Source organism: Dromiciops gliroides, chromosome 6 (genome assembly GCF_019393635.1).
Source record: "Dromiciops gliroides isolate mDroGli1 chromosome 6, mDroGli1.pri, whole genome shotgun sequence".
Taxonomy (NCBI): domain Eukaryota; kingdom Metazoa; phylum Chordata; class Mammalia; order Microbiotheria; family Microbiotheriidae; genus Dromiciops; species Dromiciops gliroides.
In genome coordinates this window covers 249,181,477-249,249,902 of record NC_057866.1, presented here as the reverse complement: position 1 = coordinate 249,249,902, position 68,426 = coordinate 249,181,477, and the positions used below count along the sequence as shown (strand labels likewise).

Below are 68,426 nucleotides of genomic sequence, written 5' to 3'. Positions count from 1 at the left end.
AATATGAGAGGCACCAACTAGTATACTTGTCTGGAACCAGAAAGCTGCATCAGAAAAGCTAGGGCAAATCAGGTTTCATGGGATAAGGAAGTCATGGGATAGGGAACTCAGGCATATTTATTTAGTCAAGAAAATGTTGGTCTCATTACAGGGAAACATGATCTGTTCTTGATAAAGCCATGTTGGCTCTTTTTAATCATCACTTTAATAAAAAGTTCTAGGGGGCAAGTAGGTGGCACAGTGGATAAAGCACTGGCCCTGGATTCAGGACGACCTGAATTCAAATCCAGCCTCAGACACTTGACACTAGCTATGTGATCCTGTGCAAGTCACTTAACCCTCATTGACCTGAAAAATAAACAAATAAGTAAATGAACAAATAAATAAGTGAATGAATGAATGAATAAATAAAATTGAGAAATATATTTTTTAAAAAGTTCTAAAATTTTGCCAGAAATTGACATCAAGCTCCCTGGCCTATAGTATGCAACCTTCATTCTCTTTACTTTTTTTGACAAAAGGAGTATTTGCCTTTCTCCAAACCTGTGGCACCATCCCTGTTCTCCATAAGTTTTGAGAGATGACCAACTGGCTCAGCAATTATTTACCAGTACTTTTGATACCAAAGAATATAGTTCATCTAAGCTTGGTGACTTGAACTAATAGATTTTAGGGTGGGAAGGGAGCTGAGCAAATATCTAGTCCAATTCCCTAATTGTATATTGGAGAAAATTGAGTCCCCTAAAAGGTTAAGTGATTTGCCTAAGGTCATTAAGGAAAGACAGGTAGGTGCTTTCTTAGTATCTACCTATTTATATTTGCTATCAACTGTCTCTGACAGAGTTGGCCTCAGATATAGGAAGATCCAGTTTCAAGTGTCACTTCTGACACAAACTGCTCCAGGTAAGTGGCTTAACCTATTAGTGTTCTAGGCAACTCACTAGGACCGTAAATTACAAAAAAAGTACAATTTAAGTAGAGCTTTCTCATTAGGGAATTCCCTATAGCAATAAGATACCTATCTCTCTTGTTCCTCTATTAGCTGTTGTTATTTCATCTCTTTCAGTTCAAAGATAATTATCTTTGAAAATACAGAAACAAAATAAGAGTTGAGCAGCTCTGTTTCTCTCTGTCATTAGTTATCATCATCCTATCACCCCAGAGAAAGTGGTTCTGTCTTTTCCACCAAATGGTTTTAAAAAAGCAAAAAAAAAAAAAAAAAAAAAGGAAAAAAAACCCCAAACCACCTTGGAAACAAACATGAACATGAACTTGGACAAAATTGTAAAAAATAGTGGAGGATAGAAAGGCCTGGCATACTATGGTCCACGGGGTCACAAAGAGTTGGACAGGACTGAATGACTGAATAACAACAATAGCCCCTTTGTCTTCCTGGATGGCTTCAGCTCATTCTGAGATTTACCATTCCTTACACTAGTCTTATAGGAACATATCACACATTTTTTTAAAAAGCTCAGATAAATTTTATTTCAATACAAATAAATGTTAAAAACTACCTAAACATACACTTTGATGATAGATTATATTATCATTATGACAAACCATGTGACCCCTTTATGGGGATTTAACAAGTCCCTTGGATGAATTAGAAAAAGAGTAGTGGGATTAGATGAGCCATACCACTCCTCCTCCCTGGGTGACTTTTTTTTTTTTTGCAGGGCAATGAGGGTTAAGTGACTTGCCCAGGGTCATACAGTTAGTAAGTGTCAAGTGTCTGAGGCCAGATTTGAGTTCAGGTCCTCCTGAATCCAGGGCCGGTGCTCTATCCACTGCGCCACCTAATTGCCCCCTGAACTGATTTTTAAAAAAGAGGCCAAGATGCCTAAGGGAGCCAGCATCTCTGCTCCACTCCACACAAGGTCCCAGCAAAAGAGTGACCCCCCCCACTTGCTCCTTCCTCCTCCCAGAAACCTCCTCTCCAACAGGAAACAGAGTCATCCATACACACACAGCTCCAAGCTAATTGGCTGGTAGTCCCACAGGTGGTTCTATAGATGTAACTTCTGGACACTATAGATGTAACTTCTGGACACTAAAGTCACATGGTCTCTAAATCACATGCTTTCTCCTCATGGCGGAGTTTCCCTACAGTATCTCTCCAGCAGGGGTGCCATTCCAATTCTCACAGCATATTGTTCTCTTGGTCATCATAGTCTACCTCACATCAGATCATATATGTTTTCCCAAGTTTTTCTGAATTCTTCATATTGTTAATGTCTTCCAACACAATAGTATTATATTACCTCTATAAACCACAATTTTTTCAGATATCACTCTATTAATGGAAACCCATTTTCCTTCCTTTGTTTGTTTTTTGCTACTATAAAAATAGGTGTTTCCTTTCTAGAATGTCCAGCTCCCATTTCTTCTAGAAAAAGCTTTTTTTTTTTTAGTTTTTCTTTCTTTCTTTCTTTTTTTTTTTAGTGAGGCAATTGGGGTTAAGTGACTTGCCCAGGTTCACACAGCTAGTAAGTGTTAAGTGTCTGAGGCCAGATTTGAACTCAAGTACTCCTGACTCCAGGGCCAGTGCTCTATCCACTGCACCATCTAGCTGCCCCTAGAAAAAGCTTTTTAATCTGTTTTTGAGCTCTAAGTGCTCAATGATCCTTCTCCTTCTCATGTGACAATTTTCCACTTCCCAATCTCCTAACACAGGTTAAGATCCCCCTGTGCCTCTTCAGATATTTTTCATCTTTATTTTCATAGTGAAATTCTTCTTCCATTTATTTAAGGAATACTTCATTTTCTCTGATAACCTGTAGGGTACCTATTTACATTATCTTCAAGGATCTCACCTAGAAGACCAACCTCTGCTTTGAACATAAGTAGTCATTTGGCAGTGGTAGAAATACAAACATTGGCAGAAATATAAGCATTGCTCAATTTTTCAGGTTAGTGCAAAATCCTTCTTGCTTTAAATAATTGCTAGAAGTGAGATCTTCCATATAATTTCTTTTTAGTAGTTGCCCTGGAAAAATGCAGTGGCAAATTACTACGGGCTCTGAGGACAGACATATTAAAGAACCAAGAGACTATTAAAGTTTAGATTGACTAACTAGATATCAGGACAGATATACCTAAGAAGTATGGGGAGATAAAATTCTATAGCAGTAAAGTCAATCAGGTCTGGCTACTATCTGACTGGAGCTAGGAGACAGAGATAACTCTAAAGGTCAGAACCATCATTTCAAAAAAAATCCCCCTCCACTTTCAAGAATATGACAAGCATCCAAGCTTTCCCTATCCCCCACCCCAAAAGGGAACTTCCCAGTTTTCAAGTGGACCCCCCATCTACCCTCTATAAAATCTTTTGCCTTTCTTCTGTTCTGGGAGGAGGATGTTTCTAATCTACTTTCTTCCTGGGGCAGGGGTAAAGTCTTTGACTTACCCCTCAGTCACTTTCTCTAGCACCAAATAAAAGACCACTTTAATTCTCTTTCTTTCTTCCTTCCTTCCTTCCTTCCTTCCTTCCTTCCTTCCTTCCTTCCTTCCTTCCTTCCTTCCTTCCTTCCTTCCTTCCTTCCTTCCTTCCTTCCTTCCTTCCTTCCTTCCTTCCTTCCTTTCTTTCTTGGCAATTGGGGTTAAGTGACCTGCCCAGGGTCACACAGCTAGTAAGTGTTAAGTGTCTGAGGAGAGATTTGAACTCAGGTCCTCCTGAATCCAGGGCCGGTGCTCTACTTTGCCACCCAGCTGCCCCCACTTTAATTCTAATTGGATTGTGTGTGAGAGTGTCATTCTTTATTGAGGAATACCTAAGGACCCCCACTTTTCCCCATGACAGGGGCCTTCAAATCTCCTCCGTTTTGACAGCTAAGCCCGGCTTCCTTTCCTTTTAAAATTTACTCTAATGCCAAGGTAGAAGAAAGTATAGTGGCTAGATTGTAGACTACAGATATTAGAAATATTAGAAAACTGTGATCTTTATCCAGTGATTGGTAAGAAATTTCTACCCACAGAAGAATGATCTAGATAAGTGCTCTAGTGAAAGCAAATCAGTAATTTGGTGATTTTAAGTAGGGACTACTAAGTAGTTAAGTTGGAGATGAGCTGATCTCCCTAGTTTGAGAAATCATTAATAACTAATATCTTGGGGATATTCAGAGCTTACCTCCTTCTTCTGAAGTCCTGACTTGATAATAAGATGGCATTAATTCTCTTCATCTTGGTCAGGCTCCACTCAATCACTCAAGAATTTAATCTAGGATGGAGAAGCTCATTGTGTTCTCAAGCTTGGGTGAAGGCAGATCCTTTTGTCCATATAGTTGAAGGCTTCTCCTTTGGCGGAGGGTAGGGGGAGGGCATTGAAGAGGGAATACATTGATAGTCCAAAGCTGAGGGTGATTTGAGTGGAGTAGTCAACTCTCTGGCCTCATTGACCACCTACTGTGGGCTGTGAGCCCTCCCTATGATAGTTTTTGGTGTGAGAGAGATATCCAAATGACCATCCTTTTATTAATAACCTTCAGGCCTTATTAATAAAATGATTAAATTAACCTGAAACCATGTCTCTCAACTTCTTAATCACCATACTAATACTAGGATATTATAATGTGGTGGGTAGAGTGTTGTACATAGAGTCGAGAAAATCTGTGTTCAAATAAATGTCTGATACCAACTGGATGTGTAATTGGATAAGTTCTATGATTTCTTATTGTCGTAAGTCACACAGTGCTTCTGAACTTCAATTTCTTCTATAAAATGTGGACAGTATCTTTAGAGCTAATGAAAAACTCAAGTGAAATAATGCATGGAGTGCATTGCAAACTTTAGAATGCCATATAAATGCTAATTATTAATAAACTTAGGTATCTAATTTAGTAATGTTGTAATCAACAACCTTTTCCCTACATAGAGTTACATAATTTAGATCTGATGTGGACTTTGAATATTCTAGACTAGAATTTCAGAGTGTTTGCACATCCTATTAATAGTGACTATTTCATCCAATTATATTATTTCTCCATCCCATGTTCCTCAGCAGACCTTTCCACCTGGGATTCTCACTCTCTGCCTTTAACTTTCTTTGTCTCCTTGTGTCACTCCTTGCTGCCTACAAACATGCCCAGGTGTTCCCCATCCTTACATAACTGGGGATTGACTAATGTGTATGCATAGAGTACTCAGCTGCTGTAATACCAGTGTGGACTTTGAAGCACGTGCAGATATTCTATAACTGGCTTTGTTCTGCTAACTAAATGGTGAAACAGATCTTCTTTGATTGACTATAGAATTGGAATTTTAGTACATTCGAAAGGCACTAGTCAACCTTGGCCTGGCCCTTTTAGTCTAACTCTTCACTGCCTTTCAGTACTATAATGCTTGGTGTCTTAGAGACTAACACAAATGCAGCCGAGCCAACTTGGGAGTATGGACAGCAGTGTGCTGCTTAATGTTTAACAACTAGCTTTCTGGGGGAAAGTGTACACGTGAAACACTATTTTTTTATTTTTTTTGGCCAGGCAATGAGGGTTAAGTGAATTGCCCAAGGTCACATAGCTAGTGTGTCAAGTGTCTGAGGGCGGATTTGAACTCAGGTCCTCCTTAATCCAGGGCTGGTGCTTTATTCACTGCACCACCTAGCTACCCCATATACTTCTGTTTTTTGCTGTGTCATTGAAGTGTGATAAAAGAATTTCAGGCTCATGCTTTTGGCCACAACTGTGCTAAGAAAAGCTCTACTCCAGACTCTATTTTGAGCTTCCTAACACTGCTTAAAGCAAACAGGTCATGTATACCACTGAAGCCTGCAAAAAAAAGTTTGGGACATAATCTTCAACCTTTGACAAACTAGTGGCCTGACCTTGATGATGAAGACATCTTTATCTTCCTTTTCCGTTGTTTGTTTTCTGATACATAAACCCTTACCTTCCTTTTCTGTTATATGTAAAATTCCATCATACTCATTCTGACAGGGCTTACTGACTTTGTCAGTGAAGCTTCTGCTCTGAGCATAATAAAACAACAGTAACCACATCTGTGTCATTGATTAGATGATTAATAGCAGTACCTAATCAACAGCATCCTGAATAATAAAAAAAAAACAATTGATGTTAATTGGTTAATGGAATTATAGTGTTACTCACTGGTAGCTAACATTGGGGGCCCTAGCCAATACATTAGAAAACAGACACTTAAACCCCTCATGGATACCCTTAGAACCATGGGGTTCTATAGCCAATCTCACTCTGTGAAAGTGAGGCCAAAGTATCTGAGACACTAAAAATGCTCCTTCAAGCCTTCAATTCCTACTAGCATTTCTTTAACTTTCTCTCCTTTGACTGTCTTTTAAACCCTCTGTAATGTGGCTTGCAATTCTATATTCAACTGAAAATCTTCTCTCCAAAGTTTCTAGTTACTTATTGGTTTTTTTTTTTTCAGAATTGTAATTATTTATTCAACAAGTAAGGCATTAGAAGGGGGTATACACTTTCTTTCTTTTTTTTTTTTTTTTACATATAAGGTATTTTATTTTTTCCGTTACATGTAAAGATAGTTCTCAACTTTTGTTTATACAAGCTTTACAATTTCAGATTTTTCTCCCTCCCTCCCCCCTCCCTCCCCCCCCTCCCCTAGACAGCAGGTAATCTGATATAGGTTATATCTATATATCTATATACATATACATATATATATATCTATATACACACATATATATCCATAATAACATTAATCCTATTTCTGCATTAATCCTGTTATAAGAGAAAAAATCAGGGCAGTAATGCAAAACCTCAAGATAGAAAAAAAAAAACAACAGCACCCAAAACAAAAGAAATAGTATGGTTCAATCAGCATCTATACTCCACAGTTCTTTTTTTTTTTTTCTTGGATTTGGAGATCCTCTTCCATCATGAGTTCCCTGGAAGTCTTCTGTACCACTGCATTGGTGAGAAGAATATAGTCCATCACAGTAGGTCAATACTCAATGTTGATGATACTGTGTACAATGTTCTTCTGGTTCTGCTCATCTCACTCATCATCAGCTCACGCAAGACCCTCCAGGTTTCTCTGAACTCCTCCTGCTCATCATTTCTTACAGCACAATAGTATTCCATTGTATTCATATACCACAACTTGTCCAGCCATTCCCCAATTGATGGGCATCCCCTCAACTTCCAATTCCTTGCTACCACATAAAGAGCAGCTATAAATATTTTTGTACATGTGGGTCCCTTTCCCCTCTCCATGATTTCTTTGGGAAAAAGACCTAAAAGTGGAATTGCTGGGTCAAAAGGTATGCACAGCTTTATCGCCCTTTGGGCATAATTCCAAATCGCTCTGCAGAATGGTTGGATCAGTTCACAGCTCCACCAACGATGAATTAGTGTTCCAATTTTCCCACAGCTTCTCCAACATTTATTATCTTCTTTTTTTGTCATTTTAGCCAATCTGATAGGTGTCAGGTGGTACCTCAGAGTTGTTTTAATTTGCATCTCTCTAATCATTAGAGATTTAGAGCATTTTTTCATATGGGAATAGATAGCTTTGGTTTCTTCATCAGAAAACTGCCTGTTCATATCCTTTGACCATTTCTCAATTGGGGAATGACTTGGATTCTTATAAATTTGATTTAGTTCCCTATATATTTTAGAGATGAGGCCTTTATCAGAAGTACTGGCCTCAAAAATTGTTTCCCAGCTTTCTGCCTCCCTTCTAATTTTGGATGCATTGTTTCTGTTTGTACAGAAATTTTTTAATTTAATATAATCAAAATCATCCATTTTGCATTTTATAATATACTCTATCTCTTGTTTGGTCATAAACTGTTTTCCTTTCCAAAGATCTGATAGGTAGACTATTCCTTTCTCTCCTAATTTACCTATGGTATCACCTCTTATGTCTAAATCATGTATCCATTTTGACCTTATTTTAGTATAAGGTGTAAGATGTTGGTCTATGCCTAATTTCTGCCATACTATCTTCCAGTTTTCCCAGCAGTTTTTGTCAAATACTGAGTTCCTATCCCAGAAGCTGGAGTCTTTGGGTTTATCAAACACTACATTACTAGTGTCATTTACTACTGCATTTCCTGAGCCTAGCCTATTCCATTGATCTACCACTCTATTTTTTAGCCAGTACCAGATAGTTTTGATGACTGCCGCTTTATAGTAAAGCTCCAGGTTTGGTACCGCTAACCCACCTTCCTGTGAATTTTTTTTTTCATTATTTCCCTGGATATTCTTGATTTTTTGTTTCTCCAGATGAATTCTGTTGTTATTTTTTCTAGCTGTGTAAAATAATTTTTAGGTAGTCTGATTGGTATGGCACTGAATAAGTAAATTAATTTTGGCAGTATTGTCATTTTTACTATATTAGCTCTGCCTATCCATGAGCAATTGATATCTTTCCAATTTTTTAGATCTGATCTGATTTGTGTGAAGAGTGTTTGGTAGTTGTGTTCATAGAGTTCCTGGGTTTGTCTTGGCAAGTAGACTCCCAACTATTTTATATTATCTACCTTTACTTTAAATGGAATTTCTCTTTCTATCTCTTGCCTGCTGGACTTTGTTGGTCATGTATAGAAATGCTGATGATTTATGTGGATTTATTTTATATCCTGCTACTTTGCTAAAGTTGTTAATTGTTTCAAGTAATTTTTGAGTTGATTCTCTAGGATGCTTTAAGTATATCATCATATCATCTGCAAAGAGTGATAGTTTTGTTTCCTCCTTGCCTATTCTAATTCCTTTAATTCCTTTCTCTTCTCTGATTGCTAAAGCTAACATTTCTAGGACAATATTAAATAATAGGGGTGATAATGGACATCCCTGTTTCACCCCTGATCTTATTGGGAAGGTCTCTAATTTATCTCCATTGCATATAATACTTGCTGATGGCTTTAGGTAGATACTGTTTATTATTCTAAGGAAAGCTCCCCCTATTCCTAAACTCTCTAGTGTTTTTATTAGGAATGGGTGTTGTACTTTGTCAAAAGCTTTCTCTGCATTTATTGAGATAATCATATGATTTTGGTTGGTTTTCTTATTGACATGGTTGATTATGTTAATAGTTTTTCTAATGTTGAACCAGCCCTGCATTCCTGGTATAAATCCCACCTGGTCATAGTGTATTATCCTGGTGATCACTTGCTGTAATCTCCTTGCTAATATCTTATTTAAGATTTTAGCATCAATATTCATTAGGGAGATTGGTCTATAATTTTCTTTCTCTGTTTTTGCTCTGCCTGGTTTTGGTATCACCACCATATTTGTGTCATAAAACGAATTTGGTAGAACTCCTTCTTCACCTATTTTTCCAAATAATTTGTATAATATTGGAATTAATTGTTCTTTAAATGTTTGGTAAAATTCACCTGTACACCCATCTGGCCCTGGGGATTTTTTCTTAGGGAGTTCATTAATGGCTTGTTCAATTTCTTTTTCTAATATGGGTTTATTTAAGGATTTTATTTCTTCTTCAGTTAACCTGGGCAGTTTGTATTTTTGTAAATATTCATCCATTTCATTTAGATTGTCAAATTTATTGGCATACAGTTGGGCAAAATAATTCCTTATTATTGATTTAATTTCCACTTCATTGGTGGTAACATCACCCTTTTCATTTTTGATACTGGTAATTTGGTTTTCTTCTTTCTTTTTTTTTAATCAAATTAACCAATATTTTATCTATTTTATTGGTTTTTTCATAAATCCAGCTCTTAGTTTTATTGATTAATTCTATAGTTTTTTTGCTTTCAATCTTATTAATTTCTCCTTTAATTTTCAGGATCTCTAATTTAGTGTCTAATTGGGGATTTCTAATTTGTTCTTTTTCTAGCTTTTTAAGTTGTATGCCCAATTCATTAATCTCGTCTTTCTCTTTTTTATTCATGTAAGCATTTAGAGCTATAAATTTTCCCCTAAGAACTGCTTTGGCTGCATCCCATAGATTTTGGTATGTTGTCTCATTATTGTCATTCTCTTGGATAAAGTTATTGATTGTTTCTATGATTTCTTGTTTGGCCCATTCATTCTTTAGAATGAAATTATTTAGTTTCCAAATGGTTTTCATTCTACTTTTCTCTTGCTCTTTCTTATATGTAATTTTTATTGCATCATGATCTGAGAAGGATGCATTTACTATTTCTGCCTTTCTACATTTGACTAGGATGTTTTTGTGCCCTAATACATGGTCAATTTTTGAAAATGTGCCATGTACTGCTGAGAAAAAGGTATATTCCTTTCTATCCCCATTCAATTTTCTCCAGACATCTATCATGTCTAACTTTTCTAGTAATCTAGTCACCTCTTTCACTTCTTTCTTATTTATTTTTTGGCTAGATTTATCTAATTCTGAGAGGGGGAGATTCAGATCCCCCACTAGTATAGTATTACTGTCTAATTCCTCTTGTAACTCATTTAACTTCTCCTCTAAGAACTTGGATGCTATACCACTTGGTGCATACATATTTAAGATTGATATTACTTCATTATCTATAGTACCTTTAAGTAAGATGTAATTTCCTTCCTTATCTCTTTTAATGAGATCTATTTTTGCCTGCACTTTGTCTGAGATAAGGATTGCTACCCCTGCCTTTTTTACTTTAGCTGAGGCATAATATATTCTGCTCCAGCCTTTTACCTTTACTCTGTGTGTATCTCTCTGCTTCAAATGTGTTTCTTGTAAACAGCATATTGTAGGGTTCTGGTTTTTAATCCACTCTGCAATTCGCTTCCATTTTATAGCAGAGTTCATACCATTCACATTCACAGTTATTATTATTGACTGTCTATTCCCCTCCATTCTATTTACCCCCTTTGTACTTTTCCCCCCTTCTTTCACCCTATTCCTCCTCACAGACGTTTTACTTCTTACCCCTGCCTCCCCCGATCTGCCCTCCCTTTTTATCATCCCCCTCTCTTTTCTTTACCCTTTTCTCCCTTACTTTTGTCCTCCCTTCTATCAGTCCCCCCCCCTTTCCCTTCCCCTTTTGTTTCCCTAAAGAATGAGTTAAGTTTCTTTATCCCAACGAACGGATATGTTATTCCCTCTTTGAGTCAAATCTAATGAGAATAGGGTTGAAACAATGTTCCCCCCTCCTTTCTTTCCCTCTATTGTAATAGGTTTTTTTTTCCACCTCTTCATATGATATAATTCATCCCATTCCACCTCCCCTTTCCTCTCCTCCCCATAGACTCCCTTTTTAACCCCTTAATTCTTTTGTATCATCACATCAAAGACAATTTATATTTATACCCTCTCTATAAAGTCCTTCTCTCTGCCCAAATACATTTACAGTTTTTAAGAGTTATGAGTATTATCTTCCTGTGTAGGGATATAAACAGTTTAACCTAATAGGGTAACAATTTTTTCCCCCTCTGTTTACCTTTTTAAACTTCTCTTGAGTCTTGTATGTTGAGATCAAATTTTCTATTCAGTTCTGGTCTTTTCACCAGGAAAGATTGAAAGTCCCCAATGTCATTAAATGTCTATCTTTTCCCCTGGAAGAAAATGCACATTTTTGCTGGGTAATAGATTCTTGGCTGCAATCCAAGCTCCTTTGCCTTCCGGAATATCATATTCCAAGCCTTTCAGTCCTTTAATGTTGAAGCTGCCAGGTCCTGAGCAATCCTGACTGTGGCTCCATGATATTTAAATTGCTTCTTTCTGGCTGCTTGGAGTATTTTCTCCTTCACCTGATAATTCTGGAATTTGGCTACAATATTCCTTGGAGTTTTCCTTTTGGGGTCTCTTTCAGGAGGTGATCGGTGGATTCTTTCAATGATGATTTTATCCTCTGATTCTATGATATTAGGGCAGTTTTCCTTAATAATTTCCTGGAATATGGTGTCTAGATTCTTTTTCTGGTCATGGCTTTCAGGCAGTCCAATGATTCTCAAATTGTCTCTCCTTGATCTGTTTTCCAGGTCAGTTGTCTTTCCAATGAGGTATTTCACATTTTCTTCTATTTTTTCATTTTTTAAATTCTGCTTGACTGATTCCTGGTGTCTCATGGATTCCTTATCTTCCAACTGTCCCAGGCATTGTTTTCTTCAGTGAGATTATGCACCTTTTTTTCCATTTGGCCAAGTGAATTTTTTAAGGTATTGTTTTCTTCAGTGAGATTATGCACCTTTTTTTTCCATTTGGCCAAATGAATTTTTTTGAGGCTTTGTTTTCTTCAGTGAAATTATGTGCTTCCTTTTCCAAGCTGCTGATTCTTTTTTTCATAGTTTTCTCGTTTTGCTTTCATTTCTCTCCCCATTTTTTCTTCTACTTCTTGCAATTGATTTTTAAAATCCTTTTTGAGCTCTTCCAGGAAGGCTTTTTGTTCTTGGGACCAATTCACCTTCCCTCGTGAGGCTTCACATGTAGGCAATTTGAGGCTATTGTCCTCATCTGAGTTTGTGTTGGCTTCTTCCCTATTGATACAGAAGCTCTCAATGGAGAGGGCTCCTTTTTGCTTCTTACTCATTATTGCAGCTTATTTATTTATTCTTTAAGTTGATTTCTGCTCTGGGGGCACCAGGGTCCCTGTTTTGGGCTTCTTGTGCAGGGCTATAGGTGCTGTGTGACCGGGTTTTTACTCTGAGGCCTTTATGGTGTGTGGAGATCCCCCGCCCTGCATTTCCTGTCTGTGCTCGGCCAGCCAGGCGCTGGACCCCGGCGTCTGATCCCGCCTGACCTGTTTGTGGCCCTCTCGGCCAGTGCAGGTAGGTTTTTCCACTGTCCTTCTTGGCCACCAGATTTTTGAACCAGGTTCCAGGGGCCTCACTTGTTCGGCTGTGGCCCGCAGCTCCTGCTGACTTACCCTGACCCCCTCAGCGCTGGGCTACTGCCCTGCGCTGGGCCTCCTTTTTGCCCAAGTCAGACAGACCTTTTCCTGAAGTCTTCTAAATTATCTCTGGTTGGAGGACTGTGTCTCTCTGTCTCTTTGCAGGTTCTGTAGTTTCAGAATCTGTCCAGAGGCTTGATTTAATGTTCGTTTTGAGTGAACAGAAGGAGAGCTCAGGCAGCTTGTTGCTTCCTCTCTGCCATCTTGGCTCCGCCTACTTATTGTTTTTTTTTGTTGTTCTTTTGTTTGTTCGTTTGTTTTTGCAGGGCAATGGGAGTTAAGTGACTTGCCCAGGGTCACACAGCTAGTAAGTGTCAAGTGTCTGAGGCTGGATTTGAACTCAGGTATTCCTGAATCCAGGGCCGGTGCCTTATCCACTGCACCACCTAGCTGCCCTCCCAGTTACTTCTTCTTTTTTTTTAAATGTGTGTGAGGCAATTGGGGTTAAGTGACTTGCCCAGGGTCACACAGCTAGTAAGTGTTAAGTGTCTGAGGCTGGATTTGAACTCAGGTACTCCTGACTCCAGGGCCGGTGCTCTATCCACTGTGCCACCTAGCTGCCCCCAGTTACTACTTAATAGCCGGAATAAATAGCCTTTTCTCAAACCTCATCTTTCCTCACCCCACTATAGTCTTTAATACTGTTTATCATCTCCATAGGCACAATGCTCTTTCCTGGTTTTTCATCTTAAACTGGATGTCTTGGGGTTCCAGTTTAGTTGGGTCTCTATTCTTCTTTATACTAAATCTTATCAATGTTTGCCTTCAGAAGTCTCTGTGGAGAGAAAAAATTATTCAGCATTCTTCAATATTGATACCTTTAAGTTGTTTTTATTTATGAAACAAATATTTAAATAAACAAAATGAAAAAATGACACTGTTTTATAGTCTTTTTTGCAACTGATGATTTTTTAGAGTGCTTTATTTCATTTTTAAGATTTTAATCAGTCAAAATCTCCCCCTCCCCATCCTCTTGAGAACACAAGAAAAACAAAACCTATTACAAATATATATTTATATGTGTGTATATATGTATATGTATATATGCATATATGTGTGTGTGTGTGTGTATGTATATATGGTTGATCAAAACAAATGTCCACACTGGCTATGTCCAAAAAGTACTTGTCTCATTTTACATTCTGAATCCTTTGCCTCTCTTTCATGAGATAGCATGTTTCATCATTAGCCCTCTGGAATCATGGTTGGTCATTATGCTGATAAGAGATAAGCATAATAGTATTACATCATCTTAATAAACTATATCTTGTTTGCCTTTTCTCATCCTTTATGGGTACCCCTTCAGATTCCCATTCTTTGCCACTTCAAAGAACTATTAAGCATCATTGTGCATCTTTAGATATTGTTTTGCTTAGGCCTTATCCTCTTTAGCTTCCTTTAAATTCCCACTGCCCCCTTCTTCCTTTTCCCTCCTATTTCACTGTTAGGTAAAAGGTATTTCTATATCCAACTCTATTTGTGTGTCTATGTGTGTATGTATTCTTCCTTCATTTGACTAGTTCAGTACTTTCTCCTTGTTTGAACAGATGTCTACTTGTGTGCCTTGATTATGTGGCATAATTTCCCCTGACTTTCCTCCCCCGACCCAGTTTATTCCTCTTCCTCTCATTCCATTCTTTCCTTAAGATCATCAAGCTATAACAGAAATGTTTCTGTCTTCTTCAACTGTACTCCTTCTATGACCTCTGATGATGATAGAGTTCCGTGGGGACATGTATATCATCTCCACGTATTTGAATTAAGTAGTTTATCCTTGTTTAATTTTTTATTATTCATTCATATTTACTTTATTATGTTTCTCTTCAATCCTGTGCTTGCACTTCAAAGTTTCTGCATTCCAAGTTCTCTGCTCCTTTATAGTAGTGGCTGCTAAATTGTGTATGATCCTGACTCTAGTTTTTAGTACCTGAATTCTTTCCTTCTGGCTGCCTGTAGAATTTTTTTTTAGAACTGGAAACTAGATTTTTGGCTGTTATGTTTCTAGGTGTTTTCATCTGGAGGTTTCTTTTTAACATTCTTTTGGGGGGGGGCAATGAGGGTTGTGACTTGCCCAGGGTCACACAGCACACAGCTAGCATCAAGTGTCTAAGGTCGAATTTGAACTCAGGTCCTCCTGAATCCAGAGCCAGTACTTTATCTACTGCGCCACCTAGCTGCCACTGGAGGTTTCTTTAAGGAGAGGATTGGTGAATTTTTTTTATTCTCACTTTGCCCTCTAGTACTTTGACCCACTCATTCTTTTTATTTTTCTTTTTTTGGCAGTACAATGAGGGTTAAATGACTTGCCCAGGGTCACATAGCTAGTGTCAAGTGTTTGAGGCCGGATCAGAACTCAGGTCCTCCTGAATCCAGGGCCGATGCTTTATCCACTGTGTCACCTAGCTGCCCCCTCCAATTAGTTTTTAATCTATCTTTCTGCAGGCTTTTATCACATGTAATTTTTATTGCATCATGATCTGAAAAGGATGCATTTAACATTTCTTCCTTTCTACATTTGATTGTGAATTTCTTACACACTAATACATCACTGGATTCTTTCAGTAACTATTATATCATATGGTTCTAGGATATCAGGGCAGTTTTCCTTGAAAATTTCTTGAAAGATAATGACCAGGGGGCAGCTAGGTTGCTTAGAGAGCTTGGGTTTATCATGTACTAGATTACTACATCCATTTACTATAGTGTAATTTGTAACCATTCTATTCCACTGATTCACCTCTCTATTTCTTAGCCAGTACTAAGTACTGTTGTTATGATAATTACCACTTTATTATACAGTTTGAGATCTGGTACTGCTAGACAACCTTCTTTCAGACTTTTTTTTCCCATTGATTCCCTTGATATCCTTGAGCTTTTGTTTTTCTACATGAATTTTATTATTTTTTCTGGATCTATAAAATATTTTTTTCATAGTTTGATTGGTATAGCACTAAGTAAATAAACTTAGGTAGGACTGTCATTTTTATTCTATTGGCTTGGCATATCCATGAGCAATTAATATTTTTCCAATTGTTTACATCAGACTTTCTTTCTTTCTTTCTTTCTTTCTTTCTTTCTTTCTTTCTTTCTTTCTTTCTTTCTTTCTTTCTTTCTTTCTTTCTTTTAGGCAATGGGGGTTAAGTGACTTGCCCAGGGTCACACAGCTAGTAAGTGTCAAGTGTCTGAGGCCGGATTTGAACTCAGGTCCTCCTGAATCCAGGGCCGGTGCTTTAACCACTACGCCATCTAGCTGCCCCCCCCCCCCAGACTTTATTTCTATGAACAGTGTTTTATAGTTCTGGCCATATAGTTCTTGGGTTTGTCTTGGCAGGTAAACTCCCAAATATTTTATATTGGTCACAGTTATTTTAAATGGAATTTCTCTTTCTAATCTGTTGTTGCTGGACTTTGTTGGTAACATATAGAAATGCTGATGATTTATGTGGGTTTATTTTGTATTCTGCAACTTTGCTAAAGTTGTTAATTTCAAGTAGTTTTTTAGTTGATTCTCTAGGATTTTCTAAGTATAACATCATATCATCTGCAAAGAGTGATAATTTTGTTTCCTCATTACCTATTCTAATTCCTTTAATTTCTTTTTCTTCTCTTATTGCTATAGGTAACATTTTTATTATAATATTAAATAATTAAGATGATAATGGGCACCCTTGCTTCACCCCTCATTGTACTGGGATGACTTTTAGCTTATCCCCATAACACATAATGCTCGCTGGTGGTTTTAGATAAATATTACTTATTATCTTAAGGTAAGTTCCATTTATTCCTATGCTCTCTAGTGTTTTTATTAGGAATGGGTGTTGCAATTTTAATTTTTTTTTAAAGAAGGTTTTAAAAAAATTTTTTTTTAGTAGGGCAATGAGGGTTAACTGACTTGCTTCACACAGCTAGGAAGTGTTAAGTGTCTGAGGGCGGATTTGAACTCAGATCCTCCTGAATCCAGGGCCGGTGCTTTATCCACTGGGCCACCTAGCTGCCCTGAAATTCTAATTTTAAGGATTTTATACTTCCTTTTCCATTTGGCCAAGTCTGCTTTTTAAGGAGTTGTTTTCTTCAGTGGACTTTTGTCTACTTCCCCCCCTTTTTTTGTGCTTCCTTTACTAAGCTGTTGTTTTTATGAATCTCTTGCATCATTTTTATTTCTTTTCCCAGTTTTTCTTCTACCCCTCTTATTTGATTTTTAAAATCCTGTTTGAGCTTTTCCAGTAGTTCTTTTTTGGGCCTGAGATTAATTCGAATTTCTCTTTGAGGCTTCACATTATAGGTGTTTTGACATTGACCTCTTCTGAGTTTGTATTTTGAGCTTAACTATCACTATAGTAGCTTTGTGTGTAAGTATGGCAATTTTCTTTTCTTTTAAACTTAAATCCAAAATTAAAAAAGAAAAAAAATGTTGCCATGTGCACAGCAAAACCTAGGAGAAGATTCAATATAAAACAATAAATTTCTATTTCAAGAAAACCTGTATAATACACACTATACATTGTTTTCAAATCTGCCTACCTTTTCTTTGCTTCCTTGTTGTTTTTTGCTGTGCACTTTAAAAAAATACTTATTTTTCTTATTTAGAATTTTATTTTCCAAAATACATGTAAAAATAAATTTTGACATCAATTTTTTAAAACTTTGTTTTCCAACTTCTCTTTCTCCCTCTCCCCCCACCCCAGAACTCAAGCAATTCAAAATAAGTTATACATGAGTAGTCATGCAAAACATCTCCAGATTAGCTAGGTTGTGAAATAAAACAGGCAAAAACAAAACTTCAGATTAAGGAACTATCAAAAAAAAAGTTCTGCTTCAGTCTGTTTTCAGATACCATCAGTTCTTTCTCTGTAGATGGACTGCAATTTTCATAGGTCTTTCAGAGTTATATTGAACCATTGCATTGCTGAAAATAACCAAGTCATTCACAGCAGGTCATCTTACACTATTGCTGTTATTTTGTATACAGTACATTTTACTCTGCATCAGTTCATGTAGGTCTTTCCAGGTTTTTCTGATAGCATCCTGCTCATCATTTTTGTTTGTTTGTTTGTTTTGTTTCTGATAAAGTAACTAACAAAAGAAATTATGTTTCAGTCGGTATTCAAATACCATCAGATCTCTCTCTGTAGATGGGTTGCATTTTTCATAAGACCTTCAGAGCTGTCTTGGATCATTGTATTGCTGAAAATAACCGAGTCATTCACAGCGGACCACTTCACAATATTACTGTTACTTTGTATACAGTAGATTTCACTTTGCATCAGCTCATGTAGGTCCCTCCAGGTCTTTCTGATAGTATCCTGCTCATCATTTTTTTTTAATAGTAAACTACATTTATGTAGTACTTTAAAGAGAGATTTCCTTACAATAAACCCATGAGGTTGATTATTGCAACAACAGTAATGGATAACTTTTATATAGTACCTTAAACTTGACAAAGAATTTTCTTCACAATAGCCGAGTAAAGTAAGTACCATACCTTTTACCAGCATCATCATCCATCAATCCTCCTCCTCATCAATCAGTCCTCATCATTTGTTGTATACTTTAACTTTATTATCCCCCCCCAGAAGGCTGCAATTAAGCATGTACATCTATCTATCTATCTATCTATCTATCTATCTATCTATCTATCTATCTATCTATCTATCTATCTATCTATCTATCTATCTATTTATCTATCTATCTATCTATCTTTCTGTCTCTATTTACATATAGGTATCTATACACATATACACTCATACACATATATTTAAGATTGTGCTATGCTTATTTCCACTCATCATGTTTCCCTGAAGGTAGATAGCATCTTCTTTCACAAGTGCAAGCCTTTCCAAGTTTTTCCAAGTCAACCAGCTCATTATCTCCTATACCACAGCAATATTCCAACTCAATCACACCATTCCGCCCCCCCTCCCAATTTTCTGCACTCCTCCTATTTTGGGGCATATAAGTTTTCTTTATACAAGAAAAATTGAATTTAAAATAATCAAAATTATCCATTTTATACTTCAATAATGCTCTCATCATATAATATAGCTTAAGATCTGATACTTCTGAAACTATTTCCTTTACATATTTTTTCCTGGTTTCTTTAGAGTTTCTGACCTTTTGTTCTTCCTAATGAGATTTGTTATTTTTTTTCTAACAAAGTAAAAAACATTTTTTATAATTTAATTGGGATGACCTTGAGTCCATAGATTAGTTGGTCAAAAATTGTCATTTAAAAAATTATATTGGCTTTACCTACCCTTTGAGTAATGTTTTCTGAAAGCAAAATACTGTTGAATTCATATTTTTATGTGGCCATCCATTTCTGTTTTATGGGTAAATTCATGCCATTCACATTCTTAGCTACAATTACTTATTGTCTATTTTCCTCCTTCCTTTTTTCCCCTCACTATCCTTCACACCCTATTTATTCTATCCCTCTTCACTCTTCTGCTTTACTTATACTCACTAACTTGCCCTCCTATTCCTTACTCTACCCACACCTCTATTTTCTCTCCCCCTCCCTTTCCTCTTTTTACCCATTCATGAGAGTAGTTCCATCGCTACCCACCCTCCCCCTACTAACTTTTGTATCAATTTTTCCTTACATGCCTCATTTTATGAGGTGATCACTCCTTTTCATTTTCCCCTAGAGTTTAATTTTTTTAGAATCACCCCATCATACTCAGTTCAGCCAAAGTGTTTCTATCAAACCACTCAAATAATAATGACAATCATAAAGGTACTACTTACATTTTCACATATAAGAAGTAAACACTTGGTCCTTATTGAGTTCCTTATAATTGGTTTTTAATGTTTACCTTATATTTCTCCTGGATGTTATATATTGAATTTCCCCTTAAGTCCTGGGTTTTTTGTTACAAAGCCTGAAAGTCAATTAATTGAATGTATACCTTTTGTTGTCGTCATTGTCATTTTTCAGGATTATACCTACCTTTGCTAGATAAGTTACCCTTGATTGTAACCCTATAGCTGTTTTGCTCTATGGAATGTAGTATCCCAAGACCTTTGGTCATTCAGCATAGTAACTGCTAGGTCTTGTGTAACCCTTATTGTAGCTCCATGATATTTAATTTTTTTTTCTTGTTGCTTCCAGTATTTGCTCCTTAATCTGGGAGCTTTGAAACTTGGCTATAATATTCATACAGGTTTTTCTCCTGGGATCTCGTTCTGGTGGTGATTGGTGTATTTTTTCTATTTCTGTTTTGTCTTCTTGTTCTAGAACTTCAGGGCAATTTTCCTCGATAATTTCTTGTAATATTGTATCAAGATTATTTTTTATTGTAATTTTCAGGTAGTCTGATTATTATTGTCTTTTCTCCTCAATGTGTTCTCCAGATCAGTTGTTTTTTTGATGAGAGGTTTTGTTTTCTCTTGTTTTCCTTTGTTTTGTTTTTGTTATATGATTTCTTGTTATCTAAGAACGTCATTATCTTCCCCTTGCCAAATTCTAGTTTTCTTTTCTTTTCTTTTTTTTTGTGTGAGGCAATTGGGGTTAAGTGACTTGCCCAGGGTCACACAAATAGTAAGTGTTAAGTGTCTGAGGTCAGATTTGAACTCAGGTCCTCCTGACTTCAGGGCTGGTGCTCTATCCACTGCGCCACCCAGCTGCCCCCAAATTCCAGTTTTCAAGGAATTATTTTCTTAAGTTTTTGGTTCTCTATTTCAAGTTGGATGGCTTTCTTTTCATAATTTTCTTGGAATGTTATTTTCCCCCAATTTTTCCTCAATCTCTCTTATTTGGTTTTCTAAGTCTTTTTTTGTGTGTGTGTGTGAGGCAATTGGGGTTAAGTGACTTGCCCAGGGTCACACAGCTAGTAAGTGTTAAGTGTCTGAGGCTGGATTTGAACTCAGGTCCTCCTGACTCCAGGGCCGGTGCTCTATCCACTGCACCACCTAGCTGCCCCTCTAAGTCTTTTTAACGTTCTTCTAAGAATGCTTTCTGTGCTTGGGACCACTCGACATTTCTTATTGAAAAAGGAATGACTTTTTTAGCTCCATTATTTTCCTCCGAATATGAACCCAGATCTTCTCTATCCTCATAGTAACTATCAATGGTTGGCTTCTTTCTTCTTTGTTTGCTCATATTTATTTATTTATTTAGCAGTTATTTTCTGAGGTCTGTCTCAGGGCCCAACCTAAAGCTCTCCTCTTCATTCCTAAACCATAGCTAGGCTCCTAGCCACACTGTTCCACAAATGATCTTGCTCCCTGTGGTCCCTCTGATGACTGCAAACTACATGTCCTCTCTGCCCTGGAACTGAAACCAGGGACTCTGCTCTCCTGCAGGTGTCCACAGCCCACAAGGTTCCCCCCCACCCCTCACTACTGTACTCGCCTTGTGTGCTTGTGTGTTTGCTCCTTCTCCCCAGTCATGGCCCAGGATGTGTCTGGCCAGCACAGCTATGCTTGTCATCCTTCAACAGTGGAAGGTCTTTCAATCTTCTCATACTCAACCATAAGGGCAGCTATGTGTGCAATGGACAGAGAAGTTGGGAGGATGTGAGTTCAAACCTCACCTTAGACACTTATTAGCTGTGTGGCCCCGGGCAAGTCACTTGACCCCAATTGCCTTAAACATCTGGGGCCATCATCTCCCGTCATTCTGATGTATATCTTGCCACTCGAACCAGATGGCTATGAAGGAGAGTGAGGTTGGTGACCTTGCACAGCCAGCCCTCCCTTACTTAAATCCAATTCAGTGCAAACCATGACATCACCCCAATCATCTTTCATGATGAAGGACAAACAACAACAACTCAACAGTCAGACCCTCCACACTGTGAAATGAAAGTTTCTAAGACTGTGGCTGTCTCTCAACCCCATTGCCTACAGAGCTTGTTGTTTGTTGGTTCTGCTGAGGCAGCCTGGAGGTGTTTGCACTTCACTCAGGCAGACACTAACCCCAAAGACCAGATCTTTCCTGGTGTCTTCTTTAATCGCCTTAGGAGGACATCTGCTTTACCTTGAGTTTATTTCTGCTACTTTGAGGCTTTAGTCTCTTTTTTTTTCATGGAGGAAATGTGGAGAGCCAAAAGTTTTTTGATTTACTCTGCCATCTTCCCAGAATCCCCTCTGAGAGTAGCTTTACTATGGTCAAGGCACTGTCCCAAGCTTTATGTGCCAGGGTCTCTGTACCTGGCACCTTGCTTCCTGCACTAGGGCCCTGGGACCTCCCACTGGTTTGCCTCAACACCACCTTAGCTGTGCTGTGCTCCCCTTTTCCCCAAGTGAGACAGACTTTTCCCATAGTCCTTCTGAGTAGTCTTCGGCTGTAAAATTGTTTCACCCCATCCTTTTGTGGATTCTGCCACTCTACAATTTGTTTTGAGGCATTCTTTAACATTGTTTGGAGGGGAATTTGGGAGAGGTCAGGCAAGTTCCTGCCTTTTCTCTGGCATTGTGGCTCCACCTAGTTTGCCCTCTAGTTTTAAGAGATCTGGGCATTTTTCTTAAAATATGTCTAGGTTTCCTTTCTTTCTTCCTTTCTTTTGTGAGATTTAAAATTGGATATAAGAGCATTAAACTCCCCTTTAACTTTTCCCTTATATATCTCCCAGACCAGTAAGTGAAAGAAGCCTCTGAGCTTTAGTTAGAGCTTTTATTGTTTGGGAATTACTTAGCCAACAAAACAAGGTGATGTTGATTAGAGAGATAGGAAAGTAGAAATACAAATAAATAGTCTTAGATCTAAGCTTAGTCTATATTCCGTATAGAACTCACCAAAAACCCAAGGCCACCTCTGAGGCTGAGAACCGCACATGCTGTTATGGAGGACCAGGCCGAGTTGAACCTGAGTGAGTGTCTGTGTGTGCAGAGCAAGCCAGCCGGCGAGGAGGGCGAAAAAGAGAGAGACCTCACTTCCGTTCTCTCCTTGCCTTTTAAGCTCGCACCCCAGAAGTGGAGTGCTTTGCAGATGCATGGGCAGTTCGTCATGGTGTCCTCCCGGAAAGGGTGGTCCTTCAAAAACTGGCGTCTTTCAGTTATCCTAACCAACTTGTTAAAAGCTTTCACTTTTTACCACTCGTTCTTTCTTTCTTTTCTTTCTTTTTCTTTCTCTCTCTCTCTCTCTCTCCCTTCCTTCCTTCCTTCTTTTTTGACACGTCAATCAGACAGTCCAATGATTCTTTTTTTTTTTCTTTGGGCCAGGCAATTGGGGTTAAGGGACTTGCCTGGGGTCACACAGCTAATAAGTGTTAAGTGTCTGAGGCCAGATTTGAACTCGGGTACTCCTGAATCCAGGGCTGATGCTTTATCCACTGTGCCACCTAGCTGCCCCTGTCCAATGATTCTTAAAGTTTTTGTTCAGTCTGCTCCTGGTCCAGCTCTGTCCCCTATGCTAAGGTGAGCTGGAGAAGTGACTCACTGTGACCTTTTCTGTATATCTCCACATGGATTTGCTTTGCAATCATTCTTTGGGGAAAATGGAACCCAGAAGAGTTGGGCAGCTTTGTTTCAGCTTCTGATTTCCAATGTTCCTTCTTTCTGTCACTTTTTATCTTTCTTTGGAACCTAATGATGACTACTAACCACTCCCAGCTGTTCCAGTGAATAGTGCCTTGATTTCTGCTTCCTAATCTCAAAGTTAAATGACTGAAATTAACTAAATATAAATTTTAAAAAGCAACCAAATTTCTAAAAAATTAAGTAAAAGTATAATTATATTGATAATCTATTTCTAAAAAAAAAAAAAGAAAAAAAAGAACACCATAGGAAAATGCCTGGAGCAGATAATCTATTTCTTTGGATTTTAAATTCTGAGCTATCTCTAGTAGTAGCTGATATTCTATAAACAAAGTTAATGAAAATATTTGATTTCTATAACAGTGTCAAATAACTGGCGAAAACCTGTTTGACTGGTATATAGCCTCAATCCCCCAGGATAGAAGTATGCCAAGGCTAATAAACTCAGAGACCAGAGCATTAATGCTCTTCAGCCATTCATAGAAATAGTACCTTTAGTGAAAAGTTCTCAACTTCTCCACCCCTCATTCTTTACCTCTCTTAGGCAATTAAAAAAATACTCTCACTTTACAGTTCCTATAGATAACAGGGAAGTCTCTTATTGGTATCATGTTGTCCCTTTGTTCAAAATTCTATAAAAGTTTTGGACTTGAGGGATTTGACTTCAACTGGAAAATGGATACTTCCTTGTCCACTGCCTTCCTCTGACTATGTGCTGCCCAGTATGAGCAGAAAGGCCACACAATGGTTTTGTGCTGGCAAATGTTTAGCAACTGGTTCTCTGAAAAAAAAAAAACACAAACAATAGGTAGGACACATTTTAAAATTTAATCTGATTTATTAACATTTTCTTTCTCAACATTAAGTCTAGACAATCAATAAAACAAATAAATGGATTTTGATTTGTAACATTTGTTCATTTCTGGGGTGGAAATGCCCACACTGAAATAATGGGCTCTTGTGAACAGTATGAACTGGCTCCAATGCACCCCTGGCATACATCAAGACTGTCCTTGCTAGTAGCTGTTTTCTTCCCATTGTGAGGAGTAATAAAGTTGGTTCAAGCTATCTGTTTGGGCTGCAACTTTCCATCTGTACTCCTCTGCATTACAACCTAGTGGTGGGGGAGATGAAGAGAATTTTGGTGACTGGATGGCTTTTTGGAGAAAGGAAGGAGGTTGGGGGAAGGGAAGTGCAAGGAGATGGGAATCTTCCCAGTGCAGAGTGGTAGCAGAGAACTTGTCCTTCAGACCTCCTGGGGTTTTGAGTGATGAGTTGCTTGGGAACAAGAAATTAATCCCAACGGTGCCAAAGCTATTCCTCAGTGATCAAAGCTCTCACTCAGGAGGAGGAGGGAGCAGCAGGGACAGATTCAGGAACAACACAAACAGCCAGAATCTGCTGGGTAACAAGTACTCCCCAGTTACAAAATGGCAGGCTACATACAGAGGTGTGGATGTACAGTGAAAAGGAGCTGGGCATTTAGTAGCTGGAGGACCACCCAGGAGACCTCCCTAACCTTCCTTTTACATCCAGGAACCATGGTCCAGCAGGGAATTCTGTCTAGTACGCTTTTTCCCCTAAATGGCTGGGAGATGGGAGAGAGGCAGCAGTGGCTTAATACATGATACTAGATAAGAGACTACTAGGATAAGAGGTAGGGTTCCTTTAAAAACTTAAGTGAAAATCTGTTTGACCCGTATGGCCTCAGTCCTCGGAGGATGAAATTATGCCAAGTCTAATAAACCCAGACAGTAGGTCATTGATATTTTTCACTTGTAAAACTTCCTGAATGTAAAAATAGCACAGGAAAGGTCACCTGGTTTGCCCTCTGCCTATTAATGCATCAGTGATGTGCTGAGTTATAATCACATCATCCGGGGAAGTGTATTCATTCAGGTTATCATAAAATACTAAAAGTTCTTTTAAGAGTAGTCTCTGAGAGTATGAAGTCAGGAAGCAGGGACAGGAGAGAGGGTCATCCCCCTTCCTCAAAGGTCACATCCTAGTGGCTGCTAGGTCAGATCAAACCTGCACCCTGACAAACTGCCTCAGTAGCACATTTTTGTAGGTCTTGCCTACTTATCCAACCATATGTCCGTGGGAAAGGAAGTGATTAGACGTGGACAGGAAGAAATGCACTTTTCCTTGTTTTATTTTCATAGGTAATACTGGATAGTGAGTAGCGATTGATTGAGACCCTCAGCTTCCATTCTCATTGTCCCTGTTGACCTGTTCGATTTTTCCAGATGATCTTCACCTATAGAATGGAGGTGCCAGACCCAGGTGGTACCATGAAGATGCTCCTGCTTTTTGAGGGGACTCTCTTCATTTTAGTGTTTTTTTCCCCTTGCAAGTTCTCCATTGTGAACCCACCAACACTCAGTTCCTTGATTGTGAAGCCAACAACACTGAACTCCTTTCTGCTCTTGACTCAAGCAATAGCAACTGCAGTTAACTTTGGCAACAGATAGCTCTGTCATGTGGCTCCAGGGTGGATCTGAAGTGCCTTCCAAGCTTGGGCCTTCTGCATGACACAACCCTGATAATAATTTAATGTGTGCTACAATGCATCAAGAGCTGGCTCATTAATTCCTTCACCATTCACCTTATACATGCCCCAGAAGGGACAACTTTTGATCTGATTTATGGGATGTAGGTAAGAGGGGAAGAAAGAGTGAAAACTGGTTTGAGTGGTATGGCCCCAGCACCCCAGAATGCAAGTATACTGAAGCTAAATTACCCTTTTCAGCATCCTGATGGAATGACACCATTAGGTTTAAATCCCTGACTTCTCTGCCTTATTAGGAAATACCCTTACTTTACTGGTCCTACAACAAACAGAGCAGAGTCCTATGGTATCATGCTGCCCCAGTGTCCAAAGCTGTTTAAGTTTGAGCAGTGAGAAGCTGTAGGCTTCGATAAGAACTCAGGTGCTCTCCTCTCACCTTCTCCAAATGGGTTTGGCCCTAGAGTGGCACATTAAGGTGTGGGTTGGCAGAGTTGCTCCACTGGAGTTGATGGAGGGTTGTGGATCATTAGGCAAGCCTGCAATTTGTGCTTTCTTCCATTCAATTTTCCAGGAACTTATTATTCAATTTGTGGTTAGTCTTTTCCAATATCTCAACTTCTTTCCTTGGAAGGAACATTTTTTTTGTGTGTGTGGTGAGGCAATTGGGGTTAAGTGACTTGCCCAGGGTCACACAGCTAGTAAGTGTCAAGTGTCTGAGGCCGGATTTGAACTCAGGTCCTCCTGACTCCAGGGGCCGTGCTCTAGCCACTGCACCACCTAGCTGCCCCAGGAAGGAACATCTTTAAACAGGCTTTGGGGAGGCAGCTAGGTGGCGCAGTGGCTAGAGCACCGGCCCTGGAGTCAGGAGGACCTGAGTTCAAATCCGGCCTCAGACACTTGACACTTACTAGCTGTGTGACCCCGGGCAAGTCACTTAACCCCAATTGCCTCACTAAAAAAAAAAAAATCAGGCTTTGGAGAGGAAGAGGTTGGAAACTAATCACAGACAGTAGATTCCAGCAGTTTTGCTTCTCCTTGCCCCACTTTCCCCCCATTTAGCTCCCGAATTCAGAAATGACATCACCCACTTTTACACTGCACCCCTCCCCCCACTTTTGTAAGTTCGAGTTTTGAAAGATATTTAGTTTTCCTATTTTTATATTACCTTCATTTCATAAAATACATCTCCTTTGTGACCCTTGTAACAAAATACAAAATGCGGGGGAAAGCAGTGTAGGAACATCAATCCAGTCTGACAGTATATGCTGTATTTCACACCCATAGGCCCCCACCTCCGCAAAGGGTCTCAAGTTGTACTTTCTCCATTTTTCTCATCATAATGCCACCTGCTACCACTTCTCCCACATTGAGAGACAGGACCAGGGCAGCTCAACCCATCTCTACGACGAGCTCTTGCGTGCACAGATTCCTCACCTCTGGATCGTACGACGAGCTTCCGGTGCTCTCCGTTCCCAGCCCCTCCCCAGCCCGCCCTAAACACGCCTGCGCAGTGACGACTCCGGCATGGAGGAGACGAAGATCCCGCGCATGCGTCGTGACGTCAGGACGCTCGACGGCCCGGGTCGGGGGTCGGGCCGTGAGGTCGCCACGAGGGCGGGGGTCGCGGGCGCTTCCCCGGCCGCGAGGCTGGGCTGCCCGAGGAGCCCCCGGAGCCGCCGGGGGGGGGGGGGTCTCCGCAGGCGCCACCGCCGCCGAGCGCGTGTGACGGAGATCGATGAGGAGCCCGCCCCCGCGCCCGGGCTGGAGAGCGGCCGGTCCTAGCGCCGCCCGCCGCCTCCCGTGGCAGGCCCGGCCGAGGCCGCAGCCCCCGCAGCCCGCCGCCCGCGCGGCCTAGCTCCCCGAAGCGCCTCGGGGAGGCCGATGGCAGCACGCGGCCTGGCCCAGGCCCTCGCTACTGTGTGTCTCAGCGCGAGCCTGTCCTGTGTGACCGGCAGGGCCCCCGGCGGCCGCGCCTGCGCGCCTCCGCAGCTCCCGGGGCGGGGGCCGCCGTACAGGTACTTCCCGAGGCCGGCCCCGACCCGCCGGGAATGCCCTGCCCTGCCCTGCCCTGCCCTGCCGCCGGCCTGCAGGCCGGGCCCCCGCAGCGCCCTAGTCGGGGGGAGGGGGTCGTCGCCGGGCCCCGTCCCAGTCGTGATCCGAGCGCCCCCGCGCCGGAGACTTCCCCTTCTGGCCGACAGAAGCCCCGGCTTATCTGGACACGGGGTGGGGGGTGCGGAGGGGCGCTCACATGCCAGCGAGGAAGCTTACTCCGGAGGGCTTCTCTTTGTAATTAGTTATTTAGTATTTCGTTCCCCGCAATTACACCTAAAGTCGCCTTTTTAACAGCCTTTAAAAAGTGTTTTCAGTTCAAAAGTCTCCCTCCCCACTCCCCTCATAAAGAAGGCAAGCAAAACATTTCCATCTTTTTCTTTGGTGAGGCATTTGGGGTTAAGTGACTTTCCCAGGGTCACACAGCTAGTAAGTGTCAAGTGTCTGAGGGTGGATTTGAACTCGGGTCCTCATGAATCCAAGGCCGGTGCTTTATCCATTGCGCCACCTAGCTGCCCCCCCCATCGTTTTTTTTTTTTTTTTTTTTTTTTTTTTTAGTGAGGCAATGGGGGTTAAGTGACTTGCCCAGGGTCACACAGCTAGTAAGTGTTAAGTGTCTGAGGCCGGATTTGAACTCAGGTACTCCTGACTCCAAGGCCAGTGCTCTATCCACTGCGCCATCTAGCTGCCCCTCTCCATCGGTTTTTAATTAGGCAAATCCAGAAACGATGGTTTTACCTTTGAATGCTCTGTTTAAAATGTAAGAAACAGATTTACTTAGTTGATTTCTATAGATACTATATTGTAACGTAGGGCTTTGTTTTATTATTTGCTGTCAGGTTTTACTACCAATAGCTAGGTATACTGTTACTTTTTGTGTTTGTATCAACATATATATGTATGGTATGTGTATATGTGTGTTATACACCTATATGTATATACACAGATAGGGATGGAAGTTGGAAGTCCTATGCCATTTCCTCTGCTCAAAACTCAAGAATGGAACAGACAGATCCGAAAGTATGCCCATCCCTCTGGTCAAAAAACCCCCCCAAACCTTAGGAAAGACCACACTTCATTATTTTAAGGCTTCCAGTTTCCACCCAAGGAACATTGTTCTCAGTGTCATAAACGCTTAAGGATGTAAAAGGAAACCTTGTCTTGATCCAAAAAGAAAGTTCTGCATTTGAAAATACTTTTATGAACCACAGCTCCCAAGGTTATATAGAGAAGCACACCCTTGAGCCTTGCGGGAGCAGAAGATAGAATGTGGTTCTTGGAGTTGATGTCCTGAGTTCAAATGTGGCCCCAGACACTTGCTGTCTGACCCTGGGGCAAGTCACTTAACCCTATTTGCGTCAGTTTCCTCATCTGTAAAATGAGCTGGAGAGGGAGATGGCAAATCACTCCAGTATCTTTGTCAAGAAAACCCCAGATGGTGTCATGAACTTTACTGAAAAACTGAACAACAAAATTGAGGAAGGTCTGGACTTTAATTCCACATCTGATACCTACAGGCTGTGTAAAATCAGCCACCTTCAGGAACCATTCACTTGTCTTCTCAGTCATTTAGTCTGCAAGTATTGATTAAGCATTGACTACGTACCAAGGATTGTGCTAAAAGCTAGGAATACAGAGACAAGAAACAGGGACAATTTGCATACTGTACATACTAGGTGTCTACAAGTGTAAATGAGAAATCTCAGAGGAAAAGCATTTGTAAGGGGAGGGGGAACAAAGAAGAGTTTCTTTAGTGGAGCAAGAAAGGCCTCTTGAAGGTGGGATCTGATCTGAGTCTTGAAACCAGGGAAACCAGGAGGCAGAAGTGAGAAGAGAGCCGTCCAGGCATGGGGAAAAGGTATGAAGTTGGGAGATGGAGTATCGCATGCAAGGACCAACAAGAAGACCAGTGTTGGGTCATAGTATAATAGAAGTAAGGAGACTGGAAAGATAGGAAAGTCAAACAGGACATTTCACAGAGGCCCTGTGAGGGCTGCTGTGGGAGAAGAGAAAAGGGGGCATATACCAGAGATAAGGATTGTCCACAGATATATGGTCTTTGTTCAGGTGAGGAGTTAGGGGTGATTCCAAGGTTGTGAGATTAGGAAGATTGTGGTGCTCTTGAGTCAGAAGAGAGAAGTGTTTTTGGGGAAAGGTAATAGGTTCTCTCGGACATGTTGAGTTTGTGGTGACCATAGGATCACAGGTGTCCTCTGTCTACAAAGCACCAACTCCCTTTTGATGCCACCAATCAGTCATTGGTGATTCTAAACTGGATGTCAGGAGAGAGAATGGGGCAGGAGATACATAAATCTGCGAGTCAGCTTCATAGATAAGAGAACTGTACCTGTTGCCTGAATTTAGACATCAGTTTGACTAGAAAATGCCAATAAGCCAGCATTGATCAGAGTACAGATTTTATTACACTCAGTGTGTGTGATCTATCTCACCAGCAGGTGATGGGAAGATATACCATTCAGCATTAAGCTAGTAATAACTGTATATTGGGGGGCAGCTAGATGACTCAGTTGCTAGTGCTGGTCAGGAAGACCTGAGTTCAAATCCAGCCTCAAACATGTACTAGCTGTGTTATTCTGGGCAAGTCACTTAACCTTCATTTGCCTCAATTCACAGGAGGAAATGGCAAACCACACCAGTCTCTTTATCAGGAAAACCTTATAGACAGTATGGTCTGTGGAGTCATGAAGAGTTGGACATGACTGAACAACAATTTATATGTTACATGAAACAGAAAAAAAAGATGGCTAATAATAATACAAAAATAAATTATATTTGTCAAGGAAAATGCATATTGGTGACAGGAGATGAATAAGAGATAAGTCCTTGTTATAAGCTTGGTTTCACTAAATCAGAGAGAACTACCTGATAGGCTAGTCAATGAAGGGAACATGAAATTTTCCTTTTTTTTTTTTAAATAGCAATTAAGTCTTTTCTACCAATTATGGGGATCAAAAACCCCCCAGCAACCCTTAGAAAGATATTTAAGAGAACCACCTGTTGCTCCTGGTCCTAGAGTTTGTGCAGGGGTCATACACTGTAAAATCGCAAATATAGAGTAGAATAGAGACAATTATGTTCTAAAAATTAACTTTCAAAACCAGGTAAACCAGAAATTCTGTCACATTACCCCCTTTGATCATATATCACATAATACACGCATCTGTATTACGTTCCTGTACATCCTATCGATCTCTTCCCTGGATACCTTAATATAAAGTTTCTGGCAGGTGTTTCCCCAGGCACGTACAAGAATTGTGAAGCATTGGACACAACATTAAAGTAAATTAATATTATAGCAATTATATGTATTATTAAACACAAAACTTCCTTGAGCCTGGTTCCTGGCAACCAGTCCCAAATGTCCAAGTCTGTCCCCTTGTGTTAAATCTCCAGACTCTTCTCTAACTCCCCAGTGAAATTTCAGTGCAGGATAATGGTAAGGTTTTGGTCAAACACATATGCGTAACGTTCAATTAATATCTCTTTTTACAGATGAGGAAACAGTCAAATAGAAGTTAAATGATTTGCCAAGGGTCACACAGCTAGTAAGACTCTGAGGTAGAATTTGAACTCAGGTCTTCCTGACTCCAGGTCCAATGCTTTCACCACTGTGCCACCTAGCTGCCCTATTTTCCTTGGAAATTCTTTATCTAAGCGGGGGTTGGTCCTTTATCACTGTTCACAAATTGTTCAGTTTGTTTCACTCAAACTCAGACATGTATCCCTGAGTCCACATCTTGGTCTTTTTAAAGTGGGATGTCAGTTAACAATACCTGGAATGCATCTTGTTTCTAGGGCAGATTTGCAGAGGGGTTTCTTCTAATAGATTGGCTTTCCAGGTTCCAAGCCACTTCTGGAGGTTTCCTAGGTAATACTACTTAAACTTGCAAACAACAAGACTTAGTACAATTTAGTAAGGCCTGACAAAGCCCGAGTACGTTGTTATCCTTTCAGTAATTAGTTCATGTAGTGAAAGCCAGCGCAAGTCTTAGGGAGTTTACTTTATGAACAATATGACTTTAAAAAGAACATCAAATTAAGCTACCTGTAACTCACTGGAAAGTTTGAAGAGTTTCCATCTTCATATGTGACTTGTTCTTTCTGTTTTTACCTGAGCTCTGCATATTATATGGATATAGTTATCAATAAGCTAGAGGAAGAATCTTTAAAAATTCCTTCAGAACATGACTATAAAATAAGTCCTTTTGTCTCTTGGCATTATCAAAGAGACCTTTAACAGGAATTTTTAAAAAACTCAGTTTCTTCTATGAGGTCCCAAAATAAGATAGAAATGTGTTTTTTTTTTCTTTTTTAAACATCCATTTAACCATCTTGCACAATCTTTACCTAAAGCTAAGCCCTTTAGGATTATGTGACTATAAAAACTCAATATGTTTAATGAATTTATATCCAAATATTTTGTATGAAGCATAGCCAACTTTTACTAAGGGAAGGAGGAGAAGTGATCTTTATTATTTGCTTAGGGCAAGCAGCAACTTCAACAGAGTTAAGTAACAGAGAATTTTGGAGTCTGTATTTATTGTCTCCTTGGAAAGGCAAGCTACTAAAAATATATTGATCTTAGAGAATGACAGTATCTTTCTGAGTCATCCTTTGTTTCTTCAAAGTGTCAAGTGAATGCTTTAAAAATCTTATTGAACCTTTCCAGACTTATTAAGTGGTTTGACAATGGCTCTTGTACATATCATGTACATACATTTAGGCACAGTAGTTTAAGTTGTTTTGTGAAGCATTTATTTCTTTACTCATTACAAAAATATTTAAAAGTTTCTTGACACCTAATTAAGACAATTTTATATGTGAAAGCCTCAATCTAACTTGATACTTTAAAACAATTTTTAAAACATATCCAAAGACAGTTACTAAAACATTTATTTAGGCATTTGTGTGGATAGGTATCTGAATATTCAGTTGGACCTGAAAGAAGGTCAGTAATTCTTTATTATATTATATTCAGAATAAAATTTAAAATATGTCATTTAGGACCATCATCTTTACCTTTTCCATTGTTTTTCACTGACACAACAGTTGAAGTTCTAAGGCTACTAATACAATCACAGTTATCCTAGAGCCTTTAAGTATGTGCTTTTACCTAGTGGAAAACTTTTGAAAGCCAGTCACCCATATCCTAGCTCTCAAGTGGAAACTATCTAGTTGCTTTCCCCAAAGTGAAGCTTACTAATTTGTTAAAAATTAAAACTTGTACGTATTTTATGACATCACAACTTTATCCTGTGTCCCCTTTGAAGATACATGTTGTCCTCATATCATTCAGAAAATATGTGATACTGTAGAGAACTAAACTTATACATGAATATATAACTATTAAACCAGTGAGAAAGAGATGGCAAGTTTAAGGAACCTGATTTTTCTCAGGTTTCGTAGAGTAGGAAGTTGAGACAAGTAATAGCTACAAAGTCACAACAGTGAAATCAAATCAGTAGAGTTCTTTTCCTTATATCCTGTCATAGCAGTTCAAAGATGCTGCGTAATTGTAACCAAAAAACCCATGGTCAGAGAAATTTACTATGAAAGGAGATAATAGGTTTGTAAGAAAATCAGGACTGTTCCCTCAGGCCTAAGCCCAAAGTCACAGACTGACCTATTTTAGGTATACCACAGGAAAACTCCCTTAGTTCTGTTTGATTTCAGATGTCTGGATCCCCATGCCAAGACTACTCTCTTTTTACTATTAGGAAACACTGTTTTCCAGAGCCAAGACCTAGCAAGCAAGCTGTGCCCTGAGCTTGGCATAACAGCAATCCTTTGTACTCACCCTCTGGATGAACTCAGCCACAGCAAAATTGTTTCATACCAGCACCAGTTATTACCATTTGAAACAGCTATTCATGAAACAGAGGTTTACATTATAGGGTATCATACCCAGGTTCAGGTGGGAAATATTTCTGGGAAGAAAGGAAATAAAAGTGGAAAAAAATTCAATCAATAAGATCTTTTATGACTATCTTCTCAAACTTCCCAGTTATCTACAGACACCAGTAGTATATTCCAGAAGGCACCCTCTCTGAGCAGCTCATAGCATTTCCCTTGAATGATAGAGTACTGACTTAACCACAGTTATATCTGAATTCTATGGTCAGGTCAAATCAAATCACTGTTACACCTCACATAGCAACTTCTGCTTTGAGTTCAAAGCAGGATATATTTTTTCATATTACAATAATATTTAGTTAAAATAATAAAACATTTTTTATCAGATCAACAGTATTTATCATACAGTAGTTTCCCAAAATCACAGTATGAGAAATTAGGCATAATTCTTTTTTTTTTTTTTTTTTTGGGGCAGTGGGGTGTTAAGTGACTTGCCCAGGGTCACACAGCTAGTAAGTGTCAAGTGTCTGAGGCTGGATTTGAATTCAGGTACTCCTGAATCCAGGGCAGGTGCTTTATCCACTGCGCCACCTAGCTGCTCCAGGCATAATTCTAATATAAAACTTTTAAAAACAGACTCAAAACGTCACTTTTCACCAGGTGAATGACATTAATCCAGTTGAATCCATTTCTATATAATCTTATAGAAAACATAATTTTGTGAATCTATGCATTTTATACTAATTATGTTGAGACCAATATAGAATAATTAAAATCCAATTGTACTTATAGTTACAAAAGTTGCTCTTAATTTTGCAGTCAATAAACATTTTACTTTAGTGCCAAGTTTTAAATGTATTTTCTATCAAAATAGGTTTTTCTTATAAAGGGTCAAATAAGACAGTTGTCTTAATAGGGAAAAACACATCCTATTTTATATGAGACTGCATTACAAAATTTGGGGGGGGGCGGGGCAATGAGGGTTAAGTGACTTGCCCAGGGTCACACAGCTAGTAAGTGTCAAGTATTTGAGGCTGGATTTGAACTCAGGTACTCCTGAATCCAGGGCTGGGCATTACAATTTTTTAAGGGCAAATTCAATAAAATCTAATCTGGATTTATATGGTACTTTGCAGAATCTCAACTTCATTGTTAGCACTAAAAGTTATTTACCCTACCACCTTCAGTAAGTCTGTTTCCAAAGACCATTGTATTTACAGTCTTGCATTTTCAACTCCTCTTTTGGGGTTCATGAGTGTCTTCTAAAGCATGGAAATTGCAAGCACAACTCCAGTTATATTGTAATGAAATTATAAATATATATATATTCCCCTCATAATGACTATACACTTCTATTGAGAAAACTGAGGCAAACAGGGTTAAGTGACTTGCTCAGGATAACACAGCTAATAAGTGTCTGAGGCCATATTTGAACTCAGGACCACTATGCTACCAGCTGCCCACATCTACAAAAACTAGTTTTCTTTATAACACTGAAACCTCTTCAAAATTAGCACAACTTTTATTATGCAACAAGATTAATTGCAAAACCACATTTTTCCTGATGAAAATGGAAATTTCTCTAAATTTGGAGAAAACATCTCTAGAAAAGTAACCTTAGAGATCAGAGAAGCAGTTACAAGACTGAAGAAATAGACTGTCCTCAGTCTGCATTTTATTCAACAATAGCACAAGACCGCCTCTTGAAAGAGTCCACCACTATATTAAGAACCCTCCATTAAACGATTTCAGTTCCTTGTCGGTGACTTGGGTTCTAATTCAGTAGGCAAATGAGTTAGAGGCAGCTACAAGTTGGAAGTGGATAGACAGATTTAGAGTCAGCAAGACCTGCGTTCTAAACTCACCCCAGATACCAGCTGAATGACCCCGGGCCTGTCACTTAGCTGCTGAAAGCTTCAGTTTCCTTATCTGTAAAAGGATGATGATAATAGCGCCTACCCTCTTCTTTCTTCATCCTGAGGGCTCCTATACAACAATTTGAGAATTATATATACTGTATAAATATTAAACTAGGATATGTCAGAATATAATCACTATGAGATGGGTTCTGAGGATGAAATAAAATCATAACTGTAAAGTTCCTGGCATAAAGTAAGCATTGTATAAATGTTAGCTATTATTAGTCGGTTAAATCATTCACAGAAGAACACAGGGGTGACGTAAAACCTACTTGGAAAATTAATTTAACCTATTTCACATAATTTGCTAGGATTTAAACAAAATCCTTTCTTTCCAAGGTGGAGAGGAGAGTTAATTGTATTAGGTGGTTCCTAAACACCACATAAACATTCCTTAAGAGCTTATTCAGAAAGCGGTCAGTGAAGTGGGGCTGAAGCTCAGGAGAGAAACTAACACTGAATGTGTAGTTCTGGGAATTATCTGCATAGAGGGGGAAAGCGCCCAGAAGAGAACCGTGGGGAACACCTAAGGGTAGTGCGTGTGACCTGGGTGAAGATTCAGCAGGGGAGGCTGAGGAAGGGTGGTCAGACAGGTGGGAGGAGAACCAGAGGGGAGAGACTGGAGGGGAGCACTGTGCTTAGTACGTGTCTGCTGAATGCATGGGAAATAGGGGACAGTGTTGTTTAAAGTGTTGGAAAAAATGTTTTCATTGGCACTTCTATGTAACAACTTTATGTTTTTTCTTTTAGTAGTTCCTTTTCATCACATTTGCTCCAACCAAGCCCAGTCATTATGTCAGGTTCAAATGGTGCTGATGAAAATTCCCACAACAAGGCTCGGACATCACCTTATCCAGGTTCAAAAGTGGAACGTAGTCAGGTACCCAATGAGAAAGTGGGCTGGCTTGTTGAGTGGCAAGAGTATAATCCTGTGGAATACACTGCAGTCTCTGTCTTGGCGGGACCCATGTGGGCAGATCCACAGATCAGGTAAGTAATTTAGGTATAAATGAACCCTGATTAAGGAGTAATAAAATTATCAGTAAATTGAGAGTTTAAAAACTGAACATTGCAGTTGTTAATTTTTTGTTTTCATTATTTTTGTCAATTGTTGTGATGATCCAAATATACAGGATTAGCTATGTAGCAGTTTATCAGTATTTATCAGATTTATTGGCCTGTTGTTCCTCTAACTAGGCACATCTCATAGTGATTATTTTCTAACATATTCTAGTTTAATATTTATGCAGTATATATAATTCTCAAATTGTTGTGTAGGAGCCCTCAGGATGAAAAAAGAAGGAATTATAAAAGGAATTCAGGAGAAAAACTTCAAGAGAAGAGACAATTTCATCTAAATTTGTAGCAGTGCAGAATTTATTTATGTTTACCTTTTATAAACAGCTTTGCAGATTTATATATTTGGGGTTAATGCAAATATATTCTCAAGTCAGCACTCCATCTAGCTCTTCTATGATTGAATAAGTGATAAAATTAGTCAGACTCAATCTTAGAGTAGTTGAGATCAGCAAACAGCACTATGGGTTTTATCATTAGTAAGCCATACTCATTTCTGTGGCTTGATTTGAATTTCTTGTATTTCTCTCCTACCCATTATGAATACTTTTTGGTGCCTCAGTCAGTGATTCCAAGATATCAACCCTGCCAACTCTAGCAATACTGATCTACAGTTGCTTAATTTTTCTAACTCTTGGTCTTGTTATGATTTTAGCTTGTACACTATTCATGTGTTATTGTTTGCTTTTGTGGTTTTTAAAAAAATTCATTAATGAATCATTGAACATTTATTTATTAAGCACCTGCTGTGTGTCAGGCATTGGGAATACAAATATGAAGAATGAAATCATCCCAGATCTTTTAAGGAGCTGTTGCTTTTGCTATGAGACCAACCCACCTATTTTACATCTGCGGCAAACTGTCCTAGATGTATGTGACGATTGACCAGCTTGAACTTATATAGTCGAAATCGTTGGTCTTCCCTCCTGTGCTCACCCCTCAGCCCCCAGAACCCCCCCTCCCAAGTTCCTCTGTTTGTTGTTCGAGTCTTACCATTCTTACCCCTATAAGTTACAACTTGGCTCCCTCTGCTACTGTGTAAACTCCTTGAGAATAAGGACTATTTCACTTTTATTTTTGTTTTCTGTGTCTAGTGCAGTGCTTGACACATAGTAAGCTTCCTGACTGGCACATAAATGCTTCCTGATTGATTGATTGAAGTTTATGGGCTCCCTGTCCATCTGCCTGTCATACTTTGGACAATAGGTGTTCTTCATGAATTGAATTTTACTCTGGAGAGTTAGGATTGACTCTACCAAATCATTATGAGTCTAATGGAGCCTCTTGTAATGAGCAGAATGTCATTTGACACAGGAGCAACTAGAGGGCTTTTCCATCTGTAGGAAATTGTTCTTCTTTTTGCACACTGTAGTGGATGCCCTCCGTAACAGTGGCAGACACCTTTGGCAAGCAGATGTATCTCTCTTTTATTCTTTGATAGTTCATAATCAGAGCCAAATTATCTTCATTGTGTTCTCTCAAGGAATCTCATGATCTTAATATGGACATGAGGCACCTTTAAGGTGGTAATTTTACTTTGCAAAATATATTATGTTTTGATCAGACAATAAATGCGATGGGGTTTTAATTTTCTGTGCCTTTTACGTCATTTGTGTGTCTAGCCTATTAGGGATGTGCTTAAGTAGATTTAGTCTCTGAAAACATCTTTGGTCTGTTTCTGGGGCCATATATGTCTGTAAATAAATTGTAGAAATGACACTCACTTTGGAAATTAGCCTTTTATGTTTGTTAAGATTAGTCAGTTTCATTTTTTTGTGTTGTTACGAATTCTAATTCCTGTCTTGAAAGTATTCATGATAAAGCATTCATAAGGCTTTTGTATAGACTACAAGTCTTTGGATTCTTTTGTTTCCTGATTTTGAATCTCGTTTTCAATATATTTTCCTCTGTCCTCCTCTCCTATAGCATTGAAATGATCAAATAATAAAACATAGGTTAACAATTTGGAGGTTCTTAGCAGTTTCTTCATAGTATTTTTATCCCCCTTCGTCATTTACAATAGATAGCATGTAGATATTATCAGTTAGTAAAGTAGATAGAAAACTGGCTTCCTGGTCAGGATAACCTAGATTCAAGTCCTGTTTCTGATCTAGATTGGTTTCATGAACCTAGACAAGTCATTTAAATCTCTTAGTTACCCAGGTGACTCCCTTAAGATGTAGTTGCAGAATAGTTGCTGGTCTGCAGTAATAGATGGAACTTCTTCACCAGAGAACTCCCTAAACCTATGAAAACACATGCATAGATTGTGGTTAAAAAAAAGATTTTGGGACATAAATTTAAGACATAATCTAATGAAGATGTCTTTAAATTTATGAAAATGTGTGGACTCTAGTTATTAATAAGCTACACAAATGATCTGCGTAAAAATTAGGAGCATAAAATGAGTTTTATTTTTTGCTATTTAGAAATGAGATATAAATGTGAATATGGAAAGTGGATTTCAGCTTTTAAAAGCAGATAGAAATAAATCTATTTCAGCATTAACTATCTTTGAGGAATAAGATTGAGTTTTAAACACCTGGAAATATTAGATTATCATTACTTATTTGGAACTGGTTTTTATTTTCATTGTAGTGAAAGAAATTTTTCTCCAAAGTTTAATGAAAAGGATGGACACGTAGAACGGAAGAGCCAGAATGGCTTGTATGAGATTGAAAATGGACGACCTAGGTATGTATTGTGGCTGAACCATTAATTGTTTCTAGAGGCATAACTAATTTATTGAATAACTTTGCTGGCTATTGGTTTTGTTTTGTTTTGTTTTGTTTTGTTTTGTTTTGTTTTTTAAGGGCAATGAGGGTTAAGTGGCTTGCCTAGGGTCACACAGCTAATAAGGGTCAAGCGTCTGAGGCTGAATTTAAACTCAGGTCCTCCTGAATCCAGGGCTGGTGCTTTATCCACTGCGCCACCTAGCTGCCCCATGCGTATTGGTTTTAAAGTTGTAAATTGAGTGTAATTGCCTGATGGGAATAAATTTGAAGTTATACAATCAACTAAATATATAAGAATGAGAATAAAACTTTTTTTACTACTACTTTGTTTAGAAAAATCACATTTTAAAATAAATTTGAGAACAAGGTTATTTTACTTTAAAACAATTTTCTATTATAAACAAATAAATTTTCCTCAAAACAATACAATTAAATTTGTGGATTCACATCTCTGCTATGGAATGAATTCTGTGCGTCTAAAAAAAAAAAGGTGATTTAACTGCCACAGAAAAATAGGCATTTGAAAGAGACATAGCCAGACAATGAAATTCCATATTGGGGGGGGGGCAGAGAAGGATTGTGAGAGCTACTAGCAAATTGGAAAGATTGTTAATAAGGAAATTTTATCATTACACAATGGAAATTTGAGTTTTCAAAGAACATTTTACCTGGAAGAAATTTGCTGAGTTATTGAGTTACTACTATTTAATCTCAGTCAAATTTTAAAATTATATTTTGTTCCTTAAATTTTGCAAAATCAGCATTTCTGAGATTTTGCTTTAAAAAACTTTTTTTTGGGGGGCGGCAGGGCAATGAGGATTAAGCGACTTGCTCAGGGTCACATAGCTAGTAAGTGTCAGGCCGGATTTGAACTCAGGTCGTCCTGAATCCAGGGCCAGTGCTTTATCCACTGTACCACTTGGCTGCCCGTGCTGTAAAAAACTTTGTAGGCTCTCACCACTATTATTAAATATTACACTTTGTGCTGATTAGTATATATGACGAGTAACAAAGCACTTTGCAGCTAGGAAAAACCTGACATTTTAAAAAGTGAAAAAATTGTGCATACTTAATAAGCATTTTTATTTTTGGTTATAGATAAGAGTTTTTTTGAGGGGGGTGGAAGGAGAGTCAGCAAGAGAAGAGGGTAGTCAGGGTTATTCTAAATCATCTGGATCGACAAGTCACAGCATCAAACAGATGAATTCTTCTTACCTTCCCTCCTTACTCTCAGGAGTCCAGTTTTGGTTATAACCCAGCCTGAGAGGTGTGGGTTCGAGGTAGAATAATCACAGGATCTTCTGGGTTATGTAGCATCTTTAGTAGTGAAATATCTCTTTAGGGTTAAATCTAGGAGTTAAGACAGAATAGAGCAAGGTAGGATTTGAAACCAAATAGTAGTAGAGAATAATGAGATATAAAATTAGTGACATGATTTTCCTTGAGTTGTTATTCTTTGTTTTGGTTTATGCTGATTGGGCTCTATTAGGAAATAAAAAGAAGATGTAAAACTCAACTCTCTGTCTTGTTTTTCTCTTCTAGAAATCCGGCAGGTCGCACTGGACTGATTGGCCGGGGGCTTTTGGGACGTTGGGGCCCAAACCATGCTGCAGATCCCATCATTACTAGGTAAAAATTCAGAAACTTTAAAAGTAAAGATGAAAGGATGAGGATAAACACAGACCTCATCCTTAAACTCTTAGATACAATATTTTATATCCAGTGTCCTGTAAAGTATCTTCCATATTTGTTGTTGTTCAGTCATTTTGCAGTCGTGGTCCATCCAACTCTTTGTGACTGCGTTTGAGGGTTTTTGGGGCAGAGATTCTTGAGTGGTTTGCCATTTCCTTCTCCAGCTCCTTTTGCAGTCTTATACATTTACATTTATATTTAGTTGATGCTAAATAAACATTAGTTTGAATTGAAAATGCATTCTAAACATACTGTAGCTTTATATTACATAATTGTATTTGCCACATACCATTATGTATAGCACAGTGTAGTGCAGAGGTGTCAGACACATGGCCCAAGAGTGGCCAAAACCAGATTAAGATGTAATTAGGAGGTAGTTAACAAAATAAATAAAAATACCATAAAATTGATAAAATTGAATTTTAAAATTAAGTTAGTATGTGTCCCACAGGGATCCTTTTGTATGGATTAGTGGCCCCCAGTTCTGTTTGAGTTTGATAGTACTTGTCTAGCAGGTAAAGAGTTGACTTTGCAGTCAGGAAGACCTTAGATTAAAATCTCACCTTCTGACTGTGGCCCTGGTCAAGTCACTCAACTTCTTAGTGCTCCAGGAAATTATCTAAGACAAACTATAAGTTGTAGAGTATTTGCTGTAAAGAGGTTTTTCTCATCTGGAGTTTCCTACATTAATGAAATCACAGGTCCAGACCAAAAAGAGAAAAATTATATTTGCCATATAAGTATAATCTGTAATTCATTTATTCACTAGTGGTCTGTAGAGAACCTAGATGTGTGTGTGTGTGTGTGTGTGTGTGTGTGTGTGTGTGTGTGTGAGTGTGCACACGCACTCGAGTGCTCTATACTAGGTACTCTGGAGATACAGAGACTAAGAGAAGAATACCATTTGTCCACATCTAGAATTCCTAAAAGAGAAGTTACGTGATGAGAGAACTAGAAGAAAGTGTTGATAAATAAATGAGAAAGATGGGGAAAAGAATTAGAAAGGGAATTTACAGTTTGGCACAAGAATTACAAAACCTTACCCAAGTAGCAAACTCCCTGAATATTAGAGTAACCCAAATAGAAGCCAATTCTAGGAGACAATAAGAAATATTAAAACAAAGTGAAAAGACTCAGTAAGGAAGAAAATATAAGATATCTCATAACAAAAACAAATGACATGGGGGCAGCTAGGTGGCGCAGTGGATAAAGCACTGGCCTTGGATTCAGGAGGACCTGAGTTCAAATCTAGCCTCAGACACTTGACACTTAACTAGCTGTGTGACCCTGGGCAAGTCACTTAACCCTCATTGCCCTGCAAAAACAAAAAAACAAAACAAATGACATGGAAAACAGATAAAGGAAAGATAATTTAAGAATCATTGGATCACCTGAGAGCTCTAACACCCTCCCAAAACCCTCCAAAATCAAGCCCTAGATACCTTATTTCAAGAAATCATAAAACTGTCCAGGTCTTTTAGAACTAGAGGGCAAAGTAGAAATAGAAAGCATCTATTCCTTATTTTGATCTTGATCCTTGCTTAATACACAGCCTAGGGATTCAAACTACCCCTGGCTGTAGATCCATTCCTCAGTCTGCCCTGCATCTGTGACATGGGACTGGAGAAGTGCATGACAGTGCTTCAAGAACTGTCTTGCATCCTGCCCAAGATCAGGCCTCTCTGTGGTCTGGAACTCTTCTTGCCCTGATACCCAGCCTTGGTCCTGGAATATTCCATGCAGCGGGTTTTAGTTGAAGAGGTCTGTACTTCTCTATCTGCCTCCTTATACCGACCCAGACTAGAAAAATGACTCACTGTGATTTTTTTTCTTGGACTTCCCAATCAGGACTTGGTTGGTGCAGTTTTTATATATTTGTGGGGGAGAGCTTGGTTGTACTTCTTTTTTTGCTACTCAACCATTTTGTTTCTACTCGTCTCCCTCATTTTTCACTTCTAGCTTCTCTGTATGTTTTTCATTCCTTTATTGGAATGTAAACTTCTTGAGGGAAGGGGCTGCCTCACTTACTTGTGCTTAGTTCCTGGCATATAATAAGCACTTAATAAAAGCCTTTTTCATTTATCTATTCATCTATATCCTTCACCCATTCACTCATGGTTGTGCCCTCAACAGTAAGAGGGAAATTCAGAATTGGGGACAGTTTAGCTGGAAAGACATTGATTTGTGTTTTGGACATACTAAGTTTGAATGTCCCCTGGCACATCCATTTTGAATTGTCCAGTGGGCATCTAGTTGGTGATTAGAGAGACTACAGTTGGATAAAGAGATCTGGGAATCATTTATATAGAGGTGGTTATTGAACTTGGTGCTGATGAACTCACCACTAAGTAAGATAATATAAAGAAGGCCCGAGGCAGTAAGTGCCTCTTTTTCTACCTCTGTTGGTCTCTATCATGCTTTCCTTCTCCTCCTATGAGTATATCTTCTTACCCTTGGACATCACCATCTTCCCTCTGTTGAGTTCCACGGGTCTCCACATACAGACCCACACTGTAAGTATGGATCTCAACCCCTCCAAGTCCTGGTGACCCCTTTGAGGTCAAATTTGCTTTCTTGTTCTGGGATTCTTACATTGATCATGCTTGGAGCTTGAGCTTTGTGTAGTTATATATAAACACTTGGAGCTGTGGCTTTTCTCTTGGCTCCTTTTCTGGATGTTGTTTCATCTTCTGCCTAATGAATGCTTGTTGATTGGTCATATAAAAAGTATTGCAATAATGCAGTTTTTAGTGTTTATGCATTGCCTGTACAGTGAAGGTAAAATTTGACATTCTTTTGGAATTTCAGTCAATAGGCCCCATTTCTCTGGGTTGAGAACCATCACAGACTGCTTCCAAGACGCCAGCTCTGTAGCTTCCTCAGTCTATTCATTCTCATGCCTTACTGTTCCATTCTGCCTCAGCTATCCAGCAGATGGGTCATAGCCTTGATCCTGCAATCACTCACAAATGTTCTTCTTATGTGTTTGTGAACTCTGAGATTTCTTTGATCATAATCTTTTATCATTCCATTTTCCCCTCTGCCTTAAGACCCTTAACCTTGTTAGATGGTCCAGTGGGTAGAGCATTGGACTTGGAATCAGGAGGACCCGAGCTTAGATCTGGCCTCGGACACTAGCTGTGTGACCTTGGGCAAGTCACTTAACCCTCATTGCCCCGCAAAATAAAACAAACAAAAAAAGGTACCTTTTACAAGAAGGTTTCCCTAACTGCTCTTTTTTTTGTTTTTGTTTTTTGTTTTTTAGTGAGGCAATTGGGGTTAAGTGACTTGCCTAGGCATGTAAGCCATACTTTATAAATGATTATTGATTGACTGACTGTGAGGAGGATGGTTTGGAGAGGGGAGAGTCTTGAGGCAAAAAAAACCAATTAGGAGACTATTGTCCAGGGGAAATGCCATAAAGGCTTAATTAAAAGTGGTGGCTCTATGAGTGAAAAGAAGGGAATAGATGCAAGATACATTCCGGAAGTAGAACTGACAAGACTTAGGATTGAGAGAGGGAAGAAAGGAGGATGACTCCAAGACTGTGAAACTGGAATAGTCAAGGCCTCAACAGAAGAGGGGATTGATTGGGTGAAGGTGAGCCTTGCTTTGGGGTAGGATATTGTATTTGAAATCTGGGATGTTTAGACTGAGAAAAACTGTTATCAATGTAGTTTTCAATCTAATAATATGAGGTGACTTCCTAAAACAAAACAAATGGAACTGGATTGTAATTTTCTCATTCCTAAAATTTCTGGTGATCTATTTTCACACAGTTGGGCTGTTTGAAAAAGATATAGTGAACTGTAAGCTCACTATGAGTTGCCAGTGTGACAAGGCAGTCAAAAATGCTACTGGAATCCTAGGCTACCTTAAGAGAGGTATAAAATATAGAATGAGAGCAATGATAGTCCTTGTCTTCTTCTCTGTCCTGGTCAGAGCATGCCTGAAGTATCGTGTCCTGGTCTGGCCCCACATTTGAGGAAGGATGTTGACCAGGAAAGTTATTTAGAAAATGTGGATCAAGACCTTGCCATTTCAGAATCAATTGAAGGAATAGGGGATATTTGCTTGGAGAAGAGACTTGGGGCAAAGACAGGGCGGGAAACATGATAACAGAACTACGAGCAGTGGTTACAAGTTGTAGCAAAGCACATCTTGTGTTGATGTATGGAAAATGCCCAAACAATTAGAACTGTCCCAAAGTGCACTGAACTGGCCTTAATGTGGGTAGTTCAGTCCCCCCACCCGCCTTGAAAGTTTTTAAGAGAAAGCTGGAAAACCATTAAATTGTTATGTTATAAAGAAAAAACAGATTGCTTTTACAGGTGCTGGTTGGACTAGATGGCTTCTGAGGCCCTGTAATTCTCTGAAAATGAAATTCTGGGACTCTTCCCATATCTAGGTTTATGCTATAAAGTAGGTTCCTTTTAGACATTCTTTACAGTGCTCTGGAATTTACAGGACTACATAAACTCTCAATAATAAGAGAATTAATGATCATTAAGTGTGATAGATTTTTTGGCCTAGCTTTGCACTGGTGTTAAATTGAAATTATTTTAATACAGGCAGTGAGCATTGCTTATAATTCTAATTTATAAATGGAAAATAGCCAGCTTAAATGAAATTGGATTCGTGTTTTGCTTATAATAATGTAGGTTGCTATGAAGTTTATGTAGATTCTGGTGTACTTTATTCTAAGTTAAAAGACTTTTCTTATTATTTTCAGGTGGAAAAGGGACAGCAGTGGAAATAAAGTCATTCACCCTCATTCTGGGAAAAATATCTTACAATTTGTAGCAATCAAAAGGAAAGACTGTGGAGAATGGGCGATCCCAGGGGTAAGAATTAAAAAGAAATAAAACTGGTATTTTTCAAGTTTATTAAAATTTTGTTACTGATAACCACCAATAAAGACAAATAAATACACTTAGTAATAACAAATGCAAGCTCAAAATGTGCAAAACAGAACTCATTATCTTTATCCCTAACCCTGTGCCTCTTTTAAACTTCCCTGTCATTATCTAGGATACCACCACCCTCTTCCTCATCCATGTTTGCAGTCTGGGTGTCATACTCAACTCCTCCCTCTCACTCATATATTCAATTAGTTGTGAAATCTTGTCATTGTTATTCTCTCAGCATCTGTCTACTTGTGAAGCCACTGCCCTAGTAAGCCTTTGATTCTTACCTGGACTATTTAGACAGCCTTCTAAGTGAGCCCTCCTCAGGTCTCCTGTAGTGCAGTCTATCTTCCATGTGGCTGCCAGTTATTTTTCTAAAGTGAGGTCCCACTTGACCATCCCCTGGCTTAGTGAGCCTACATAGCTTCCTATTAAATAACTATGATCAACCTGGCCCCTTCCTACCTTCCTGTATGTGACTCACCTCCACACACCTTCCTATCTGTCCTGACGGTGCTGTTTGCTATTCTTTGCCCAGGATGCTCCATCTCCAGCTCTGCAGGGGCTCTCTGCCCTGCCTGGAAAGCTCCCCTCCAGTTTCCTGTAAGACTCAGCTTAGAATGCCCCGATGCAGGAGCCCTTTCCTGTTCTCCCGTTTCTTCCCCTCTAAGATGTCCTTCTATCCGCTCTTTGTCTGTCTCATGAGCCTGTTTACAGACACGCTGTCTCCATAGTTAGAATGTCAGCTCTTTTAGGGTAGGGCCTATTTCCCTTGTGTCATTGTCTCCTGATGTTTGCTGTGAGTTGTTGGATGAATTTCGCTTTCCTGGGGTCATGAAACAGTGCCCTTAGGGCTGTAAGTGACCTCTGTGGTCCCCAGATCGGAGCATCTTACAGTTATAACGTTATAGAACAGTTCCCTGCTCCAGCTCATTTTTACAGTTGAGGAAGCTGGGGTAAACGGGGTGGAAATGACCTGCCCAGGGTCACACACTAATAAGTGTCTAAGGCTGGATTTGAATTCAGGAGGATGAATCTTCCTGACCACAGTCCTGGTGCTGTAGCCACTTTGCCACTCAGCTGCCCCAAATAACTACATATATAGGCTTTAAGGTTTATACTTGACAACCATTTTCTCATTCAGACCTGGGGGAGACCATAAGAGCTCTTCTATTCCAATCTTTTCTTTTCTTTTTCTTTTTTTTTGGTGGGGCAATGACGGTTAAGTGACTTGCCCAGGGTCACACAGCTAGCAAGTGTCACGTGTCTGAGGTCGGATTTGAACTCAGGTCCTCCTGAATCCAGGGCTGGTTCTTTATCCACTGCGCCACCTAGCTGCTCCTCCCCCGCCCCCCAATCCTTTCATTTTGTACATGAAAAACATCCAGGTCTTACCCAAGTTGCACAGAAATGGCAGAGGCAGGATTTGAACCCATGTGCTCTTTACATTTTTACATTTCACTATAGGAACTCCTTTAATGTGGGAACGCTTCGCATTGACCTCACTTATTTATTCATACATTTTGATTATTCCATGACTGTACTTTTGTTCATGTCATCACCCAACTTTCAGTACCCTTCATTTATCTAAGTTTGCTCCATTTCTTGTGGCCCATTTCAAGTTTTATGAAACCTGCCCTAATTACTCCAGCCTATTCTTATCTTTCCCTTCTCTTTGTGCATATAATTTATTATTAATTTGGGACTTAAGCTTAATCATATATTACCTGAGTTTTCAGATTATCAGGAGCTATCTTATTTGCTGTCCTTTTATTCTCTTTAGTGGTGAATCTTTATCTATTTGTATTTTCATGTATTATGTATTTTCTTTCTTTTAAAAAAATTTTTTTTTTTTAGTAAGGCAATTGGGGTTAAGTGACTTGCCCAGGGTCACACAGCTAGTAAGTGTTAAGTGTCTGAGGCTGGATTTGAACTCAGGTCCTCCTGACTCCAAGGCTCTATCCACTGCGCCACCTAGCTACTCTTGTATTATGTATTTTCTTTCTAATTAGCTCTCTGCCTTTAAAGATGTATTTCCTTCATAGCTCCCATAACACCTAATATAATGCTATGTATATACTATGTACTTAGTAAATGATTAAATAAATGAATCTTAAAGATTAAAAGATTCTGAGAACTGGATAGACCTGTTCAGTTTAAGGATTTAACATTTCCTTGCTATTAATTCTCTTTAATTCAAACAATTGTTTTGTGTCTCTTAATCAGATAAAAGAACACGTAGTAAAATAAAACTATACCAATAATCACAGCAAAAGTGTAGGAATAGTTCATTGGGCATAAGTCTACTTATGTAAGCAAGGTAATTTATCACTTCAAGTGACAGATTTCATCCATTTGGATTAAGATAAGAATGGTGTTAAAATCAAGAGAATAAAATGAATTTCCTGCATGTATGTTTTAACTTAACTTCCTTAGGATGGACATGGATTAAAATGATGTTATTTTCACTTCCTCTTCGTCAGTAAAATGAGAAAGTAATAATAATAGTCCTTCTACCTGGTGGAGTTGTTGTGGAGAAAGTGCTTGGAAAACTTTAAAACATGATAGAAATTAGGATTCAGCAAACATTAATTGCCTACCTACGTGTGAGGTACCAGACTTGCAGAGTCTCTGTGCTTGTTGATGCACACTGGCTCCTGCTCTGCCAGGAGTAGGAAAGGCCATGTTTCTTGGCCTCAGCCACGTGACTATTATGGTCTGAGGGAGGGTGTCAGAATGTAAGGAGATTAACAGTCATCTAGTCAGTGCTCTCATCTTGCAGAGGAACATCCTGAGGCCCAGAGAAATTGTCATTTGCCCATGGTCGTGTGACTAGTAAGTAGAGGATCAAGGACTTGAACTCAGAGTTTTTGACTACTAAGATAAGTAGGTATGTTTTTAATTTTAATTTAATTGAAATATTTACTGGTACATTTAGATTTGACTACCCCCAAAAAAGGTATCTCCACTCCTTGTCTCTGCTTCCTTATCTCAGTCTTCCTGCTAGCACTATTCAATTGAAATCCCCAGGATTACCAGTGATTCCTTAATTTTTTTTTGTTTGTTTGGGGTTTTTTTGTTTTTTTTTTGGGGGGGTTTTGTGAGGTAATTGGGGTTAAGTGACTTGGCTAGCATCACACAGCTAGTAATTGTTAAGTGTCTGAGTCCAGATTTGAACTCAGGTCCTCTTGACTCCAGGGCCAGTGCTCTATCCACTGTGCCACCTAGCTGCCCAGATTCCTTAATTGTTAAAGATAATGGTCTTTTTCTCTGGCTTAATCCTGCCTCATCTCTCTCCAGATTTTCATACTGTCTACCACTCCCTCCTTCTGGATAGTCTTTGCCTTCTTTGCTGCTTTGACATTGTTCTTAATTCTCCTCTCATTTGTCTAACCATTATTTTGCTGGGTCATCCTCTCTCTCTTACATAGTCCACATAGGCTTCTCCCAACATTCTTTTTTGGACTATTTTTTTCTTCTTTGTCTAGGTTCTCTTTTTTTTTTTTTTAAAGTGAGGCAATTGGGGTTAAGTGACTTGCCCAGGGTCACACAGCTAGTAAGTGTTATGTGTCTGAGGCCGGATTTGAACTCAGGTACTCCTGACTCCAGGGCCAGTGCTCTATCCACTGCGCCACCTAGCCGCCCCGTCTAGGTTCTCTTAGTGATTAGCTGCCATGGAGTCAGCTATCATTTCTTTAAAATCTGTATATCTTTTCAAATCTAGACATCTTTTCTGAACTTCAGTCTTGCACTACGTGTTACCTCTTCTTTCTGTATATGTCATTGGCATCTCAAACTTTGCAAATTGGCCATACAAACTTATTATTTCTAGTGATGGTGCCAGATGTTCTTCCAGTCACCTAGGTTCATAACCTTAAGTCCTCCCCTGAGTCATTCTTCTCCTGCACCCATCTTGGACAAGTCTTACCAATCCTTCCTCCCCCCCCCCCCCCCACCTTTCCCAAATCTCACATCTTTCCCTTTCCCTTACACAGTCACTACTCTGGTATATACTGTCATCTCTTCTTGCTGGCTAGCCGCCTCCTCGTTCTCTCCTGTCTCCCATTCCTAGTCACTTCTCTACCCACAACTGCCAAATTATATTCTTCATACACACATCTGTCCATGTAACTCCGCTACTCCGAAATCTTCAGCCAAAGTCTATGGACTGTGATGCTTCTTGGATATTTTGAGATGCCTAATATTTAATTGTTGTAGGTGATTCCTTTGTCTTTCCTTATCACAATAGCTTCATGTCTTTTGGACAAAAATACTCATTACCTGGTATCCACCCTGGCAGTCATGAACCTCTGTGAACTAAGCTGTTATTCAGATGATAGAGACAAAGTTCATTTCTGGGCCCATACTTAGAAAGTCTTTCCACTTAGTGGGGCCTCCAGAGGTTTTGAGATCACCTCTGAACCATAAGGGCACAAGGACTAGGAAACAATGCTGGGAAGGAGCTGCGATTTTTTTTAGTTCGGAAAACTGTATCTACTAAGGCATTTATGACTTAGTTTATATGTTCTAGAGACTTCCCCTACACCTTGCACAGGTGAAAAGCTTGTCTGGGGTTACACAGCCAATAAGTGTAAAGAGGCAGGATTTGAATTCAGGTCTTCCTGACTCCTCACTCCCAAACCCAAACCTGCTACTGGCTCTTTTGCTCTATGGGTTGCCTTCTGAGAAAGGAATAAGGATGGGATGGGGAAGGCTATTACAGAAATCCTCTCTTTTACAGCTCTGGCACAAAGAATTGGTTCTGAGCTACTGTGATCAATGCTTCCATTGAGATAGTCAGTGGCTATTCCACACACCCTCTTTAGGGACATGCAACGTCTCACACAAAAACTTACTACCTCATAAACTCTTCATGTTGATCAAGTAACCTCCCCCTGGTAAACTCATTAACTAGTTGGCAGGATTTTTATAGATGCTTATGTTAAAATCAACCAGCCATTCAGAATTTAATGTGCTAAGGATAGAAAAATAGTCTCTGCCCTCAAGGAATGTGATTGTATCCAGACCCGTAGATTTTGATATGTCTAAACATATATTTTAGATAGATGGGAAGATACTCAGCCATACTTTTTTATGTGTCTGTTAGGGGATGGTGGATCCAGGAGAGAAAATCAGTGCTACCTTAAAACGAGAGTTTGGTGAAGAAGCTATGAACTCCTTACAGAAATCCAGTGCCGAGAAGCAAGAGATGGAGGAACAGTTACACAAACTCTTCAGCCAAGAACATTTAGTGGTAAGAAATTGTTTCCCTCAGTTAGTAGGATAACAAACATTTAGTAAGATTCTACTATCTGCCAGGCAGTGTGCTAAAGAAAAATAAGGTTTCCTCTCTGGATTACCAAAAGCATCCTACAGACTTGTCAAGTTTCTAGAGTTTTGGAGGGCTCTGGAGTTCATCCCACCACTGATGAGTCTCTCCAAACTTAGCTGAAGTTTAAGTTGCTCTAGGTTACTAAAATTTAGGGTAATTACCATTCCCAAGGAAATTTTGCCTAAGTTCTTGAGGAAAATAAGGTTTTTAAACATGATCAGGCACAACCTCTGGTTCACGACACACCTGTTTTGAATCTAGGCAATGTCCTCTCCTAGCCCCAGCTCAAACTCAAAAGCCCCTATATCTCTTGAACTAGTTTTCTCTCTGGCATCTGGCTTAGTTCAATGCAGTGATACTTTCCCCTAGCTTTTACCCTATTTGCTGCTGCCTTCTTAGATCTGTTGCTTTTTCATTCTTTACTGTTTCTTGATGCCACTTCTGTAGTATTCTCCATGTGTCTAGGGCCACTGTTTTTCGTTTCTCATATTTTTTCCCAGTCAGAATGTTTAACCATTACAGTATGGTCTTTACATAGAAAGAGCAACCTTCCTCTGTTATGTGCATAGAATTCATGGGAGCTAAATGGTTCTGTGGATAGAGCACTGGCGCTAGAGTCAGGAAGACCCCAATTCAAATCCGATCTCAGACAATTGATACATACTAGTTTTGTTACCCTGGGCAAGTTACTTAACTCCAATTACCTCACACATCCAGGGCCATCTCCAGTTGTCCTGATGTATATATAGCCACTGGACCCAGATGGCTTCAGAGGAGGGTGAGGTTGGTGACCTTGCACAGCCCTGCCTCACTTAAATTCAATTCACTGTTAGTCATGACATCACCTTCTGACAAAACAACAGCATAGAATGCATATAACATGGGGAACTTTTAAATTATACAACCTCTATCTGAATTACAGCAGTTGCAAAAATTAGTAGAGGCTGAATTATGAAGGTTTTCCTTTCCTGTATTGTTAAATTCCTAAGAGTTACTGAGAGATAACTGTATGTGTGTGTGTGTGTGTGTATACATATATACACACACATATACATTAATCTTAAGCTACTGTGCTCAGAAGTTATTTTGGATTTAAGAAATATAAAACTTAAAAAATCTTAAATGACATTTCTTTTTCTTGAATTTGAACTGGCCTCATGTATCTTAATTTTTCTAGCCATGACTAATGTACTCTTTCAGTCTGTTTGGCAATTTATGTTACCTATCTCCTTTCTTACCAGGTTTATAAAGGATATGTGGATGATCCTCGAAACACTGATAATGCATGGATGGAGACAGAAGCTGTAAACTATCATGATGAAACAGGTGGAGAATCTTATAAGCATGTATCGAATGCCTTTCTTGTTATAAATATGCTATCTTTTGTATTACTCTAATTAGACAACAGAACTTAGGAGTTTTCTCAGTAGTAGTGAGGAATTTGTCTCACATATTTAAATGTTTCCTTAAGTGACCAAGATGTTTTGTTTGTTTGTTTGTTTGTTTTGGGGGTTTGTTGTTGTTTTAGTGAAATAGCTGTCTTTGATTAGGAGTTTACCTAGTGACCACGGAAAGAGCAAGGCCACATGGGGAACAGCCTGGACTTCATTAATACTTTAAATTTAGTTTGTGCCTTATTAGCTCAAATGGTTAAAATGGTATAGGGCAAATAAAACATACAATTCCTTCTGAAAGAATAAGCTTCAAGATGTTCCATAAATAAGGTATTGAATTTATTTATGCTATAGATGCCATAAGAAATTTAAAACTGAAATTTGGAGGTTAATAAATACTGACTTTTTGGTGGATCTATGATTAAATCTGTTAATGAAAATGGTGTGAGGGAAATTTCCAACCACTTGTAAATAACTTTAATGTCTACATTTAGTATTTTAATGATGAAATAGGGTAAAATTTATCTGGGTAAATTATTCTGGAAAGAATATAGGACTATGCATCAGATATTCTGGTTTCAAGTCCTAATTTTGATAGTTTATCATGACAGAAAAGGTAAATTAAAATGATACCGGTCCCATCCACTGGACTGTGAGCCGTGAGTTCACGTGAGTTCACGTGAGGTAATGCATAGGGAAGTGCTTTGAAAAGTGGTTTGCTATGTTCACATGTGAGCTGTGACTCTTATTGCTTTCATTTTCCTAGTGAATGACAAGCACTGTTGTCATTAAGCCACAGATATTATATATGCACCTTGTGGCAAGCGCTATGCTAAGCATTGAGATACAACAAGGAAAATGAAACAGTCCCATCTTTCCCTCAGGAAGCTTACCTTCTATCAAAATGACTTCTTACCAAATGTTGCTGGAGCTAATGTTTGACCCAGAATGACACAAGTAAATAGGCTGATTTTAAGAAATGGCGTGTTAAAGAAAGGAACAGATTCATTGTTCTCCTATGAGGATTTGTCATGTGAAAATTTTGTTTTGTTTCTAAAACTAACTTGATTTTTCAGACTCCCATCTTCGACATCTCTTTTTTATTCAGTTTTTATAACTTTAATTAGAAAATTAGAGGGGAGAAAGGAAGCCCTTTCATTCAACAAGCATTAGTAATGCCTTCTATGTGTCAGTATTGTTTCATGCCCTGAGAATATCAAGACTATAATCAGAAGCTTATGTTGTGTTGTGGGAAAGAGTACTTAGAAAGATAAGTAGGGGGCAGCTAGGTGGCACAGTGGATAAAACACCGGCCCTGGATTCAGGAGGACCTGAGTTCAAATCTGGCCACGCAAAAAAAAAAAGTAAAAGAAAAAGAAGGAAAGATAAGTAAAAACAAAATCAAACAAAACAAATGTGAAGTAATACTGGAAGGTGGATGGGATGTAAATGTTTATGGGATGTAAACATGTAAATGTTTATGGGGATATATATACACAAATAAATGAGATAGAAGTTAGAATGTGATAAGGGAAGAATTGAAGTAGATTTCTTTTAGAATAGGGGCTCTTTACCAAGGGGTTCATGCAGACATTTCAAGCAGTCTGTAAGCTCATTTTTGGAAAAAAAATACCTAACCTCTAACTGAAATTTAACATTTCCTTCAATTAATAATATAGGCAACAAATCACAGTGGTATTAAGCTTCACCAGACTCCCAAAAGAATGCACAGCACAAAAAAAGTTAAGATCTACTTCTCTAGAAACATTTAGGAGGGGAGAGATCCCATTAAAATGACATTTTTGAATTACTTGTATATTTCATTTTTCCTGATTCCTAAGGATAATTAATAACTGGAATATAAAGATAACCTAAATAGGAAAGTTTTTTTCTTGATGATACTTTTTTTTTTGGTGAGGCAATTGGGGTTAAGTGACTTGCCCAGGGTCACGCAGCGAGTAAGTGTCAAGGGTCTGAGGGTGGATTTGAACTCTGGTCCTCCTGACTCCAGGGCCGGTGCCTTATTCACTGCGGCACCTAGCTGCCCTTGATACTTTTTTAAACAGATATGTTTATCTTTATTTAGAGACTTAGTTGAAAATGACTTAGTTGAAAGTGATTGTAGGATCATAGATTTGTTTGTATTTATTCACTTTATGTTTATGGTGTTTATTATATCCTTGTCTCTCTCATTAGAGTATAACAGGATTAGGAAATTAAGGCCCAGCAAAATGAAATAACTTGCCCAAGATCCCACAGTGTTGGTGCTAAGATTTGAACTGAAGTCTTCTGACCCCAAATCTATCACCCTTTCCATTGTACTATGATGTCTTTTAGGCAGTTGGGAGCTAACTAATCTATACAAAGTTAGGTGTTGGTCACTCATTACCCTACAGTATTGAAATTCAGTTCTGAGAATAATCATTGATTATTTTAAAAAATATTTTTAAAAAGGAATACTTAGCCTTTTTAATGAATAAATGTTTTTGTTTCATAACCAGGTGAGACAATGGATAATCTGGCTCTGGAAGCAGGAGATGATGCTGGGAAAGTGAAGTGGGTGGACATCAGTGACAAGCTCAAGCTTTATGCCAGTCATGCCCAGTTCATCAAACTTGTGGCTGAGAAGCGAGGAGCTCACTGGAGTGAGGACTCAGACCCCGGCTGCCATGGATGATTGCTTAAGAACCCCCGTGTGTATTTCAGGTCTTCAAATGAACAGTGATGAAGGGCACAGAACACACATTAGCAAGGGCAGGTCACTTCTTTTGATGGTGGTTTTGTTCATTTCTGCAATTGTGTTTGAGTGTTTTTACCTTACGGGTATGATAAAAAATAGAGTGGAATGCTTAAAGAGAAGAAAAGCTCTCTAGCTTTGAGAAGAGGAATATAAAAAGTAGCCTTTTGTACATGTTATATTTAGGCTTGGCTCAAATCAAATTAAATTGCTGCTGCTTTTTGAGGAATTACAGACCTAAATAAAGAAATGACTGAATGAATGAATATATGCCTGATGACCGTCTTCTCCACTTTCTTCCCAGCTGGGTTGGTTGGTTCTCTCTTGCCATTCCTTCCCTCTTGCTGTTCTGCACTCGAAGCTTGGAGTGTTGCTGCTTCTTTTAGGACACTATGTGCTCCAGAAGGAGCGACACCATTGGAGAGTCTCCTCCTGTAAAGCCCAGTTCCTTTTGTATCACCTACTACTTCAGATTTAGCTTTGGTGGCCGTGTGGAAGCTGCGCTTAAGAACTGAACCTTTCTGGCCATTCTTGATTTTAAAAGGATCAATTGATGAACAAATTCTAGTTACTCTTTTCGTGAAAAGTGAGAAGCAGAGCTCACATTGTTTCCATTTTAGAAACTTCTTCTCAATAAAAACTTGTCTAGGAATTAAGTGATTTAGATTGATGTCACATTTATTTCACCGTACACAGTTTTGTATTTTGAATCAACCTTAAACTGACTAAAATGGTTTAGTGATTATAATAGTTTACATTTTTAGCATTTTGAAGTTAACAAAGTGCTTTTCATACACTATCTTATTTATTCCTTATGAGCCTCTGAGATAAATCATCATTGTTATTACCATTTTATAAATGAGTAAACTTGGACTCAGAGTAAAGAAGGGACTTGCCAGGGTCATGTAGAACTGTCTTTCTGATATGGATTTCAAACAGTGGCCTTTTTAACCCTCCAAGTCAAGGACTTTATCTACTACACCAGGTTGCCTCACTAGTAAGGAACTGAAATCACTTCAAGACTAAAGGCAGGTCTTAGAGATTTGTTTGTTCAGTTTTTGAGGGGAATTCAAAAGCTTAAGAGTGTTACTAATGTGAAATAAAAACTTGAGTGTTAGATGTATATCCTGAAATAACATGATCTCCGGAATCAGGACCAAGGTGGTAGTGAAAGAGTCCATGAGGGGAGTTACTTTTCAAGTAGAGATTTTAAATGCTAAAGGAAGACAAGCAGGTTATGCTGTTCATGAGGCAGCTCAGCTTATAAATGAGCTACTTGCCAAAAATAGAGTCGTAATTTGTTGTTTGGAATTCAGAACATGACTTCCTAGAAATACTGTTTTAGGTGGTTTTGTGCCAGCCCATAAAATATTGTTTAGCCCATCATCTAGCTGAATACCAATGAAATCACAAATCCAGTCCCTAGCCCTATAGCTGTATTATTAAAAACTATTGCTAACCACCTTTTGTTTGTTTGTTGTGCGGGGCAATGAGGGTTAAGTGACTTGCCCAGGGTCACACAACTAGTAAGTGTCAAGTGTCTGAAGCCAGATTTGAACTCAAGTCCTGAATTCAGGGCTGGTGCTTTATCCACTGCGCCCCCTAGCTGTCCCCCCACTGTACCACCTTTTAAAACATTGTTTGGGAATTGTAATCCTAGTTTGAAATTAGTATAGTAACACATCATTGTTTACCTCTATTCCATAGACAAACCTGCTCATCCTCTCTTGTACTAGTTCAGTTCACATGGAAAAATACTGGGGAAGAGGAGACCAGAATAGGATTTAGGACTTGGGTGAAAGAGAGTGATTTGGGGTATTTTTTTTGTTAAGGAGGAAGGAGAATCTGCTGTAGTGGGTTTAATTTGGTATGGACTCAGTGTATTGTGATTGGCACACAAAGGACCTAAAAATCCTGGAAGCAGCTGTTGATGGAGCCAGGAGACTGCCTGCAGTTGTTTGAGGAAAAGGCATTGTTTCTTCATAGTGCTGGATAGAGATCTTTAAAATAAAAATTTCTTAAAGTTACTCTTAAGAGTACTTTGGAATTACTTAGAGCCTATATTTACTTGTTTAGGTAAATCCTGACAAGCAAGGAAAATATTAATGAGTAATGTTGATCAAGAAATAGGCACTTGTTGCGGGATTTATATACCAATGTTTTCATAAGATTACAAAGGTTTTTTTTTGCAGGGGGGAAGAGAAGAAATTCTTTACACTTTGTAGGATGATAGAATTTTTACTTGAGCTCTTAAAGACTGCAGAGTGGTAGTTTTTTTTAAACGACATTTAGATTAAGAGTGTAAGTTTAAATTTCCAGACCCATTTGCAAAATAGGAGAATTGCATAAAAATATTTTAAGAAGAAACTACTATTAAAGCATCACTACCACTTTGATGCTTGTTGTTCTTAAAATCAGTTGTAATGAATAGCTTTTAGAATTTTCTGTGTTATCCCATTAGAATTTAATACTATGAATCTAAGGATTTCTGATAGGAAAGACAATACTTGAAAGATAATATACATTTGTTGCTAATGTGATATAAGTTAACCATAATGATGCAGTTAAAATAGTTTCTTTAAATGTAACTGCCCCATTTTCGCCAACAAGATTTTTAATAGATTGATTAATGCCGTAATAACTGAAGGGATATACTCAGAATGTTTGTCTTTCTGGTATTTTCAAACATTTATAAGTAATTCTTTTTTTTTCAAACAGATATAACTGCCTTAATAGCAAATGCTAGTTTGCTTAAGTTGTTATGATTAAATGCTAATCATTTTCAAGGATAAATGTTCCGTTATGCTAAGGGGCTCTTTTTCAGGACTTTCAGGACAAAATGTTGTATAAGTTTTTAATAAACCAAATTATTTTAAAACACTGTCTTTGCAAAAACATGTTTATGTAGTTATTAGAAACTCATTTATAAGCTATAGGCTCATTTTTATTCCTCCTTCAACAAGTATTTGTTGTCCAATTTTGACACAATCTGCTGCTATTACTTTAGAGCAAAGAACTAAGATAAAACTTTTTGTCATTTTTTCTGCAAAACTGCAAAAATGTAACCTTTTCTCATATAGAATGTAACATTTACTTAAACTGTGTAAAGAATACTTAGTGTATAGTTTATGTTTCATAAGCTCTGTGTTATTTCTGTCAAACGAAATAGACAATACAGGTTGGATTTATTGCAGTTCTTTATTTAATTGACTTAGATTTTTTGAACTTCCCCCTTCTCCCTAAAAATATTGTGCTGCTAACATGGGGAATTATGTGAGCAAATTGTTTCTGGCTGCTAACGTGTTCAGAGCAGCACTGCTGCTTATTATAACAAATGCATGATTTTTCTCCTGGAAGGTGTAATTCCTGATAGCTTGATAAGATCAGTTTGGGAAATATGAACAATGTGAACAATTTTTTGAGGTAAATGGTTTTCATTTTCTGATCTTTATTATTAAGTCTTTCTAAGAGGTCAAACTAGTGCAAATGAGAAAGAAAAAACTCCTTTTAAAAATTATGGCAGAAAAGGTATGGAGAAATACTTGACACATAACAAATGTATGAATTTGCATTTCTCAGTTGCACTTAGTTATCATAATGGTTTTCTTCCCCAAATGGTCATGGTCGGGGGAGGATGAAAATGGGGATCAAAAATAAGAAAGCCAAAAAGAGAGAGTGGGTTACTGAAACATTAAAAAAATGAACAGAAGAGAAGGAAGTTCAGAAAGAGGTGCAGAGAAGCAAGATAGCTAATGAACCTTATGTGTTGAATTTATTTATGCTTATTTTCTAAAACAAGCCATGCATAGTAGAAGGTAATGGAGTCATATGCAATCCTCTTTGTTATTAGTATATTTTTATATGTCCTTTGTTGCTTGTCAAGTTTAGAACAAAAAAATAAAATACTACTAAACTAAAAGAAAACATTATGAGATTAATTCATATAAATTGAATTTACCTAGGTCCTAAGAAAAATTTAACCAAAAAACTTGTGGATTTCATTCCTGGCTTCCTCCAGGCTTCTTATATAAAAAAGATAATGAGAGGAAATCTAGATGTCTGAGGCAAGGCAGGGCCTCTGCCCAAGCAGGATAGAAAGGTTATAGTCTATTTTTCTACTTAAACTTCCATTAAAAATGAATTTCCTTGATTTACCAGAAATCTTCACTAAGTTCTAAGTTTAGGACAAAAACACACAAATAGTTGATTGTGTATATTGAAAAGGCAGAACTTGCTTTTAATATCTGGTGCAAGGAGCCCAATTGGAATCATACACCTCGTGTACCTAAATCTTCTCTGAAGGTCATACCTGATAAATACAAGTTAACAAGTGTGCTCAGTATTTCTCACCCTTCCTGTCAGAATTTTGAAAAGGAAATGATTTATTTTCTTATTAGCACAAGAAAAACCTCATAGCAATTAGCGCCATCTAAAAGTAGCATAGCCTGCTTTGGGAAGTTCTCCTCAGAGGTCTTCAAGAAGACAGACTTGGGGATGCTGTAGAGGCCTCCAGGTTATTACCGGCCTAGATAAGTAGCTGCTACTGAGGCTCCTTTCATCTCTGAGATACCGTGGCTTTTATTCTCATCTGGACGCCAATTCACTTCTTGCAGGAGAGGTTTGCAGTTTTGACCAAGTTAATGTCAAGTGTGAATGTATTCTCAGGTGAGCACTGTCTACACAGGCAGATTCTCGGGAGCATTAGATATAAATGTCTTAGCTTTGTCTGTCTTTGTCTCACTTTGTGCTTCTAAAGCTTTCTCATTTCTGTTGGGAGGACAAGGAGGCTCCCAGAAGGGGACGCCACCTAGCTGCCCCTTTCATTTCATTTCATTTCATTTCATTTCATTTCATTTCATTTCATTTCATTTCATTTCATTTCATTTCATTTCATTTCATTTCATTTCATTTCATTTCATTTCATTTCATTTCATTTCATTTCATTTCATTTCATTTCATTTCATTTCATTTCATTTCATTTCATTTCATTTCTTTGTTTTTGTTTTTTTTTTTTGACAGGATTGTTAAAGAGAATGCTATGGATATATAATGCTTTGATTCTCAGATATATATATATATCTAGCCCATAACTCTCTTCTGTGCTATGTCCAATCTCACATCATCAGCTGTCTATTGAACATTTTGAACTGGATGTCCTACGGACCTCTAAACTTTCTAAAATAGAACTCCAAAAAATTCTCGACAGACTAGTGTTTTGGGTTGAACCCCTTGTGTCATTTCAGTCATGTCTGGCTCTTCTTGACCCCATCTGGGGTTTTCTTGGCAAAGATACTGGAGTGGTTTGCCATTTCCTTCTCAGGCTCATTTTTCAGATGAGCAAACTGAGGCAACTAGTTAAGTGACTTCCTCAAGGTCTCATAGCTAGTAAGTGTCTGAGACAGGATTTGAACACAGGTCTTCCTGATTCCAAGCTTGGGGCTCTGTCTACTGCACCACCTAGCTGCTGGGTGGAATCTAAGAAAATGAAATTCAATAGGGATAAAGGTAAATTATTTCACTTAGTTTCAAAAGACTCCACAAATTTAAGATGAGTGGAGGATATAAATGGACAGATACTGATTCTGAAAAAGATTTGGGGATTTAAGCTTAGAATGAGTCAGCAGTGTCATGGGGCAGTCAAAAATATCCAGTGTGATCTTAGGCTGCATTAAGAGATACAGGATTGAAGGGCAGCTAGGTGGTGCAGTGGATAGAGCACTGGCCCTGGAGTCAGGAGGACCTGAGTTCAAATCAGGCCTCAGACACTTAACACTTAACTAGCTGTGTGACCTTGGGCAAGTCACTTAACCCTCATTGCCCAAACAAAAAAACCCCAAAAGAGATGCAGGATCACTGAGATGATTGGCCCCACTTTATCCTCATGTGGAGTACTTGAGTTTGGGGCATTATGGTTTAAGGACAAGAGGAGAGCGTCTAGAGATGCGTAGCCAGCATGGGCAAGGCCCCAAGTTCCTAACACATGGGAACTGATTAAAGAAATTGGAATGTCCTAGAAGCCATCTTTTTGTCATGAATATCTTCCCTGTTGGTTTATCAATGTTTTAAACTGAGTCTTCTTTCAGTTGAAATGTGGGTACTTTCAGTTTCCTCTCTTATTTTCTTTTTTCTCATTTACTTTTCCCTCCCTGATGGCAAATCCTTTGAGAGCTGGACATTGAAGCTGTGTCAGCCTCCTATGCTGGGGAATTAACTTTTCACCTTCCTCACTCTTTGTCCCAAATGACTTCCTGAGAGACAGACATGGCCATAAGACATGGCCATAACTGCACGTCAGTCCCCTTTCTTTCATTTCTGATGGAACCCCACAACAAATGTATTGGCAGCCTGTTCTAGTTCCTGTCATTGCCACCTGAGGTACAGCCTGCCTTCACTTTTCTGTACCACCTATTGCTCCTCCCAATGTGTATGCATATGGAAGAGGTGGATCCTGTTTCTTGGAGCTTCAGTGTGGTACAGTGAGGGCATGGACAGGGAAAGGGGTTGTGCTGACAGGGACAGCAACAGCTGCAAGGGAGCTGCTGAGTGGATCTCAGAGCACAGCCTTGGGCTCAGGTGGTTCTGTCCTATCAGACTGGGGACTGCTGTTAGAGGAACTTTGTGAATGCTAGAGATTTAGGATAAGCCTTTTCTGCTGATATTAATTCTTCAAGTTGTTACCTCATCAAGGTTTGTGGTTCCATAGCCTATTGAGACACTTGTAGTTGCTTTACCTCCTGAACATAATTCTTTTGAAGGTCTTTGAAAGATGGTGAGGATCAAGAAAGTGGTTTTATAGATCATATGACCTAGAAGTGTCAGAAGCTATTGCAGTAGACTTTGTGGGTAGGAATTATAGCTTGTAGTAAAATAGTCATTAAAATTAGAAAGGAGGGAAGGATGAATAGAATATTACAGAGGAAGAATTGACAGGATTCGTCAACCGATTAGAATCTGAAAGATCAAGGAGAGAGAGGAAATGAAAATAGTGTAAAGGTTTTGAACACGGCAGAATAGGTAAATGGAGTCATTGATGGAAAGAAGGAAATTGGAATGAGGAATAGGTTTGGGGTGATAATAAGTTAGGTTTTGAGAAATAGGTGAAATGTTTATAAGGTTCTTTGCAAGCCTTATAAATACTAGTTATCATCATCATTGTTGTCATCTTAGTATTTTTTAAACAAATGGTTTTCTGGGATTTCTTTTTCAGTTTAAATTGCATAGTATGATGGGAAGAGCATTTGGCCAGGAATCAGGAGATTTGGGTTCTAGTCAATAATTCAATCAATGAGCATTGATTTAGAATCTTCTGAGTGCCAGGGATAAAGCTTTGCAACAATCTGGTTGTCTGACTTGGACGTGTCACTTTACCTTTAGGGCGAGATAATCTTTTCTGTCTCTAAAACTTGATGTGAGAACAGAGGAAAAATATAAAATATGAAAAAGCTCTTCTTTTTCTAAGTATTACAGTCTTTTATATTTAACATGGTCTTTAGGAGTTGTTAAATGATACAGCAACAAAAAGATGAAAGGTATAACAGTCTTTGCGTGTGACTGAGGTGGAGAGGAGGAGTAAGGTCATGGGAAATGACTAAGTTGAGGGTACCATGCTCCCATGAGGGAGAGAGAGAAGTTCCACAAGAGGAGATGGGGACCTTGCAATGGGCATAATCTGTAGGGATTTAGTGCATAGAGAGATTGCTCATTCATCTTGTCTCAGGAGGAGAATTAGAGTCCCTCAGACTGAGTGAAACCTAGGGGAGTCGGGGAATATAAACTGAGGGAGAAGATTGCATTCAGTAAAAAAAAAGATTGTTCTTCAAAGTTGTTGGACTAGTTCATAGCTCCTGCTGTTTCCATTTCATGGGTGAGTTCATCCCACCCACATTCCCAGTTATTCCCATTAATTAATTGTTTATTTCCCTCCATCCCCTTTTCATCTGATTATCCCTTCTCTCTCTCTCTCTTTTAACCCTGTACCCTCCTTAAAAGAGCATGGTACTGGGGTGGCTAGGTGCCGCAGTGGATAGAGCAGCGGCCCTGGATTCAGGAGCACCTGAGTTCAAATCTGGCCTCAGACACTTAACACTTATGTGGCTGTGTGACCCTGGGCAAGTCACTTAACCCCAATTGCCTCACTAAAAAAAAAAAAAAGAGCATGGTACCCCCTCACACCACTGAAACAAGAGCTTCCCTTTTGTTCCTTCTTGTTTCAGCCCTTTCCTTTGCCTCTTATAGTCTCTTGTCTATTCTCAGCAATACAATGATCCAAGACAATCCCAAAGGATTCATGATGAAACATAGTTTCTACTTCCAAAGAACTGCTATTGATTGAACACACACTGAAGCATTTTTATTTTTCATTTTTCTTGAATTATTCAAGTTTGCTTATACACAATGACTAATATGGTGATATTTTACATAATTGCACCTATATCTGATTGCTCACTACCTCAGGGAAAGGAGAGGGGAAGGAGGAATAAAATAGGGGATTCAAAACTTTAAATAAAAATGTTTATTGTTAAAAAAAAGAATAACTCAGGAGTTATTTCTCCTTCATTGTTAACTTGACATCAAATATTCTCTTTTCTCTCTCCTGTACCCTTTTCTTTTTCTTTTTCTTTTTTTTTTGGTGAGGCAATTGGAGTTAAGTGACTTGCCCAGAGTCACACAGCTAGTAAGTGTTAAGTGTCTGAGGCCGGATTTGAACTCAGGTCCTCCTGAATCCAGGGCTGGTGCTCTATCTACTGCACCACTTAACTGCCCCTCCTGTACCCTTTTATGTACCCTTCCATTCTGTTGCCTAGTTCCACAGAAATATTGATTCTCCTCTAAGTGCTATGTTGTAAGATTTAGTTCATGATATTTCAGGCGTGTTTCACCATCGTCACTTCTATTTTACTTCTGCTTTTACTCTTATCTCCTAGTATACTTTTAGAAAGAAATATTTTAATGATTCCTCTGTTATTTTGTTGTTGTTGGTTGCTGTGTTTGTTTATCTTTTTCTATTTCTGTTGTCTGGGGTCTTTGAAAAGCAAATAATTTGTTCAGATCTGGTTTTCTTTCTAGAAATGCTTTGCTCTTTTTAATTTAAAAAATTTATTGTTTTTTTTTAAAGCACAAAGACTTTTTAATTCTTGTCTTTTTCAGTTCCAAATTCCCTCTCCTTCTTCCCTTCACCAATAAGAAGGCAAGAAAAACAAAACCTATAATAAATATGTATAGTCATACGAAACACATTTCCACATTCAGCCATATTGAAAAAAAAAAAGAAAGAAAGAAAAAGTAAGTCTATAAATAAAGGTTTCCGATGTACAAAATATGATGATGGGGCAGCTAGGTGGCGCAGTGGATAAAGCACTGGCTCTGGATTCAGGAGAACCTGAGTTCAAATCCGGCCTCAGATACTTAACATGTACTAGCTGTGTGACCCTGGGCAAGTCACTTAACCCTCATTGCCCCCCCCCCAAAAAAAAACCCAACAACAACAACAACGAAACAAACAAACCAACGCCCCCCCCCAAATATGATGATCATGAAAGAAGAAAGCATTAAGCATGATAGATACATACTTGTCCTTGATTTCTTATCAATTAAAAAAACCTTGAGATCATTTTACAGCTATGGATAAAATGTTTGAAGGGGAAAGCAACAAATGTTGGAGGCAATGTGGAAAAATCGGGACACTAGTTTATTGGTGGAATTATGAACTGATCTAACCATTTTGGAGAGCAACATCTGGAATTATGCCCAAACAGGTATAAAAAAACCTATATCAGGTCTATTTTTGGATTCTGGTTTCTAATCCATTCTACTATCCTCTTCTGTTTTATGGGTAAGTTCATCTCATTTATATCCACAGTTGTGGTTGCTAACTGTATATTTACCTCTATCTTATTCTTTTATATTTACCCTTCTCTTTCTTACCCTGTCCCCTCCTCAAGAGTCTCTTTTGCTTCTGACTACTACCTCATTTAGCTTTTGATTTCATTTATCTCTCCTTTGACTTTTCAGTATTTCTATTTTGGTGTTCACATGGGGGTCTTAATTTATTGGTTTTGTGGGTTTTTAGTTGCATGCCTACTTTGTTTATCTGTTCTTTTCTCTTATTGATGAAAATGCTTAGAGATATAAATTTTACCCTAGGTTACCGTTAGGCTGCATCCCATAAATTTTGGTATGTTGTCTTATTGTTGTCATTATCTTTAATGAAATTATTGATTGTTTCTATGATTTGTTCTTTGACCCACTCACACTTTAGAATCAAGTTATTTAGTTTCCAATTAATTTTTAATCTGTGCTTCCAAGGCCCTTTATTGAATATAATTTTCATTGCATTATGGTAAAAAAAGATGCACTTAATATTTATGGGGTTTTTTTGCATTTGTTTGTGGGATTTTTATGCCCTAATACATGTTGGATTTTTGTGAAGCTGCCATCAGAGGATTTATTTGTCACTTTTAGACTTTTTCCCTACTCTGTAAGGTTAGGGGATTAGGGAAAATGGGGGACCAACTAGCTCTAGTCATTACTGCCTCTTGCTGTGAGCTATAGCCAGGACTTTTCCTTCTGTCAAAGTCTATGATACTCTTTTGGGCAGCCCTCTCAGGTCAGGCCTCTGAGCCTCTTCCAATATCTCATAGTCAATCACGAATTTTTGCATGGTGTCTGATCAGACAATCAAGTATTCTTATAACTACTCTGACAGATTCTTCACTAAGCCCTTCTCCCCACCATGGACATATTAACTTCTCTACAATTCAGGTGGTGAAGGAGATAATTAGAGAGAGGGAGGGCATACTGAAAATATTCTTTGCATGTATCCACAGGAAAGAGGAACATGTAATCTTCAGTACTACATGATAGAGAAAGGAACTAGATCTTTGATAGAATATTCCTCAGTGAAGAAGCTCCATCTACCTGAGCAGGTTGGTCCCTTATCTGTACCCTCTAGTCTGAAAGAATGGCCTAGAACAGTGGTGTCAAACTCAAATAGAAAAGGACCCCTCTGGTGACTTATTCACTGAGAAAATGGCAAGTTAACATCATCCATGTTGCATTATTTTGTTAAATACTTCCCACATTAGAGTCCTGAGGCCAGTATGTGTCAGAGGGAAGACTTGAACTCAGGTCTTCCTGGCTTGCAGGCCAGCTGTTATCCTTTCTACCATGCTGACTGTTTTAAGGTCTGCAGATCTGACATAATGGACTGCAATTCCCCTGACTCAAAGTATTTGTTGAAAAACCCTGATCTACCTGTGAGAATTACTCCATTGTTTATTTGCTTAAAATATATTTTTAGAGATTGGTCTTTGAAGATTTAAGCAAAAGGTTAATTCTCCCACAGAACATTTAAAAGAACGGACCATTCCTTATCTCACTGACTTGAGTAAAAGGCCCATCTTGTCTTGCTGTACCTCTGAATATGAGTACATGTGCTCCTGAAATGGCCACAAGAGGGAGACATGAGCCCTCTAAACATTTCACTTAAAAACTATAAGCTGACAGGATCCTTTCCTGTCAACTTTCCCTTTTCCATTTATATGAACAAACGATCCATAACAATCTTCAGTCCAATTTTGCATTTATAAGCAGGTTTTATCTGTAATAAAACAAGATACTATATTTGACACAACTTTCTTGAAAGCTTTGGTGACAGCTGGTGTCCACCTCCCTCAAACACAATCCCAATCTTAACTATTCTTTCCCAGCCACATCATCCTTAGATTCTGATTTTATGAGATATAGCACAATTATAAGGACCTTTTTTTTTTTTTTGGCGGGGCAGTGAGGGTTAAGTGACTTGCCCAAGGTCACACAGCTAGTACGTGTCAAGTGTCTGAGGCCAGATTTGAAATCAGGTCCTCCTGAATCCACGGCCAGTGCTTTATCCACTGCGCCACCTAGCTGCCTCCTAGAATGACCTTTTTAAAACAAAAAATAATATTAGCTAGCTTACATCACACTCTGAGGTTTAAAAAATACTTTACAAAAATTATTTTATTTGACCCTCATAACTGTCCTGGGAGGTAGACATGATTATTGTCTCTGTTTTATAGATGATGAACCTGAGGCTGAGAAAAGTTAAAGTGACTTGCCTTGGGTTATAGAGCTAATATGAGGGCTATTTGAACTCAGGTCTTCCTGACTTCAGATCTAGTGGTCGATCCATTACATAACCTATCTGCCTATAGTAGGTTAAATGACTTCCTGAAGGTAATATAGGTAGTAAGTAGCAAAATCACATTTCAAATCCAAATAGTTTGATTCCAAATCTAGTGTTCTTTATATGAGATCACTTATGTCATATGTTACTATCTTGAAGCGTTAGTAATGTGACTGCTTATGGCTAAACTATTTCAAGGGAGATTTTCACATAGGATATAATACGATATGATATAATATAGTACAATATAATACAATGCAACATAATACAGTATAACACAATATTTTAACATCTTAAAGTTCCTAATCACCCAATTAGTGACTCTTAAGAGATATACAATTAAAATATGATAAATTTTGAGATATCAATTAAACTTTCACATATGCATATGGGATTTTGTAATGGATCATGGTTTTGAAAACATCTGGGATGTTTAGCTTGTATTCTAGTTTATCTTGAATGTTCTACTCCATTTCTCAATTTAAGAAAACTGCCTTTTCCCATCTCAGGCATTTTTATTTTTATCTACATGACACAATACAATACAATACAACTGAACACAATACAATGGAACACAATTCAGTGTTTGTAAAGTCAAAGCTTTCCCATCACTATAGCTCATTCTATAGTGCACTCAAATCCTTGGAACATAAGTCGATGAGTAATCTCATCAATTTATCTATTCTCTCCAACAATGCAAATCACCACCCATCCATGACAGCCCCTGTTTTCTTATTCATATTCTTCCATAAGTCCCCTAATG

The 68,426-nt window shown here is 38.6% G+C and overlaps 1 protein-coding gene across 2 annotated transcripts; it reads left to right on the top strand.

Annotated features, from left to right (window-relative positions):
- The first annotated feature begins 27,433 nt into the window (after window positions 1-27,433).
- NUDT9 (nudix hydrolase 9) lies at window positions 27,434-58,207 on the top strand. Of its 2 annotated transcripts, none has more exons than XM_043971111.1 (8): window positions 27,434-27,799; window positions 36,380-36,616; window positions 39,302-39,397; window positions 40,981-41,067; window positions 45,863-45,974; window positions 51,145-51,291; window positions 52,611-52,695; window positions 55,265-58,207. In XM_043971111.1, exons 1-8 carry the CDS (start codon window positions 27,666-27,668, stop codon window positions 55,438-55,440), a joined length of 1,074 nt encoding a protein of 357 aa, XP_043827046.1. In that variant the 5' UTR covers window positions 27,434-27,665; the 3' UTR covers window positions 55,441-58,207. The 2 variants fall into 2 exon arrangements, with proteins under 2 accessions (XP_043827046.1, XP_043827045.1); XM_043971110.1 differs by having other exon boundaries at window positions 27,437-27,799; window positions 36,377-36,616.
- The last annotated feature ends 10,219 nt before the right edge of the window (window positions 58,208-68,426 follow it).

What these genes read in the sequence shown, in the direction of transcription:
- NUDT9 (XM_043971110.1), top strand. Translation starts at nt 27,666, where the DNA reads ATGGCAGCACGCGGCCTGGCCCAGGCCCTCGCTACTGTGTGTCTCAGC. An exon ending in GCAGATCCCATCATTACTAG is followed by an intron (nt 41,068 to 45,862) that starts GTAAAAATTCAG and finishes TATTATTTTCAG; the next exon opens with GTGGAAAAGGGACAGCAGTG. An exon ending in GAGAATGGGCGATCCCAGGG is followed by an intron (nt 45,975 to 51,144) that starts GTAAGAATTAAA and finishes TGTGTCTGTTAG; the next exon opens with GGGATGGTGGATCCAGGAGA.